The sequence below is a fragment of the Choloepus didactylus genome, chromosome 18 (assembly GCF_015220235.1).
Source record: "Choloepus didactylus isolate mChoDid1 chromosome 18, mChoDid1.pri, whole genome shotgun sequence".
In the NCBI taxonomy this organism is placed as follows: domain Eukaryota; kingdom Metazoa; phylum Chordata; class Mammalia; order Pilosa; family Megalonychidae; genus Choloepus; species Choloepus didactylus.
This window is the reverse complement of record NC_051324.1, coordinates 11597487-11667806: the sequence shown is the minus strand read 5'-3', so window position 1 is coordinate 11667806 and position 70320 is coordinate 11597487. Positions and strand designations below refer to the sequence as shown.

The 70320-nt window shown below is 46.0% G+C and overlaps 2 protein-coding genes and 2 pseudogenes across 2 annotated transcripts; all 4 read right to left on the bottom strand.

The window, feature by feature from the left end:
- Nucleotides 1-42983: 42983 nt before the first annotated feature.
- On the bottom strand, nt 42984-44688 carry LOC119513187 (uncharacterized protein SPEM2-like). The gene is made up of 3 exons (XM_037808169.1): nt 44551-44688; nt 44344-44401; nt 42984-44242 (listed from the first exon to the last, which is right to left on the bottom strand). The coding sequence occupies exons 1-3, from the start codon at nt 44686-44688 to the stop codon at nt 42984-42986; spliced, it is 1455 nt and encodes a 484-aa protein (XP_037664097.1).
- Nucleotides 44689-46630: 1942 nt separating this feature from the next.
- Nucleotides 46631-47699, bottom strand: LOC119514613 (annotated as a pseudogene).
- A 3619-nt stretch (nt 47700-51318) lies between these two features.
- Nucleotides 51319-53687, bottom strand: LOC119514612 (neuroligin-2-like). Its single transcript, XM_037810440.1, has 5 exons — nt 53569-53687; nt 53056-53241; nt 52745-52937; nt 52512-52617; nt 51319-52402 (listed from the first exon to the last, which is right to left on the bottom strand). Exons 1-5 carry the CDS (start codon nt 53660-53662, stop codon nt 51833-51835), a joined length of 1149 nt encoding a protein of 382 aa, XP_037666368.1. The 5' UTR covers nt 53663-53687; the 3' UTR covers nt 51319-51832.
- Nucleotides 53688-55763: 2076 nt separating this feature from the next.
- On the bottom strand, nt 55764-58728 carry LOC119514611 (annotated as a pseudogene).
- Between the last annotated feature and the right edge of the window lie 11592 nt (nt 58729-70320).

Sequence of the window (70320 nt, the reverse complement as noted above, 5' to 3'; positions counted from 1 at the left end):
TTCACAGAAGAGAAAAATGATCCAAGGAGAGTGATGGCTTCTCATTTTTCACCCTCCAAAAAGAATACAAATATCACTTCTTCTTTTTTTTTTTCACTTAATCTTTTTATTCAAAATACTTTTGTAAAATTAGGTCCACAAGTATAAAGAACAGGATAAATTTATACAATTTCCTAGTGAAATCACAATATGCTAGCTCAAATGAAAGAGAAAATCAATCTGATTTTACTTTTCTTCAATTGTCTGTTTAAAATGTAAAATAAAAAAAAAATTTAATTTCCTCTAGGGAGTTAAAAAGAAAAAAAGAAATGGGAATAAGGATGGCATTTCTGTATTTTCAGCCAGCAGAATAAACATCATATTGATAAGGCATAAAATATATATTCTAGTCAGTTTTTAAAAGCAGTCTTAACTAAAGTCACTTTGGACTGATTTATCAAATTTTATAGATGGACCATAATTATGCATGCTTTGTAGAGACAGCCTAGTTTCTGAATTTCACTAAAATATTTATAAAGCAAAAATTTGCCTGAGTATTTAAAGGGTGAACAAATAAAATGCTACATTCTCTCACTATTTTTAAAATTTTAAAAATTAAGCAAGGCTGTTTTACAATTAATTATTCAGGAACACTGCCAATCATTTGCAAGCAATTATAACAGGCTATTCAGGTTCCCGTTTCCTGTGATGATAGCATGTCTTACAGGTTAACAAAGCCATATGAAAAATTTCAGTTGATTTTTCAAAATTTGAGAGGTTTGAGGGATTGTCTTTTGCTTTAAACAATTCCTGCAACTCAGCTTAAATTTTATTAAATTTTAAATATCCTAAAATCTTATATAACTTGAGGTTAAAACAAATCAACTGATCACATATCATCTATTGCAATACCCAAGCATTTTATAATAAAAGATTCTCACAGTAAGTTCAAAATGTTCCCATGGCTCCAGCTAAAAGACGGTTCAAAATCAAATCAACATTATGTTATCATACTGTCGACAGTGGATTGTATACCATGGATGATTGTATGGTGTTTGAATGTATTTCAATAAAACTGAATTTAATAAAAAAAAAATCAAATCAACATGCTGAAAAAGAGCCCCAAACCATGCAAATAAAGCAAATTAGTAATGAAACTAAAAGTATTAAGTTGGTTTATTTTGAATTCTCTTTCCACATTCTTATTAAATCTTTATGGACATTTCCGCTTATGATTTAATAAGACTATCTGATTCATAAGACAGAGCTAATGTTATATCACACAAATGACAGAACTGATGAACACACTGTAAAATGCAATTCCCTGGTTTTGTTCTCTGGTAATTTAAGTTTGCTTTGACAATGCTAAAATCAGTACAAATATTATATCTCCTATAAAAGAAAAGCCAACATAGAAAACAACCCCAATAGTAAGACTTCCCAGATGGTAGGCTTGAACATTTAAAAACTAGTATGAATTCAATATGAAATGTATATATCTGCAATTTGTAGCAGATCTGAGACACATTTTTTTTTATTTGCTTTTCCTGGCAGTAGAAGAGTCACTCATACTTGAATAACTCCTACCAAACTAGATAAGTATGTCCTGAGGGGCTAAATTTAGACTTTTTTAAATGCTCCATACTTTCCAATTTTCACCACTGGCTGGAGTGATTTTTAAACTCTTTATTTCCAAGTTTTTAAAACTGTCAAACATAAACATATGTGTACATTAAGGAATAGTAATAAAAGAAACAATTTTGAACTTATGATCGCTAGGTACACTTTCCTTGCTGCATCCTTCTCTCCCCATCAACTCCTTTTTTTCTCTTGCAAGTAAGCATTATCTTGAATTTTGTGTTATTTTCCTGCTTTTCTTTACAGTTTTTCCATCACAGTATGCATTTCTAATTAGCATACATATTTTACAATTTAGAGAGTTTTTGAATTTTAATTAAATGAAATAATACTATACAACATTTTTCTATGACTGTTTTCCTTTGCTCAATATTACATTTTTGAGATTTATTTATGTTGGCCTCAGTAGCTGAAGTTATTCATTTTCCCAACTTTATAGCATTCCAAGGTATAAATACATCACAGTTTATTTATCCATTTTAGTCTTGATGGATAATTTGAGTCATCTCCAGCTTGGGGCTATTGCAAACAGTACTGCCATGAATAATCCTGAATGTGACTTCTGCTGTGTGCACAAGTACTTCCCTTGGGCAAAACCCCCAAGAGAGGAATCGCTGGGTTGTAGGATATTCACATGCTAAATTTTATTAGTTAAAAACATCACTTCTTGAATTCAACATACTGGCCCTCATTTTCAAAATGCGTAACTTTATTTCCTCCTAAGGCAGTCATACATTAGAAACATTGAGAAGGTGACAGTCACATTATTTCTTCAGTAAGCCCCAAGTCTCCCAGGAGTGTCCCTGGAGCCTACAGCTGAAGGAGGTTTCCTGGGGTGTCAAATATTAAAACTTTCTCCACAGCCACAAGTTCCTTTGATGTATGGGTTATTGAACACAAACTCTCTGGATAATTTGTCCTCTACATAGTCCATTTCTGTTCCTAAAAGTGTTAGCTGTGCTTTCTTTTCGATGAACACTCTGACTCCATCTTGAACAACTTCTTCATCAGGATCTCCTTTTGTCTTCGTATAATCTAGAGTATAAGAAAGGCCATTACAACCCCTGGTTTGGACACCAACTTTCACACATGTTCAGGCTTATCTTTAAGAAGCTGTTTTCTCTTGTTTACTGCTGAAGGTGTCAGGGTGAGGGCAGCCCAGGTGAGCTGCAGCTTACTCTTGCTCACAAAGCCAACATCTTGGCTGCCTCAGTGCCGCCAGCTGGAGCTCAGTCACCTCAGCCTCTGTCCATGGACACAGTGCGACTTTATTTCAAAAAGACCGTTTGGGGGGTGTCTGAAGAATGGATTGTGGAGGGGCAAGAGGAGAAGCAGGGAGAGCAGGTGGCTAGGAGGCTAGCATGGTAGTCCAGGGGAGAACCCACGGAGGCGGCATATGGAGAGAACCAGATTGTCGATGGCTTGAATGGTGAGGAAGTAACCAGTTGGACAGTAGTTTTGATGGCCAAGGTGGGGAAGTCAAACCATGGAATTGAAAGGTATTGAAGGAGACCTAGGGATAACAGGTGCTACTAGAGGACCCCATGAACTGCCACTGAGGGTGTTTTGAGTTGTCCGTTGGGTTGGGGGTGGGAGCTGAGTGCTGTGAGCACAAGAAGCCCAGGGTCACCAGCTCCAATGAGGAGCAGATGGAGTCTTTGAAAGGAAAATAATCCTCAGATGGTGAAGAGTGTTTGCATTCAGAATTTCCAGGAGAAATCCTTCAAAGATAGCCTCTCTGTGTGTCTCTCCTCTTCCTTTTCACTGCTGAGACCCCTGGAGATCACAGCACTGGCGCTCCCCAACACCCCTGCCCCTCCATTCTGTTTGTAGTGAATCGACACTGAGATGCTAGAAAAAAAAAATGCATTTGGCTGGAATATTTGTACGACCCAAGCACGTATTGGGAATGGATTCTTTCCATAGGAAGGTTGGGGTGGCATTTCCTGGGAAAGGGGCACCAGCTCAGCAGGGATTAAGGAGGGAATTGTGGGAAGAGGCAGAGAGTTGGGAATGAGGAGCTCTCTGTGAGTTATCTGCAACGGAGTCATCTTCTTGCCTGTAGTGCAGGCAACAAGATTGGGGGGCCAGGGTCTCCACACCTGGTGCCTCTCCCCTCCTTACCCCCAGCAGAAATGGTCTAAGCATTGCAGTAAAGCTGCTTATTGCTTCATGATGTAGTGTCTGTTCATGTCAGTGGAGGTTAGAAAAGCAGAATCCTGAGCAGGCAGGGCACCCCTCTGCTCATTGTCATCTCAGAGATATCCCCACGTCCTCACTGGGGGTCACTGAGCAGCAAGGCAGAGCTGCCAGCAGATGGCAGGTCAGCTGGGAAAGCTTTACTCTCTACCCCCCACCAGACCCTACCCCAGCGAGTCTCTAGAGACATGCCCCATGGGAGATGAGAAGGGGCTTGCCTCATGGGTTATATTTAAAATTACTCTCCCCCTTTTACTTGAGTTATTTTGGGTGGGTGGGCAACTCTTCCTCACAACTGTAGAGCCAGATAAGAACAATCACAACAGCACGTATCTATAATTCCAACTTTTATCAATATTATCTGAGGAGGAGAGAAAAGGGGTATGCTCAACTTCTTGCATTAAATTGGGGGGCACTCATAGCATGTTATTTACCCTTGATTCCAAGAAGCCAAGAAATACAAGTTAAGAATGTTCTTGAAAAGTTTATTGAAGAATACTAGAGGAATAAAAAATGGTATAGATGCCTCTTGAAGCATCAGAGGATATAAAAGCAAAGAAAGCTAAATCCATATAACAGAAGATAAAACATCAAAATATTTCAAACTCCTCTGTGAATAAAGTAATTCTTTTCCAATTGAGCTAACCAGCAAAACTCCATTATATTAATATTGGTGGCCTCAGGAAAGGAGTAAGAAGTGGTGGGAGATGAAGAAAGGGAAATTACTTTTCAGTTTTGTGAAAGTGTGCTTTTTGTACCTTTTGAATTTTATCTTTATGTGCTGCTTATTCAAAATGCATAATAAAATAAAAGGTATTTTGTTAAAAGTAAAGGAATGGAGGCTGGCTCTAAGATGGTGGCATAGAGAGGAGTGGAAGCTAGTTAGTCCCCCTGGAACAACTAATAAACAACCAGGAACAACTAGTAAATAATCCAGAATAAATGTGGGGGGACAAACGTGACCATCCACTCATCATACACCAACCTGAATTGGGAGGAATGCCTGAGATCACCACATAAAATTTGTAAGTAAAAGCTGCAGATCCAAGCCAGGAGCCCCCTCCCCCAATGGCCTGAACTGCAAAGCCTCATGGTGCTAGAGAGTAGCACTCTCCCAGCAAGTGAATATAGCTCAGCTGAGCTCCAACTGGGGTTTTATTTAACAAACATGGACTGCTCGATAAAAGCTACGAATCCCCAACAAGCAGAGAGACTCTGGGTGACAACTGACCTTGGAGAGCCGGAGGGTGACCATGGACTGGCCCTGAATGGGGCTTTCTGTCCCTGTTTTGGTTCAGTGGAGAAAGGCTCAGCCATTTTCAATTCCCAGTGCTCTGACCCAGACAAGGGTGGAGATAGCACAGGCAGAGAGAGACCATTCAAATGCTAATGACCTCTCCCTAGGGGCTCTATATTCTCTCAGAGGAAGAGGTGGGGCCAAGCTCTACTACCCACCTTCAATTCAGAACCAGACTCCAGAGCCTGGGGGAAAACAGCCACAGGCCACACCTCCTTACACCATTCCGCTGTTACAGGCTGACAAGTGCCGCCTGCTGGGCAGAAAAGCACAGTGACCTGAGGCCTCACAGGTGCATCAATCTTCTACGACACACCCTCAGGGAAACCAGATACTGAATATTTCTTCCTTCTGAGACCTGAGCCCATTTTGGTCTGGGAAAACCTGATTGGGGTAACCTAGGAAACCAGATGCCTAGACAACAGAAAACTATAACCTACACTAAGAAAAACGAAGTTATGGCCCAGTCAAAGGAACAAACTTACACTTCAACTGAGATGCAGGAATTTAAACAATGAATATTAAATCAATTCAAAAAGTTTAGGGAAGATATGGCAAAAGAGATGAACCTTATAATGAAAACACTGGGAGTACATAAGGTAGAAATTGAAAGTTTGAAAAACCAATTGGCAGAATCTATGGAAAGGAAAGGCACAACACAAGAGATGAGAGACACAATGGAAACATACAACAGCAGTCTCAAGAGGCAGAACAAAACACTCAGGAACTGGAGAACAAGGCACCTGAAAGCCTACACACAAAAGAACAGATACAGAAAAGAATGGAAAAATATGAGCAGACATCTACAGGAACTTAAGGACAAAATGAAAAGCAGGAATGTATGTGTCATTGGTGTCCCAGAAGGAGAAGAGAAGGGAAAAGGGGCAGAAACAATAATAGAGGAAATAATCAATGAAAATTTCCCATCTTTTATGAAAAACATAAAATTACAGATCCAAGAAGAGCAGCATACCCCAAATAGAATAGATCTGAATAGGCCTACACCAAGACACTTAATAAGCAGATTATCAAACATCAAAGATAAATAGAGAATGCTGAAAGCAGTGAGAGAAACATCACATACAAAGGAAGCTTGATAAGCTTGATAAGACTATGTGCAGATTTCTCAATAGAAACCATGGAGGCAAGAAGGAAGTGGGGTGATATATTTAAGATATGGAAAGAGAAAAACCACCAACCAAGAATCCTCTATCCAGCAAAACTGTCCTTCAAATATGACAAGAGAGCTTAAAATATTCTCTGACAAACAGACAATGACAGAGTTTGTGAACAAGGTACCTGCTCTACAGGAAACACTAAAGGAAGCACTAAAGGAAAGCAGACAGAAAGGAAAAGACAGGAGTGAAAGGTTTGGAAAATAATTTTGGGAGATAGTAGCACAGCAATGTAAGTAAACTGAACAAAGATGAATGTGGTATAGTTGAAAGAGGAAGGTTAGGACCATGTGGGACACCAGAACAAAAGATGAAAGATAAAGACTGTGACTGTATAACTCAGGGAAACCTAGGGTGCTCAATGATTGTAATAAAAGGTAAAAATATGTTTTTACATGACGTAGAACAAATGAATGTCAATATTGCAAGGTGTTAAAAATAGGATGGGATTGGGGGGAAAAGACAATCAACACAAACTAGAGACTATAATTAACAGAAACATTACATTATGCTTCCTTTAATATAACAAAGGCAATATACTAAAGCTCAATGCATATGGGGGGTGGGGATAGGGGAAGGGTATGGGACTCCTGGCATTGGTGATGTTGTCTGACTCTTTATCCTACTTTAGGTTAATGCTATCTTTCCTTTTGTTGCTTTCTAGCTGTCTTTTTTTTCTCTTTTTCTCTCTTTTTCTTTTTCTTTTGTCTCTCTGCCTTCTTTGATTCTTCCTTCTTCTTTGTGGAAGAAATGGAGATGTCCTATACAGATAGTGGCAATGGTGCTGAATACATAAATATGTGACTATGCAGGGAACCAATGATAGTTTACTTAGGATGGGATGTATGGTGTGTGAACAAAACTGTCTTTAAAAATGGGTTCAAAACAACATAAATACACAAATCATAAATGCTCAGCGAACTCCAAATAGAATAAATCCAAAAAAACCCACTCCGAGACATATACTGATCACACTGTCAAACATAGAAGAGAAGGAGCAAGTTCTGAAAGCAGCAAGAGAAAAGCAATTCACCACATACAAAGGAAACAGCATAAGACTAAGTAGTGACTACTCAGCAGCCACCATGGAGGCGAGAAGGCAGTGGCACGATATATTTAAAATTCTGAGTGAGAGGAATTTCCAGCCAAGAATACTTTATCCAGCAAAGCTCTCCTTCAAATTTGAGGGAGAGCTTACATTTTTCACAGACAAAGAAATGCTGAGAGAATTTGCTAACAAGAGACCTGCCCTACTGGAGATACTAAAGGGAGCCCTACAGACAGAGAAACAAAGACAGGACAGAGAGACTTGGAGAAAGGTTCAGTACTAAAGAGATTCGGTATGGGTACAATAAAGGATATTAATAGAGAGAGGGAAAAATATGGCAAACATAATCCAAAGGATAAGATGGCCGATTCAAGAAATGCCTTCACGGTTTTAACGTTGAATGTAAATGGATTAAACTCCCCAATTAAAAGATATAGATTCGCAGAATGGATCAAAAAAAATGAACCATCAATATGTTGCATACAAGAGACTCATCTTAGACACAGGGACACAAAGAAACTGAAAGTGAAAGGATGGAAAAAACTATTTCATGCAAGCTACAGCCAAAAGAAAGCAGGTGTAGCAATATTAATCTCAGATAAAATAGACTTCAAATGCAGGGATGTTTTGAGAGACAAAGAAGGCCACTGCATACTAATAAAAGGGGCAATTCAGCAAGAAGAAATAACAATCGTAAATGTCTATGCACCCAATCAAGGTGCCACAAAATACATGAGAGAAACATTGGCAAAACTAAAGGAAGCAATTGATGTTTCCACAATAATTGTGGGAGACTTCAACACATCACTCTCTCCTATAGATAGATCAACCAGACAGAAGACCAATAAGGAAATTGAAAACCTAAACAATCTGATAAATGAATTAGATTTAACAGACATCTACAGGACATTACATCCCAAATCACCAGGATACACATACTTTTCTAGTGCTCACGGAACTTTCTCCAGAATAGATCATATGCTGGGACATAAAACAAGCCTCAATAAATTTAAAAAGATTGAAATTATTCAAAGCACATTCTCTGACCACAATGGAATACAATTAGAAGTCAATAACCATCAGAGACTTAGAAAATTCACAAATACCTGGAGGTTAAACAACACACTCCTAAACAATCAGTGGGTTAAAGAAGAAATAGCAAGAGAAATTGCTAAATATATAGAGACGAATGAAAATGAGAACACAACATACCAAAACCTATGGGATGCAGCAAAAGCAGTGCTAAGGGGGAAATTTATAGCACTAAACGCATATATTAAAAAGGAAGAAAGAGCCAAAATCAAAGAACTAATGGATCAACTGCAGAAGCTAGAAAATGAACAGCAAACCAATCCTAAACCAATTAGAAGAAAAGAAATAACAAGGATTAAAGCAGAAATAAATGACATAGAGAACAAAAAATACAATAGAAAGGATAAATATCACCAAAAGTTGGTTCTTTGAGAAGATCAACAAGATTGACAAGCCCCTAGCTAGACTGACAAAATCAAAAAGAGAGAAGACCCATATAAACAAAATAATGAATGAAAAAGGTGACATAACTGCAGATCCTGAAGAAATTAAAAAAATTATAAGAGGATACTATGAACAACTGTATGGCAACAAACTGGATAATGTAGAAGAAATGGACAATTTCCTGGAAACATATGAACAACCTAGACTGACCAGAGAAGAAATAGAAGACCTCAACCAACCCATCACAAGCAAAGAGATCCAATCAGTCATCAAAAATCTTCCCAGAAATAAATGCCCAGGGCCAGATGGCTTCACAGGGGAATTCTACCAAACTTTCCAGAAAGAACTGACACCAATCTTACTCAAACTCTTTCAAAACATTGAAGAAAATGGAACACTACCTAACTCATTTTATGAAGCTAACATCAATCTAATACCAAAACCAGGCAAAGATGCTACAAAAAAGGAAAACTACCGGCCAATCTCCCTAATGAATATAGATGCAAAAATCCTCAACAAAATACTTGCAAATCGAATCCAAAGACACATTAAAAAAATCATACACCATGACCAAGTGGGGCTCATTCCAGGCATGCAAGGATGGTTCAACATAAGAAAAACAATCAATGTATTACAACACATTAAAAACTCGAAAGGGAAAAATCAATTGATCATCTCAATAGATGCTGAAAAAGCATTTGACAAAATCCAACATCCCTTTTTGATAAAAACACTTCAAAAGGTAGGAATTGAAGGAAACTTCCTCAACATGATAAAGAGCATATATGAAAAACCCACAGCCAGCATAGTACTCAATGGTGAGAGACTGAAAGCCTTCCCTCTAAGATCAGGAACAAGACAAGGATGCCCGCTGTCACCCCTGTTATTCAACATTGTGCTGGAAGTGCTAGCCAGGGCAATCCGGCAAGACAAAGAAATAAAAGGCATCCAAATTGGAAAAGAAGAAGTAAAACTGTCATTGTTTGCAGATGATATGATCTTATATCTAGAAAACCCTGAGAAATCAACGATACACCTACTAGAGCTAATAAACAAATTTAGCAAAGTAGCGGGATACAAGATTAATGCACATAAGTCAGTAATGTTTCTATATGCTAGAAATGAACAAACTGAAGAGACACTCAAGAAAAAGATACCATTTTCAATAGCAACTAAAAAAATCAAGTACCTAGGAATAAACTTAACCAAAGATGTAAAAGACCTATACAAAGAAAACTACATAACTCTACTAAAAGAAATAGAAGGGGACCTTAAAAGATGGAAAAATATTCCATGTTCATGGATAGGAAGGCTAAATGTCATTAAGATGTCAATTCTACCCAAACTCATCTACAGATTCAATGCAATCCCAATCAAAATTCCAACAACCTACTTTGCAGACTTGGAAAAGCTAGTTATCAAATTTATTTGGAAAGAGAAGATGCCTCGAATTGCTAAAGACACTCTAAAAAAGAAAAACGAAGTGGGAGGACTTACACTCCCTGACTTTGAAGCTTATTATAAAGCCACAGTTGCCAAAACAGCATGGTACTGGCACAAAGATAGACATATAGATCAATGGAATCGAATTGAGAATTCAGAGATAGACCCTCAGATCTATGGCCGACTGATCTTTGATAAGGCCCCCAAAGTCACTGAACTGAGCCATAATGGTCTTTTCAACAAATGGGGCTGGGAGAGTTGGATATCCATATCCAAAAGAATGAAAGAGGACCCCTACCTCACCCCCTACACAAAAATTAACTCAAAATGGACCAAAGATCTCAATATAAAAGAAAGTACCATAAAACTCCTAGAAGATAATGTAGGAAAACATCTTCAAGACCTTGTATTAGGAGGCCACTTCCTAGACTTTACACCCAAAGCACAAGCAACAAAAGAGAAAATAGATAAATGGGAACTCCTCAAGCTTAGAAGTTTCTGCACCTCAAAGGAATTTCTCAAAAAGGTAAAGAGGCAGCCAACTCAATGGGAAAAAATTTTTGGAAACCATGTATCTGACAAAAGACTGATATCTTGCATATACAAAGAAATCCTACAACTCAATGACAATAGTACAGACAGCCCAATTATAAAATGGGCAAAAGATATGAAAAGACAGTTCTCTGAAGAGGAAATACAAATGGCCAAGAAACACATGAAAAAATGTTCAGCTTCACTAGCTATTAGAGAGATGCAAATTAAGACCACAATGAGATACCATCTAACACCGGTTAGAATGGCTGCCATTAAACAAACAGGAAACTACAAATGCTGGAGGGGATGTGGAGAAATTGGAACTCTTATTCATTGTTGGTGGGACTGTATAATGGTTCAGCCACTCTGGAAGTCAGTCTGGCAGTTCCTTAGAAAACTAGATATAGAGCTACCATTCGATCCAGCGATTGCACTTCTCGGTATATACCCGGAAGATCGGAAAGCAGTGACACGAACAGATATCTGCACGCCAATGTTCATAGCAGCACTATTCACAATTGCCAAGAGATGGAAACAACCCAAATGTCCTTCAACAGATGAGTGGATAAATAAAATGTGGTATATACACACGATGGAATACTACGCGGCAGTAAGAAGGAACGATCTGGTGAAACATATGACAACATGGATGAACCTTGAAGACATAATGCTGAGCGAAATAAGCCAGGCACAAAAAGAGAAATATTATATGCTACCACTAATGTGAACTTTGAAAAATGTAAAACAAATGGTTTATAATGTAGAATGTAGGGGAACTAGCAGTAGAGAGCAATTAAGGAAGGGGGAACAATAATCCAAGAAGAACAGATAAGCTATTTAACGTTCTGGGGATGCCCAGAAATGACTATGGTCTGTTAATTTCTGATGGATGTAGTAGGAACAAGTTCACTGAAATGTTGCTATATTATGTAACTTTCTTGGGGTAAAGTAGGAACATGTTGGAAGTTAAGCAGTTATCTTAGGTTAGTTGTCTTTTTCTTACTCCCTTGCTATGGTCTCTTTGAAATGTTCTTTTATTGTATGTTTGTTTTCTTTTTAACTTTTTTTTTCATACAGTTGATTTGAAAAAAGAAGGGAAAGTTAAAAAAAAAAAAGAAAAAAGAAAAAAGACAAACAAGGAAAAAAAAAAAAAGATGTAGTGCCCCCTTGAGGAGCCTGTGGAGAATGCAGGGGTATTCGCCTACCCCACCTCCATGGTTGCTAACATGACCACAGACATAGGGGACTGGTGGTTTGATGGGTTGAGCCCTCTACCATAAGTTTTACCCTTGGGAAGACGGTTGCTGCAAAGGAGAGGCTAGGCCTCCCTGTATTTGTGCCTAAGAGTCTCCTCCTGAATGCCTCTTTGTTGCTCAGATGTGGCCCTCTCTCTCTGGCTAAGCCAACTTGAAAGGTGAAATCACTGCCCTCCCCCCTACGTGGGATCAGACACCCAGGGAAGTGAATCTCCCTGGCAACGTGGAATATGACTCCCGGGGAGGAATGTAGACCCGGCATCGTGGGATGGAGAACATCTTCTTGACCAAAAGGGGGATGTGAAAGGAAATGAAATAAGCTTCAGTGGCAGAGAGATTCCAAAACGAGCCGAGAGATCACTCTGGTGGGCACTCTTACGCACACTTTAGACAACCTTTTTTAGGTTCTAAAGAATTGGGGTAGCTGGTGGTGGATACCTGAAACTATTAAACTACAACCCAGAACCCATGAATCTCGAAGACAGTTGTATAAAAATGTAGCTTATGAGGGGTGACAGTGGGATTGGGAATGCCATAAGGACCAAACTCCACTTTGTCTAGTTTATGGATGGATGTGTAGAAAAGTAGGGGAAGCAAACAAACAGACAAAGGTACCTAGTGTTCTTTTTTACTTCAATTGCTCTTTTTCACTCTAATTATTATTCTTGTTATTTTTGTGTGTGTGCTAATGAAGGTGTCAGGGATTGATTTAGGTGATGAATGTACAACTATGTAATGGTACTGTAAACAATCGAAAGTACAATTTGTTTTGTATGACTGCGTAGTATGTGAATATATCTCAATAAAATGATGATTAAAAAAAATGGGTTGATGAAGAAAACTTGAAAGCAGTATATTGAGTGAAATAAGACAGATGCATAAAGACAAATATTGCAGGGTCTCACTGATATGAACTAATTATAATATGTAAACTCATAGACATGAAATATAAGATACCAGGATATAGAATGAGGTTAAATAATGAGGAGAAGTTGCTTATCGTGAGCAGAATGTTCAACTAGGGTGAACTTAAAACATTTGGAAATGGACAGAGGTGATGGTAGCATGTTGCGAGAATAGCTAACAGTGCTGAATGGTGCGTGAAGGTTGTGGAAAGGGTAAGCTCAGAGTCACATATGTCACCAGAAGGAAAATTGGAGGTTAAAATATGGGAATATATAAAACAGTGAATCTTGTGGTGGACAATGTCTATGATTAACTGTACAAATATTAGAAATCTCTCTCATGAACTAGAACAAATGTATGACACTATAACTAGAAGTTAATAATAGAGAGGCATATAGGAAAAAAACATATATCTATTGCAAACTCTATACTACAGTTAGTATTTTAACATTCTTTCATCAACAGTAATAAATGTACTATACCAAAACTATGAATCAATAATGGAGGGGGGGTGGTTAGGGATATGGGAGGATTTGAGTTTCCTTTTTTTTGGTCTTTATTTCTTTTCTGGAGTAATGAAAGTGTTCTAAAAATTGAAAAAAAAAATTAATTGTGGTGATGGATGCAAAGCTATATGATGGTACCATGGGCAAATGACTGTATACTTTGGATCTTTGGATAGTTGTATGGTATATGAACAATCTCAAAAATATATATATATACACACACACACATATATATGTAAAGGAATGGAGAAACAGTCATTTTATACTGATACAAGGTATATTTCTACCAATGTAAGGTATATTTATTTATACTGATTCTACAACAGCCATAAGCTTCAGGCAGTAAACTGTATTATTTTGAGATATGTAAAGCAAAAATAGTTAGAAATACAGAGGGAAACTGTCAGAAATGTAATTACTGTGGGACACTGCAACATAACACCATTCTTTGGCAGATGACATAAGAAAAAAATATATACAAAGGTATAGAGGATCTAAATGGTAATAAAAGTTGATTGAATAATTAGCCACTCATTCAGCAAACATTTACTGAATGCCTTTGACATGCTGGGTTCTAGGACTACAGCACTGAACATAAAGTCCTCATCTTTGTGGAACTGGCATTTGACTGATATTTATTGACCTTTGTATCTTATAAATGAAGAACAAGCCTTTTTCAATGCCAAGTAAACATTTACAAATATTGATCAAATATAAAGCTCTGAAGGAAATACCAACTTCAAATAACCCGAAATTGTCCTGGTCACAGGCTCCAAACAAAATGCAATAAAACCAGACATTTAAAAAAGTTTAAGTACTAAAACACAATTTCTTAAAATCCCCAAACAGTCCTAAATGATTCTTTGATCAAAGAGAAAATCCAATCTGCAAATAGCAATTCTTATAAACACATAAAGAGAACACATTATGGCAAGACTTGAAGAATGGGCATAAATAACAATAGGTTACTGAGTACTTATGATGGGTGTGCCAGTTTGAATATATTGTGTCCCCCAAACGCCATTATCTTTGATGTAATCTTGTGTGGGCAGATGTTATCAGTGTTGATTAGATTGTAATTCTTTGAGTGTTTCTTTGGAATGTGCCCCACCCAGCTGTGGGTGATGACTCTGATTGGATAATTTCCATGGAGGTGTTGCTCCGCCCATTCGGGGTGGGTCTAAGTTGATCAGTGGAGCCATATAAATGAGCTGACATAACAGAAGTAACTCAGTACAGCTGTGAGGGATGTTTTGAAGAGGAGCTACAGCCAAGACAGACACTTTGAAGAACACACTGGAACTGAGCGAGGAGCTTCAGCTTACAGAGACATTTTGGAGACAGCCTTTGAAAGCAGACTTTTGCTCCAGAGAAACTAAGAGAGGACAAATGCCCCAAGACAACTGAGAGTGACATTTTGGAGAGAAGCTGAAGCCTAGAGAGGAACATCCTGGGAAAAAGCCATTTTGAAACCAGAACTCTGGAGCAGACACCAGCCACGTGCCTTCCCAGCTAACAGAGGTTTTCTGGACACCATTGGCCATCTATCAGTGAAGGTACTTGATTGTTGATGCCTTACCTTGGACACTTTATGGCCTTAAGACTGTAACCATGTAACCAAATAAACCCCCTTTCATAAAAGCCAATCCATTTCTGGTGTTTTGCATTCTGGCAGCATTAGCAAACTACAACAATGGGCCAGGCTTGGTCCTAGGGGCTTGATACGTTATCTTATATAACCCTCACAATAGACCTACCATAGAGCCCCTGTCACAAAGAAAGTGCTCCACGAATATTTGTTGAATGAGTGGATGCAGCTCAGAGAGGTTAAGTAACATGCCTGAGGCCACACAGCTGAAAGTCCAGCAGATCTTGAACTCAGGCCTGCCAGACTCCAGTTCTTGGGCTTGTAATTGTTGAGCTACATGGTCAAGGTGATGCGTGAAGTTTGCAGAGGGGAACAGCTGGGGACTGAAGCTAGTTTTAATGTAAACCAATTTTCTGAGGCTCTTTGCTTACTTGCTAGTTATTTCTCTCTTTCTTCCTCCTCTCCTTTTCTGCCTTTCATACAAGAGAGATTTATTAAGTTCTTACTTTATACCAGTGCCATGGGTTCATCTCTTTACACCTCAAACCTGTGATCTCCATTAGAAAAAGCCTGAGCCTAATCAGGTCATCACTCAATCAGTTTGGGCTTCATTAAGTAACCTCCCACTCAATTAAGAGTTTAGGGACAATCTGCTGGTAGGTCAGGGAAAGTGTGCTCCACCAACCTACAGCTCTGTCAAATTATAGATAATTGTTCAAATAAGTCTACATATTCTAAAATAACCCTATCAAGATAAGCAAATGCCAAGAGGCCCAAAACAACAGAAAATTTTAAAGCATATGAAGAAACCAGAAGATATGGATAACCCAAACACCCAAATCAAAAAACCAGAGGAGACACAGAACCTGGAGCAATTAATCAAAGAAGTAATCACAAACAACAAGATCATGGCTCAGGATATAAAAGACATCAAGAAGACCCTAGAAGAGCATAAAGAAGAATTTACAAGAGTAAATAAAAAATAGATGAGCTTATGGAAATAAAATAAACTGTTGATCAAATTTAAAAGATCCTGGAAACTTATATCAGCAGATTAGATGAACTTGAAGAATGAGTAAGTGAACAGGAAGAAAATGTTTTGGAGAGTGAAAGTACAAAAGAAGTAATAGAGAAAAAAATGAGAAAATGTGAAATGGATCTCAGGGATATGATGGATAATATGAAGTGCACAAATATAAGAATCATTGGTGTTCCAGAAGGGGAAGAGAAGGGTAAAGGAATAGGAAGAGTATTCGAAGACACTGTTGGGGAAAACTTCCCAACCCTTCTCAATGACATATATATGCAAATCATAGGCACCCAATGAACTCCAAACAGAATAAATCCAAATAAACTCAGTCTGAGACATATTCTGATCAGATTGCCAAATGCTGAAGAGAAGAAACAAGTTCTGAAAGCAGCAAGAGAGGAGCAATTCACCACATACAAAGGAAACAATGTAAGACTAAGTAGTGACTACTCAGCAGCCACCATGGAGGTGAGAAGAAAGTGGCATGACATATTTAAAATTCTGAGAGAGAAAAATTTCCAACCAAGAATTCTTTATCCAGAAAAGCTCTTCTTCAAATTTGAGGGAGAGCTTAAACTCTTCACAGATGAACAAATGCTGAGGGAATTTGCTGACAAGAGACCTGCCCTACAAGAGATAACTAAATGGAGCCTGTTCTGGTTTGGATGTATTATGGCCCCAAAAACACCATTATCTTTGATGCAATCTTGAGGGTGCAGATGCATTAGTGTTGATTAGATTATAATTCTTTGAGTGTTTCCATGGAGATGTGACTCAATCAACTGTGAGCAAGATCTCTGATTGGATAATTTCCATGGAGGTGTTACCCCACCCATTCAGGGTGGGTCTGAATTAAACCACTGAAGCCATATAAAAAACTGACAAACAGAAGGAACTCAGAGCAACTGAAGAGGAGCTTCAGCCTAGAGACCAATGTCCTGAGAGAAAGCCATTTTGAAACCAGAACTTGGAGCAGATGCCAGCCACGTGCCTTCCCAGATATCAGAGGTTTTCTGGACGCCATTGGCCATCCTCCAGTGAAGGAATCTGATTGTTGATGCATTACCTTGGACACTTTATGGCCTTAAGTCTGTAACTGTGTAACCAAATAAACCTCCTTTATAAAAACCAATCCATTTCTGGTGTTTTGCAAAAGGGCAGCATTAGCAAACCAGAACAGAGGCCTACAAGTAGAGAAAAAAGCAAGGAGAGAGAGAGATAGGGAGTAGGGCTCAGAACTAAAGAGTTTTAGTAAGGGTACATTAAAGGAAATAAAGGTAGAGGGAAAAAATATATCTGACAACTAAAAACCAAAGGATATGATGGCTGATTCAAGAAATGCCTTCACAGTAATAACATTGAATTTGAATGAATTACTCCCCAATTAAAAGATATAGATTGGAGAATGGATTAAAAAATATGAACAATCAATATATTGCTTACAAGAGACTCATCTTAGACCCAGAGACACAAAGAAATTGAAAGTGAAAGGATGGAAAAAAATATTCCATGCAAGCTATAGCCAGAAGAAAGCAGGAGTGGCAATAATAATCTCAGATAAAATAGACTTTAAATGCAAGGATGTTATAAGAGACAAAGAAGGTCACTATATACTAATAAAAAGGACAATTCAACAAGAAGAAATAACAATCATAAATGTCTATACACCCAATCAAGGTGCATCAAAGTACATTACTGTGGATCCTGAAGAAATTTTTAAAAAATTATAAGAGGATACTATGAACAACTGTATGCCAACAAACTAGATAAAGTAGAGGAAATGGACAGTTTCCTGGAAATACATGAATGACCTAGACTGACCAGAGAAGAAATAGAAGACCTTAACAAATCAAGCACAAGCAAAGAGATACAATCAGTCATCAAAAAGCTTCCCACAAATAAATGCCCAGGGCCAGATGGCTTCACAGGGGAATTCTACCAAAGTTTCCAAAAAGATCTGACAACAATCTTACTTAAACTCTTTCAAAACATTGAAGAAAATGGAACACTACCTAACTCATTTTATGAAGCTAACATCAACTCTAATACCAAAACCAGGTAAAGATGCTACAAGAAAGGAAAACTACAGGCCAATCTCCCTAATGAATATAGATGGCAAAAATTCTCAACAAAATACTTGCAAATCAAATCCAAAGACACATTAAAAAAAATCATACACCATGACCAAGTAGGGTTCATTCCAGGCATGCAAGGATGATTCAACATAAGAAAATTAAACAATGTAATACAACACATTAACAAATCAAAAGAGACAAATCAAAGGATCATCTCAATAGATGCTGAAAAAGCATTCTACAAAATACAGCATCCTTTTTTGATAAAAACACTTCAAAAAGTAGGAATTGAAGGAAACTTCCTCAATATGATAAAGGGCATATATGAAAAACCCACAGCCAGCATAGTACTCAATGACGAGAGACTGAAAGCCTTCCCTCTAAAATAAGGAACAAGACAAGGATGCCTGATGTCACCACCATTATTCAACATTGTGCTAGAAGTGCTAGCCAGAGTAATCTGGCAAGACAAAGAAATAAAAGGCATCCAAATTGGAAAGGAAGAAATAAAACTGTCATTATTTGCAGATGATATGATCGTATATCCGGAAAACCCTGAGAAATCGATGACACAGCTACTTGACTAATAAGCAAATTTAACAAGGTAGCAGGATACAAGATTAATGCACATAAGTCAATAATATTCCTATACACCAGAAATGACCTAACTGAAGAGACACTCAAGATAAAGATTCCATTCTCAATAGCAACTAAAAAAAAACCAAGTACCTAGGAATAAATTTAACCAAGGATATTAAAGACCTATACATAGAAAACTAATAACTTTACTAAAAGTAATAGCAGGGGACCTAAAAAGATGGAAAATTATTTCGTGTTCATGGATAGGAAGGCTAAATGTCATTAAGATATCAACTCTACCCAAACTCATCTACAGATTCAATGCAATGCCAATCAAAATTACAACAACCTACTTTTCAGACTTGGAAAAGCTAGCTATCAAATTTATTTGGAATGGAAAAATGCCTCAAATTGCTAAAAACATTCTAAAAAATAAAAATGAAGCGGGAGGACTAATACTCCTTGACTTTGAAGCTTATTTTAAAGCCACAGTAGTCAAAACAGCACGGTACTGGCACAAAGATAGATACATTGAACAATGGAATCAAATTGAGAATTCAGAGATAGACCCCAGATCTATGTTCGACTGATCTTTGATAAGGCCCCCAAAACCACTGAACTAGGACATAACAGTCTATTCAACAGATGGGGCTGGGAGAGCTGGATATCCATATCCAAAAGAATGAAAGAGGTCCCCTACCTCATACCCTACACTAAAATTAACTCAAAATGGATTAAAGACCTCAATATAAGAGACAGCAACATAAAACTCCTAGAAGATAATGTAGAGAAATATCTTCAAGACCTTGTATTAGGAGGTCACCTCTTAGACTTTAATCCCAAAGCACAAGCAACAAAAGAAAAAATAGATAAATGGGAACTCCTCCAAATTAAAACTTCTGTACCTCAAAGAAATTTGCCAAAAAGGTGAAGAGGTAGCCAACTCAATAGGAAGAAATATTTGGAAACCATGTATTTGACAAAAGACTGGTATCTTGTATATATAAAAAAATCCTACAACTCAATGACAGCAGTACAGACAGCCCAATTATAAAATGGGCAAAGATATGAAAAGACAGTTCTCTGAAGAGGAAATACAAATGGCCAAAAAACACATGAAAAAATGTTCATCCTCACTAGCTATTAGGTAGATGCAAATTAAGACCATAATGAGTTATCATCTCACACCAATTAGATTAGCTACCATTAAACAAGCAGGAAACTACAAATGCTGGAGAGGATGTGGAGAAATCGGAACTCTTATTCATTGTTGGTGGGACTGTATAATGGTTCAACCACTCTGGAAGACAGTCTGGTGGACCCTTAGAAAACTAGACATAGTGGAGAACCTAAGAAGGCAGCTAGGTGAGACAGGGCAAAAAAACACCTCTGTGAAAAATACTAGATAAAACCCAGAAAGTGACCCAGAACACCAGTTCCAGTGATGCACCAGTGGAACAAAGTCTGCTAAATCCACAGGAACTGTGCATTTGGTGAAACCAGGAGTCTGCATTCTGAAATGAGTGAGTGAGACAGCTGAAAGTCCTGTGGCTGTGCTGCAGTGTGAGGAAACAGTGGGTTGGTATTTGGAGACGGACTAGTTCTTTTTTTAAAAACAACAACAACAACAAAGAAAAACGGGAGTGGCTGTGGTTACAATGGTGAGAACCACGCAGAGAAGCATGGCAGGAGCAGGCTGGGCCAACATCTCAGTGTCTGGCGTGGAGGATAGCCCGCTGCTGATTGTCCTGGGACCAGGGGGGTAGAGGGGAGCCAAAAAGAAAGAAACCATTCCCTTTGCAGCCATCTCCCCGGCAGGCTGGAGACGCTCCTGCCCTGGCAGGAGCTATAGACCAGAGCTGCGCCAAGGGTCCCAGTGTGACAGGGAGCATTTCCCACAGCACCGTGCACACACCACAATTTTGGCCGTGGACAGTAGCCTTTAGTGCACCCACAGCTAATTGTCCTGGAGCTGGGAAGGCAGAGCTGTGCAAAACGGGGGAAATTAACACGCCCCATTCAACCACCTTTAAAGCAGGTTGGGAACGCCCCTGCACGGCCCAGTGGCCCAGGGCTTCCCTGGAGGGCTGGCACACACTTGTGATGTGGCATGACCTTCCCTCAGCAGAGGTCCTGGAAGAGCATGGCTGAGAAGGGGGACCCACTTGGAAATCCCAGGGACCCTGCGCCAATAACAAGGACTTGTGAGTCAGCGGCAGAGACAATCTGTGGCAAGACTGAAATGAAAGCTTAGACTCTTGCAACAGCCTTAAATCTCTGGGAACACCTGGGAGGTTTGACTATTAAAGCTGCCCTGCCTCCCTAACCACCCAGACACATGCCCCACATTCAGGGCGGACAGCACCAACAACACACCCAAAATTAGTGCACCAATTGAACCCCACAAGAATCAGATCTCCACACACCACAAAGACAAAGTTGAGAAGAACTGACTTGAGGGGAATAGATGACTCATGGATGCCATCTTCTGGTTAGTTAGAGAAAGTGTACGCCACCAATCTGTAGATCTGACAAATTAGAGATTGTATTTTTTAAATCCTGAAAGAACCCTATCAAGCAAAGCAAATGCCAAAAGGCCAAAAACAACAGAAAATCTTAAAGCATATGATAAAACAAGACATATGATAAAACCAGATGATATGGAGAACCCAAACCCAAACACCCAAATCAAAAGATCAGAAGAGACAGGGACTGAACCTAAGATGGCAGCTAGGTGAAACAGGGCAAAAAAACACCTCCATGAAAAATACTAGATAAAAACTAGAAGGTGACCCAGAATACCAGTTTCAGCAATGCACCAGCGGAACAAGGTCTGCTAGAACCACAGGGGTGTTGCACTTGGTGAAACCGGGACTCTGCATTCTGAAATGAGTAAGCCAGCTGAAAGACCCGCGGCCATGCTGCGGAGTGGGGAAGCCGGGGGTTGGTGTTTGGAAATGGACTGGTTCTTTTTTTTAAAAAATAAAAAAGGGAAAAACCCAGGAGCAGCTGCAGTTTCTACGGTGGGAACCGCACAGTGAAGCATGGCAGGAGTGGGCTGAGCCAACCTCTCGGTGTCTGGCATGGAGGATAGCCTGCTGCAGATTCCCTCAGGGCCAGGGGAGTGGAGGGGAGAGCCAAAAGGAGAAAGAAACCCTGCTGCTTGCAGCTGGCTCCCTGGCGGGCTGGAGACACTCCTGCCCGGGGCCGTGCCTACAGCCCAGAGCTGCACCAGTTGTCCCAGAGCTGGGAAGGAGGAACTGTGTGAAAAGTGGGGGGGTTGAGACGCCCCATTCAGCCATCTTTGCATCAAGCTGAGAGTGCCCCTGCATGGCCTGGTGGCCCAGGGCTTCCCTTGAGGGACAGTGTGCACTTGTGACATAGCATAGCCTTCCCTCGGCAGAGGTCCTGGAAAATCACAGCTGAGAAGGGGGGCCCGCTTGGAAAACCCAGGGACGCTATGTCAATGCCAGTAGTTTGTGGGTCAGTGACAGAGAAATTCTGGGGCAAAACTGAAATGAAGGCTTAGATTCTTGCAACAGCCTTGAATCTCCAGGAACACATGGGAGGTTTGAATATTAAAGCTGCCCTGCCTCCCTAACCACCCAGACACATGCCCCACATTCACGGTGGACAGCTCCAACAACACACCCAAACTGAGTTCAACAACTAAACCTCACAAGAATCATTTCCCCACACACCACAAAGACAAAGTGGAGGAGAACTGACTTGAGGGGTATAGATGACTCGCAGATGTCATCTGCTGGTTAGTTAGAGAAAGTGTACACTACCAACTTGTATTTCTGAAAAATTAGATTGGTATTTTTTTTACAACTTGAAAGAACCCCATCAAGCAAGGCAAATGCCAAGAGGCCAAAAACAACAGAAAATCTTAATGCATATGATAAAACCAGACAATATGGAGAACCCAATTCCAAACACCCAAATCAAAATATCAGAAGAGACACAGTACTTGGCACAATTAATCAAAGAACTACAATCAAGGAGTGAAAACATGGCAAAGGATATAAAGGACATGAAGAAGACCATGGCACAGGATATAAGGGACATAAAGAAGACCCTAGAAGAGCATAAAGAAGAAATTGCAAGAGTAAATAAAAAAAAATAGAAGATCTTATGGAAATAAAAGAAACTGTTGGCCAAATTAAAAAGGCTCTGGATACTCATAATACAAGATTAGAGGAAGCTGAACAACAACTCAGTGTCCTAGAAGTCCACAGAACAGAAAACGAAAGAACAAAAGAAAGAATGGAGAAAAAAAAAAAAATCGAAATGGATCTCGGGGATATGATAGGTAAAATAAAACATCCAAATTTAAGACTCATTGGGTGTCCCAGAAGGGGATGAGAAAGGTAAAGGTCTAGAAAGAGTATTCAAAGAAATTGTTGTGGAAAACTTCCCCAACCTTCTATACAACATAAATACACAAAGTATAAATGCCCAGAGAACTCCAAATAGAATAAATCCAAATAAACCCACTCTGAGACATATTCTGATCAGACTCTCAAATACTGAGGAGAAGGAGCAAGTTCTGAAAGCAGCAAGAGAAAAGCAATTCACCACGTACAAAGGAAACAACATAAGACTAAGTTGTGACTACTCAGCGGCCACCATGGAGGCGAAAAGGCAGTGGCATGACGTATTTAAAATTCTGAGAAAGAAAAATTTCCAACCAAGAATACTTTATCCAGCAAAGCTTTCCTTCAAATTTAAGGGAGAGCTTAAATTTTTCACAGACAAACAAATGCTGAGAGATTTTGCTAATAAAAGAGCTGCCCTTACTTCAGATACTAAAGGGATCCTTACCGACAGAGAAACAAAGAAAGGAGAGAGAGGTATAGAGAAATTTAACAGACATATATAGAACATTACATCCCAAATCACCAGGATACACATTCTTCTCTAGTGATCACGGATCTTTCTCCAGAATAGACCATAGGCTGGGACATAAAACAAGCCTCAATAAATTAAAAAAAGATTGAATTAATCAAAGCACATTCTCTGACCACACTGGAATACAGATAGAAGTCAATAACCATCAGAGACCTAGAAAATTCACAAATAGCTGGAGGTTAAAAATGAGGGGGGATGAAAACATTCCTGGATAATCAAAAGCTGAGGGACTTCATCACCAGTAGATCAGTCCTATAAGAAATGCTAAACGGAACTGAGCAGGCTGAAAGGAAGGGACTCTAAACAATGGACTGAAACCACATGAAGAAATAAAGATTTCCAGTAAAGATCACATGGTAAATATAAATACCAATATTACTGTATTTTTGATTTGTAACTCCACTATTTACTTCCTACAGGATCTAAAATACATAAACTGTAATGACAAATCAGTGGTTTTAGACTCAATGTAAAATACGTAATTTTTGACAAGAAGTACATAAAGGTGGGGGAATGGAGGAGTACAGGAACATAGTTTATGTGTCCTATTCAAGTTAAATTGGTATCAAAGAAAAACAAGGTTGTTATAGATTTAAAAGGTTAAATTAACCCCCACAGTAAACACAAAGAAAGTATCAGAGAATATGACCATAGAGATGAAAAGTAGAGTATGGGTTACGAGAAGTGGGGGAAGAGGAAATGGGGAGTTAAGAAATGAGTGTAGGGTTTTTGTTTGAGGTGAAGGGAAATTTCTAGTAATGGATGGCAGGAAGGTGATAGCATTGCAACGTTCTAAATGTGATGAATCCCACTAATGGAATGCTAGGGAGGGGTTGGAATGGGAAGATTTAGACTGTATATATGTTTCCACAATTGAAAAAAAAAAACAGAAAAAGACAGTCTAAATAGATGATGACAATTAAATGCCAAGGATGATCTTGGATGGCATCTGAGGATGCAGGAGAGGAGGCTCAAAGGGACACAGCTGGGACATAAGAAAAAAAGAAGGAAATATAGAATGTAAGCTTTGTATCAATGTTGAATTTCCTGAACTTCTTAGCTGCGTTTAATGGGATTGCATAAAAGAATGTTCTTGTCCATGGGAATTGTATATGTGAATTATATTGTTTGTTCAAGGATATGTGCAGCTTGCTCTTATATGTTCAGAAGACAGAGCAATAGATGATGGATGATAGGGAGGGTGGGAAGGAGGGAAAGAAAGAAATGGTGGTGTGACAGGATGTTAAAGTGGGTGGATCAGGGTATCGGGGGAGGGGGGTCGGGGTATTCTGGAGTTCTTTGTATGGGTTTTGTATTGTTTTTGCAACTGTTCCTGTAAGTTTGAATTTATTAAAAAAAAAAAATTTTCCTAGGGGTGGTTTGGTCAGGTGAGGCAAAAGTCATTCCAGACATGATCATAAAGTACAAATGTGTCCAACTTCCTACACCATAAAGGAACTGGAAGCTTTTATAGGCTTATTAAATTACTTATTAAATGACTGGGGATCATTTATATCCCACCTAATTCAAATACATCAACAATTATACAGATTAATTTAAAACTGGGCCCAGTAGCACTGGGACACTGAAGTCAAGGAAACATTCCCACAAGCAAAAATGGTTATAAAACAGACACAATCTCTAGGTACTTTAATAGCAGAGCAAGTTTGTGAATTGGATGTTGCCAGCCACCCAGAAGGGTTCAAGTAGGACCTGTGGCAAAAACAAAACAGGAAGTAAGTATCACTTAGGTTCTGGTTCCACTAATGAAAAAGAAGAGAACAACAATATAGTTCTATTGAAAATCAACTGTTTACAGTATATCTTGCTCTCAGGCAAACTGTAACAATGACTTTGCCAATAATTGCGTGGACATCATTGCCAATAAATGGATGGGTCAAAAATACTTTTTATCAGCATAGAAGTGTTTGTGCACATGCTACCACACTACAAAAATGGCATGCTTATTTCAACAACAGACTTCTCTCCATGCTAGCCCACTATCTAAAGAGTTACAAACATTATTGGGTTCAGTTATATATGTAGAGTATCCAAACTCTCCTACACTACCCATCCCAGTGATAGAGAATGGAGCATCAACAATAGAGGGTACAGAGCCCCATCAGAATTTACCTGGTACACTGATGGTTTTATCAGAGGACAAATCCTCTGATGGTGCATGATAGCAGTTCATATATCTGTGAACACCATATGGATAGATGAGGGAGATCATCAAATCAGTAAAAAAAGAAAAAGAAAACTAGACATAGAGTTACCCTTCGATTTAGCAATTTCACTTCTCAGTATATACCTGGAAGATCTGAAAGCAGTGACACAGATATCTGCACACCAATGTTCATAGAGCATTATTCACAATTGCCAAGAGATGGAAACAATCCAAATGTCCTTCAACAGATGAGAGGACAAACAAAATGTGGTATATACACATGATGGAATACTACATCAGTAAGAAGTAATGAGGTTGTGAAACATATGACAACATGGATGAACCTTGAAGACATAATGCTGAGTGAAATAAGCCAGGCACAAAAAGAGAGATATTGTATGTTACCACTAATGTGAATGCTGTGAAAAATGTAAAATAAATGGCTTATATTGTAGAATGTAGGGAACCTAGAGATAGACAGCAAATAGTGAAGGGGGAACAATAATTTAATAAGAACAGATAAATTATGGAGGGTAAATTAATGGTATGGGAATGCTCAGCAACAACTGTGGTTTTTTAATTTTTGAAGGTATGGTTGGAACAAGTTGGCAGCAGTGTAGTTATTTTAGGTTATTTGTTTTTCTTATTCCTTTGTTCCGTTATGGTTTGTTAATTTTCTTGGGGTATGGTAGGAATATGTTGGAAGCAATGTAATTATTTTAGGTTATTTGTTTTTTCTTATTCCCTTGTTTTGGTTTGGTTTGAAATGCTGTTTTTTATTGTTTGTTTTTAAAGTTTTTGGTAAAGTCTAAAAAATCAATGAATGAGTGTTAAAAAAAGTAAATAAGTAAATGAACAATGGAGAGGAGGGGAATGGAATGTTTTGGATGTTCTTTTTTATCTTAATTTTAATTTTATTTTTAGGAGTAATGAAAATATTCAAAGATTGAGTGTGGAGATGAATGTACAACTATATGATGATACTATGAACAACTGATTGTACACATTGGAGGATTGTATGTTATGTGAATATATTGCAGTAAAATTGCATTTTTTAAAAAAAGAGTATAGGGACAGACAATAGTTTAAAAGAAAGAGCACTGAAGACAAGAATCTACCTTTAACAAATTTTTACTAAAGGAGCACTTAAGGTAAAAGGAGCAAGTTTACAACGTAAAAATTTGTTGATACATTACCAAGCCTGGGAGCCCTGTTCCTCCAGACGCAGCTGGACATGAGATCAGAGAGCTCCCTCTTGTTTGAATTATAGAAAATTTATAGTGACTTGATTTAGAGTAACTTTAATTAAATCATGTTTTATTTTTACATTAAATGATGCTTCATGAACAGGAATGTCTCACAAAGCAAAGCATCTCAATCCATGAGTGGTTCAAGATCAAAGGAAAGTATGCACATTTTCAGAGACTTAGCTTTGAATGTCTATAAAACTCTACTGATAATATTTTTACTACTTAAGCTATGATTTCTGTAAGAGCAACGTAACATACTTTTACTTCTATAAAAATTAGAAAAGAGATTACTATTATTTGTCTCTGACTTGTTAATATAGTTTTTTCATTTTATTCTATTAATTAGTTTAGCCATTGCACCATATTGATAAACATACATTTGATTAGGACTGTGTTCAACCTTGCTACATTATTTACGACTTCTCTATGATTGAAGTAACAGCTGGAGCCCATTCTGTTTTCACAGAGGACTAAGTGATTATATGTTACCAATATCTAAGAAAGTTGAGAGGGCCTTTCTGCTTTCTTGAAAATATTCATAGTTCTTTTAACTGTTTAGCTTTTCCTTCAGTTTAATTTTGTAATATCGGAATTGAAGGGTATGAACCATCTGTCCCAGTTATTATAGTAAGGCCTTTCCACATTTTATCATTTGGAAATTATACTTGGGTGTTTTTAGGTAAAAGTTCTATTAAATATGTTTCTATATCAGAAGGAATAACTGCATCTTCACTCTCAGAACAGAAAACATCAGGTGGTATATGAAAGCAGCATGGAGAGAAGGAATCAGCATCCTCATCATCAGATTCCTCAGTAGAGATATTATCCTGCAATACAGGAAGTACAAAGCAATTTGAAGTGTCAAAAAATGGAAGTATTTGAGGATACGCCAGCTGGCTGATTTTCTTTGTGGACACTACAGGCACTGCAAACTTCATGGAAGGTACTGAAATGAATGACTTTCATGCTCTGCTTTACTTCAGTCCTAGAATTTTGGGTTCCAACATTTGCCCTGCTCCAGGAGGGAGTAGGGGTTACACTTGGAAGTGAGCTATAGAGCTGCATCACTCACCTTTCCTGGACAGAGGGCACTTGATGCCAGAGAGAAGGAAAGCCTGTTTGACTACCAGAGTTAAGGATCTCGGGTCTCTGCATCAGACTGGCACTGAGCCGGGCTGGAGTACCGACACTGCCCCTCAGTAACTCCAACGTCAGGCAAACGGGTTTAACCTCTCTCAGTCTCTTTATCCTCCTCTACAAAATAGGACCCACAATACAGTACTTCCCTCCCAGTGTGGTTGTAAAGATTAGAATCGAGTTAATGTATGTAACGTGTTAACTGTATTATCTTATAGCAAAAATAGTAAAAGCAATGCCAACACTTATATAGAACTTAGTGAGTTCCAGACAATGTTCTCTTAACTCGGGTAATCCTCACAGTAACCCTCCTCATGGGGATGGTAATTGCCCCCAGATCCAGAAGCACAGAGACCAAGGGCTTTGTCCCATGTTACCTGTTACTACATTATGCTGCTTCCAGAGAAATGCTGGCTATTATTGCCCAGGGAGATGGGAGGTTGAGGGGCTACTAGTGAGTGTCTGGAAAGTGGGAGAGGGGGAGGCTGGGAATGGGGAAAGAGACAGGAAGCATTGTTTAAGCTGGGGAGTTTGTTGTCAGAGAAGAGGAAGTTCCTCAGAGATCCTAGGGCTGAAGACAAAGTCCAGATGTCCCCTCTCTGGGCTGGAGAGAAGGGGGCAGCAGAGGGGAGGCAAAGCCTGAGGTTGGGCTCAGCTGGTGGGAAAGGAAACCCGGATCCAGATGGGGTGGCTCTGGTTGAAGGGAAAACCTGGGTAGTATTGGCAGGGGCACAATCTGGGATGGCCTGGGTGGCAGGAAAATGGCACCTGGATGAAGGGTGAAGAGGAAGGAGCTAAACTAATGGTGGGAAGGAGGGCTGGGGCCCCTTCCCTTCTTACCTGTGTCTGGAGGCAGGTAGAAGATGAAGATGGCCAGGGAGTGATTAGGACACACAGGAACTTGCACCTGTTGCATGGGGGGTGGACGCCAGCCCACCTGCCCCACCCCCAGGCCTTAGTCCCACCCCGAGCAACTGCCAGGCCTGCCACCCACAGACAGACAACACTTGGTTGTATAACTTGTTTTTAATAGACAGAGCATGGAGTGTAGACCTAGAGCCCTGGGAGTGGAACCAGGAGATGAGTGGAGCCTGAGCAGGGTCTTTGTGGGCGAGGGGCATCCACCCCTCCTGCAACAAGCCAGAAGCAGAAAGAGCCTGAGGAAAAGTGACCTGACTGCACCCCTGCATCTCTCTCAGGGGCTCCTCTGTCCACCCAGCCCAGGTCTGAGGCAACTGGGAGTCTCCCTCCCAGCTCGCTAGTGGGCTCCGGGTCTACCCCAGGCCTGCCCCGAGATCTCCACGTCTTTCAGAAAGATCTGCTCAGGCCCTTTTTGTGCACCTACAACCCAGCTGAGGTTATAAGCTGTAAGGTAAAGCAAGTTCTATTTCAATTAGAAGCTCTGGGAGTGTTTGAGGTTAGAGCCCAAGAAGCCCTCACCCACCTTCGCCTGACCTGTACGGGAAGGGGGGGACTGACTCCTGAATTGGGGTCTCCTAACTAGGGGTCAAGGTTGTGTCTCACTTGATATTTTTATCACAAACCCATTACCCTAAAGACCTCAGCTTTAAAGAGGACCTGGGAGGAATTCCTGCTGAGGTAGGTAAGAGTTCTTGTCCCCCCAAACCCAGCACAAGTCCCACCAAGCCATGGTTTCAGCCCTTCCTCATCCCAGCCTCCCTACTGTAAACCAGGGATTCTTCCAAAACTCCTCCATGCCTTCCCAGACTCTTTTCCCCTGGCAGAACTCCAGCTGAGTTCCAGGAGCTAGAAACTGCATTAAAAGAATAAGGTTAGCATTCTATATGGAAGAATAAGATTTTTAGAAAAATTATCGAGGAAAAACAAGATGTGGTTCTCAGTTCATCCAAAGCTTGGTTCTTTATGAATCACAGCTGGGTCCTTTCCAAAGCCTAGTCTTAATGAGAAGGTGGAAGGGTGGGTCTAGAACTTATTCTAGATCTCTCTATATAGATCTAATAATACGGCTATAAAGGCCCCAGTTCCATCCTAGAGGGAAGGGCTGAGAGTTGTGATCAGTGTCCTAGAGCTGAGACTCAGGAGGAAGCATGGCTCTGTATAGGTCTAGAACACCATGATCTAGAACTGGGTATCTCTGGGATAAGAAGGTTAAGCCCGTGGTGACCTGAGACTGGTCCCAGTTCCGGCCAAGGCCATGGCTGGGCAGGGCTCAAACCCAACTTCCCTCTACTTGTAAACCAGGGATTGGTCTGGGTCAAGGACAGGAGTCTGATGGATACAGAACAGAGCCTGGCAACATGCCTGGGTTCCAGTACAGAGGCCTAGTGTAGAGATGGCCCTGGCTGGGGTGCCCGGCATGTCAGAACCTGTGCAAACCAAGGCAGAAGGTGGAGTGGGGAAAGAAGGAAACTAATCCTGAGCTCCAGTGGATCTGTAAATCTATGGCTCGGTGGCAATGAAGAAGGGCATAGGGCTCTGGGAGCTGGCTGAGCCTGGGGTGGGGTGTTATGCCCTGGCGCTATCATTTTGAAAACCCCAGAGCCATGTCAGGAACAGGCTTTGAGGGTGTGTGCCTGTGGAAAGAAAGGAGAGATTGAATTCAGGGATAATGGGGGGTCTCCAGCTCCCTTCTCGGAAGGAGGCGCACAGAGGGGCGCGCTGGCGAGTTAGCTGCAGGGCCCCCCGGGGGAGAGCTGGGGGGATTGGCCCGGAGCCAGGCGGGGAGCAGCGGGAGAAGCGCGGCGGGGGCGGGGCGGCCGGAGCCGCAGGAATCCTCGGGGTGACCCAGGCGTCCAGAACCCCCCCACCCCCCGCCCCCTCGGCTCGCGATTGAAAGGATCGCGAGAGTTGGCACATGGACCGAGGCTGGTGGGGGTGGGGACTCCCATATTGGGGGGTGGGGGCAGGGGCTGCGAGACTTTGGGGGGCCAGACTTAGCCCCTCAAGCGTTCCCCTTGCCCTCGAAAGCAAGGAGAGTCCGGGTTACCGGAAAAGGGGAAGGAAACCGAGGCATAGTCTGACAGGCTGGGACTTGTGTCTTCCTGGCCCACCCACTCTCCGGGGAGTCCCCTCAACCGGGACCCACTCTCCAGGGTCCTGGCCTCAACCCCCCCAGAGAGACCCCTGGCGCGGAGCCCCAGCCCCAGCCGCACTCACCGGGGCCGCGGTCTGGCCGCGAGGGCCGCCCCCCGCACAGTCGCACCTTGGACAGCAGGATGAGAAGCTGCTTCTGGCAAAGGGACTTGGTGCCGCGGGGACACACGCGCCGCTGTGCCGACACGGGCCGGCTGCCCCCGGGCTCGCCGACCTCCCGCTTCTGCCGGATCAGGCTACTGGCCAGCGCCGCCATGGCGCCCCGGGAGGAGATACCCCCAAACCGGCAGGCGCCCGGAGCGCGCTGGGCTCCCCCAGAGAACAGAAGCCCGCTCACCAGGGCATGCTCTTGCCGCTCGGGCCCCCGGACTCCCCACCCCACCCACAGGACCTGAGGCTGAGCCCCCCGCAGCTGCCAGCTCCGATCCTTGGGCCCCGCTGGCTCCTCCCGACCCAGCAGCCTGCTCCCCCCTCAGTTGACCCCAGCCTCAAATTTTGCCCCCACCTGAAAATTCCCCCTTCCCTGTTCTCCAGTGTTGCTGTCCCCACTTCCCATCTCACAATGTCAATACCCTCAAAATTTCCAAGATGCCATTCCAGTAGCCCCAGGCACCTTTCCACACTGTTTTGGGGCCCTGCATCCCTGCCAAATCCACTCTTGTAATCTAAAGAGTGTGGATTCTTTGCTTTGGGGATATTAGCTGGCCTGACCTCCTTCTGGGGAGCTGTCTGGTGTCAGGGAAGAATCCAACCCTGGTGTCTTTTCCTTTGCCACCCCCTAAGTGCAGAGGATTCTCCCACTTTTTTTCACTGAAATCCCCAAAACCTGTGTCTTGGAATGCCAGGCCACTCTAGTTCTGTGAGAAGTTCCCAGGCCTTCTCTCTCACTAGACAATACCTTTTTCCACAAGTCACCCCCACTTTTAGTAGCCCAGGGTTCCAGCTACTGAGCCCCTTTCCTCAACTTGTCACCCTCCACTCCTTTCCAAGTCACCTCCAAAACCACTCTTCCCCGCAGAAACACCAGGCAGTTGTCTGCAGGATCCTCTGTCACCTCGAAATAAAAAGGTCCCTTTTTTTTTGGCTGCCCCTTAAATTTCCTCAGGGACAGCTGGTGCTGTTTAGATCCCACACCCTCCAACCCAGCCAACCCCCTACACCCACCCCACAGAGGAGTGCACCCACGGTGTCACTGGTCCCCAAATGTGAACAGGCCCCCTCCTCATCAGAGCGATCAGTCTGAGCTTCCTGCGATCCTGCTTCCTCTTGGATACCGCCTATAGCACCCCGCTTCCTTCCTGATGCCCCTCGACCTGTCCTGTCCTGTTGATCCAGCAACGGGTGGCACTGTCTCTGGCTCCAGGCTCCTCCCTCCCTGTCCCCCACAAGCGGAGCTTTTCCCCTGCGCCCAGCTGGACGTCCTGGACACCCAAAAAGGATCGAGGGCGTCTCAACAAAGCCCCCTGGTCCAGCAAAGTCGGCGCCCTGGGCCTGGACCAGGCCAGTTCACCTGACTCAGCAGGTGGAAAGTAGCTGTTGGGTCCCTCCTACGGGATGCAATGGACATTCCCTGCCATGGCCCAGTGATTTCCTTTAGCTATTTCCCTTTACCTCTTTTCAAAAGAGGCTTATGGTCTGCAGCTTCCCTCTTAGGGGTAGTTGCAAGAGTGAGGAAGAGGGTGGGTAGGAGGAGTCAAGCGGTAACTTCTTCGTCTTGTCCACCCGGCCCGACCCTTAGATGACGACCATGCCCCCTTGGGGTGGCTTTCGGGGGTGGTTTGGCCAGCCCGCCTTGAGTCAGGGTGCAGGCCCTCCTTTCCAGCTGCTGAGATCTCATGCTGTACTGGGTTTGTCTCCCGAACTCCTAGGGTGATGGAGCCATGCCCCCACATCCTTTCCTGTTCTACTGAAGCGGTGCCTGATGGAAGTTGTAGTTTCTATGGAGACAGACCGCTCTGCATCTTTCCAAAGCCCAATCTACCCCACCCAAGCATGCCCTGGAGTTGGGGAAGAGATGTAATAGGATAGACCTGGATAGCAAATAATCAGAGATACATCCTAGGGCCTGGGAGAAGTAAGGGCCCCTGGATCCCCTGTGTGAGTAGAGGAGCTCTGGTCACTTAGAGCTGGGAGGGCTCTTCCATACAATTATAAGTCCCTTGTTTTGCAGATAAGGAAACTGCAGCCCAAAAAGGAGGCACATGTTTTGTCCAAGGTCACAGAGCTGAGCCACAGAGGTGTTGGAAGGGGCTCCCCAGCTAGGTGGGCAGGCATCTTTGGGATCAGTGGTGGCAGTGTTAGGCAGGAACATTCAGGAAGTGACTCAAGAAGGACATGTGGCCCAGAGAAGACACACACATATGAGGTGGCAGAGAAAACACGTTTGAGCCACACAGCTTATGTGCACACGTGGAAGGGTCATCAAGACTGAAGATCAAATCCAGAGGAAACTCTCAGTGTGTTGGGGCAGGGCACTGGAACATTATCAAGGGCAGGAAATTGCTTTCAATAATCTGTGCTATCAGGGACCAGGACACAGGTGAAATCAGGGTGGGACCAGGAGCTAGGATAATGGGTAGAAAGCATAAGGATGATGGGACAAGCTCACAGACCAGAGCAGTCCATCACTAGGCCAGGACTTCATACATTCCCTCTGCCCAGGGACAGTCTCCAGTGCAGGGCAGGCCTAAGTCTCTGGGCAAGAGAGTTAAGCAGGGACACACCTAGAAAAACTAGGGACCTGAAGAGGAGGGGGCTCTTTGACTCCAGAGCTCCATTCGGGGCACCCAGGCCTCAGGGGTTCCTAGGCCTCACTGACAAAGAATGTTCTTCCCCTTCAGCAACCAGAGCTGGGGCTCCTGGGGTACTGAGAGCCCCAAAACTCAGCCCGGAACTGGAGATGCAGGTTTCCATTGATCTGGCTGTGACCCAAGAGGCCAGGTCAAGAGAACTGAGTGAAGACTGGGTTCCTTCTCATGGCCTGGGGTGACAGGCATCCCTCCATCTCGCCTGCTCCTCAAGGGGTGGCCTCTGAGCCATCCTAAGAGAACCTGAATTATTTGGGATCTCTAGGAGCTTTGAAGTTGCTGGAGGTGGCTGGAAAGGGAAAGAAAATTCCTCTGAACTCTAGAGCATGACTCCAATAATTTTTTCCATGACAATGGAAATGTTCTGAATTCTTGCTAATACAGCTGCCACTAGCCACGTGGGGCTTCTAAGCACTTGAAATGTAGATAATGCAATCAGTAACAGAATTTTAAGTTTTATTTTACTTTAATCAATTTAAATTTTAACAGCCCCATTTGGCCGGTGGCTACTGGATTGGACAATGCTGTTCTAGGGCCCTGAGGATAATGGGTTTGGCTATGCAGCCATAAAGACCAAGCAGGGGCTAGGATAGTTCCAGTTTTCAACAGACCCTGTCAGTGGACAGTGTCAAGGGTGGGGCTGGGTAGATCCCCAAACAACCACAGAATACTTCTCTCCTTTCTTATCTCTTTATTCCAGCTGTCCCTTTGTCCCCCCTTTATCTCAAGTTCTCATTGCAGCTTGATATCCCCAATCCTTGCTGTTCTCCTGTGAGTTGTTGGGTGTCTCTTGGCGAAAGCGCCTGGGGGAGAGAGCTTCACACTTGTCCCTGCCCACTCCTAACTGTCTCTGGCGGGTGTCAAAGACCACGTGCCCAGCCCGGGCACCTGGTCCAGGAAAGTGGAGCTGTGACTTGATTTGGGAAGGCACAGACATCTGATGATAGGTCTGGCAGGCTGAAGGAACTGTAGATACAGGGTGGTACACCCAGTCTTGGCTGGCTGCCTTCCGGGAGGGTGGCTGTAGCTCAATTAGTACAGGAACCTCTGAGAAGGTTTGCAGGTCACTGCACATCACTGGGGCTTTGGAAGAGCAGGAATTCTGACTGAGTGGGACAGAAGTCCAAGGTATGTGCTGTTCTCCATCCTTCCTCTGAGGACGGTCCTCGGATACAAATGATGTCATCAGGGATGGTGTTGACTTTGGGGTCTGAAGAGGGCCTTGGACAGAGCCAGTACCTCGAACAAGCCCTGGACATTTGTGGAGGCCAGGATCTTGGATAAGACATGAGTCCTTGTGGAAGCCAGATTCCTGGTTAAGGCCTGAAATCTTGGAGAGACCCAAGTCTAGAGTAAGGGCTGGGCCTTTATAGGGACCTGGTTCTTGAATAATTTCTGGGCCCTTCTGGATACTAGGGTCTTGGGTATGTTCTGGGTTCCTGGAAACTCCAACATCTTGGGTAAGGCCAAATCTCCTTTTGAATTTAGGGGCTTGAGTAAGGCCTGGGTTCCTGTATCCTCCAGAATTTTTAGTAACACTTGAATTCTTATGGTCTTCTGAGACCTGGGTAAGGCCTGAGCCCTTATAGAGCCCAGAGATTTGGGCTAGGCCTGGGCTCTTGTTGAATCCAGAGTTTTGGGAAAGGCCTAGACTCTTCTGCAGGCCAGACTGTTGGGTAAGGTCCAGGCTTCTGAAGACTACTGGGTCTTGGACAACACCTGTACTCCTATAGCTTCCAGAATCGTGAGCATAGCCTATGCTCTTATGGGGGCCAGTTGCTTGGGGGAGGCCTTGGCTTTTGTAGACTGTGGTCTCTTGGGTTATATCTAGATTCTTACAGACTCCAGAGTCTTGCATAAAACCCACGCTCCTCTGAAAGTTAGATTGGTGAATGGTATGTTCTTCTGGAAGCCAGACGGTTGGGTGAAACCTTGGCTCCTTAGGATACCAGCATCTTGAGCAGGGCCTGTGCTCTTTTGGGGCCAGAATCTTGGGTAAGGCCTGCAGTCTTGTGAAGGCCAGCATCTTGGTAAGGGCTTTGGCTCTTGCAGAGATAAGATGCTTGGGTATGGCTGAGAATCCTTTGGAGGCCTGGATTCTGTTGAAGGCTCGGGTTCTTGTTGACAGCTGAGTCTTAGATAAGACCTGGGTTCTTGTGGAGGCCTGGATTTTGCTTAATGCCTGGGTTCATGTTAATGCTAGAGTCCTTTGAAGGGCATTGGATCCTTTGGAGACCAAGGTCTTGTGTAAGACCTAGACTCTTGTGAATTTAAGAGAATTGGGATTAGATGAGAAGAGTAGAAATGGTGGAGAAGTGGGGAGGGTCAAGCTTTGGAGATTTGGAGGCTGGAAGAGAGTTGGGGGGTTTAACTGTGATGAGGACTTCTGATGGTTGTTGGATTGAGAAAGGACAAAGATCTGGGAGAAATAAGAGGCAGGGAAAGAGTGCATGGTAGAGGAAGGGTAGATCGTGAACTCTGGGCCCTTGTTGGAGAATGAAGGCAAGGTTTAGCAGATGCAGGCTCCTGGGAGTAGAACAGGAACTTGAAGTAGACTGGAGCCTGGGAATCCACATCCCTCCTCTCAGAACTATAAGCAAAGGTCTTCGGCTGGGAGAACTGTCTTTGCCATCATCTGAGATCTTCCATTCCAGATTCCTCAACCCCAGGTAGCCCAGTCTAGAATGTGTCAGGCAGTTGGTACCATCCCCAATGTGTGGCTTTGATGTTTGCTCAAATGTACCAGAGCCCTGTCTCTTTTTGGATCTGCTACAGGTACATGAGTCCTTTCTGGAATACCCAGAGTTCAGTGGGCTGCACATCTGGGAACAGTCTGCTTTATTCTGCAGGCTTCATATTCCACGTGCCCAGTGGAAACGCCATGGCTGAAGGCAGTCAGAGTAATGGAATAGGGGTTAGGATGTAGGTGTGGGTGGAGGCAGTGACTGGAGTGGTTGTTAGTGTCATGACCCGTGCTGGGGCAGTGGTTGAGGCAGGGGCTTGGGCACTGGAACCATGTCCAAATCGCTCATCCTTGGATCAATGGCCTGAAGTTTTCCAGCTGGGCTTGGATCTGGGAAGGGGTCTCTGGCCTGGAGAAAAAGGGTGCTTGGCCCTTTAAGGCTGTGACCCTAGAGGACTTCCCAGCTCCCATCATCTCCTCCTTCCTCGGTCACCATGGAGCTTCCGTGGGAGCCCTGGTGTGCCCACATGGAGGTGGCATCTAGCAGTACCTAGAAGCCTTCTCATCCTTTGTGTCTGGGATCCAGGTGTCCTGGTGGTTAGAGTGCCTGAGCCGGAAGTTTGAGCAGCAATGGAAGTGATTAAGAGGCTCTTGAGCTCTGGGTCTTTGGGTCCACAGAGCAGCACGGGCACACGGGATAGCTGCCTATAACAGCTGTGCTGCATGTCTGCAGGGAGAGGTGGATGGGACAAGGCCTGGGTCCCTGAGGAGCTGAGGAAAGGGACAAGGATAGAAGAAAGTGGTCAGGCCCTTATCCCCTGGAGCCCATTTCTGGGCTCACTCATCTTTGGGGAAAAAATGCTGGGAAAAGCATCCACAAGTTGCTCCTCAGTTGCCTACAGAGCTGAGTGGAGCAGAGGAGAGGAGAGTCCAGAAGTAGGGTGAGCTCTGAAGTCCTGCCCTTGTCTGGCCACATCCTGTCCACCCTCCCACCTCAGCCCCTTGCAAGACCCCAGGCTTCCCCCCACCCTTCAGCCCAGACCCCACCCTGATCAGAGTCACAACATTGATCCCCACCTTGAGCAGGATGAGGCTGCCCATGAGTAGAATTATTGTGTCTCCTACATCCTCACGTTTCCTTAGGATGGTGACAGAGCACACCTGGGCTCTGTGGTGGGCTTGCTCATCCACAGCTAGGGTTCCCAGGACCATCTGGGCCCCTGACCCCCCACACACACACTTGCTAGAAACTGACTAGCACTTTTGAATATCCAGAGAGACTGTGCCCATCGTTTGGTTGGCAAGCACTGCCCCTGGTCCTGCCTCTGCATTTGCCCAGGGGAGGGAGGGGCAGAGGGACTGGGTCACAATGGGGGAATGGTCAGGGTCACAATGAGGGAGGAGGAGGAAGAGGAGGGTCGGGGCTGGGTGACCTCATTCTGAACAGTCAGATGAGGCCTGGAGCCCAGCAAACTTCCCCTCTCCCCTCCCTCCATCACCCCCTTGCTGCCCACTCACTCATTCAGGCACTCGGCAGCTTGCCTTAAAAATACTGAACCCCTTCATCCCTTGACCATTCCTGAGTCTGGGAAGATATTGACCTTGAAGTCCTGGGGTTGGGAGTTGCAGCAATGATTGGGGCAGGCGCCGGAGTGTGGGCATTGCTGTGGGTTAGAGGAGCATGGGCCAGGGAGGGGTTCCAGGCTTGAGCTAAAGAGCACACAGGGGCCTGGCCCAGGGACTGGGCTGGGGCATATTCTGGGGTCTTAGTCTTGCTCTCTTGGGGCAAAGACAGTGGAACCATGTCCAACTTGCTTGTCTTTGGATCATGGGCCTTGAAATTGTCCCTGGGGGCTTGGATCTGGGAAGGGGTCTCTGGCCTGAAGAAAAGGAAGTGTGTCCCTTTAAGGCTGTCACCTGAGGGGGCTTCCCAGCTCCATCATCTCCTCCTTCCTTGGTCCCCATGGAGCTTCCGTGGGAGCCCCGGTGTGCCCACATAGAGGTGGCATCCTGCTGCCCCTAGAAGCCTTCTCCGCCTTCCGGTCTGGGATGCAGGAGTCCTGGTGGTTAGATTGCCTGGGCCAGAAGTTTGGGCAGTGATGGAAGCGAGAAGAGGCTCTCGGGCTCTGGGTCTTGGGGTCCGTGGAGCAGCGCGTGCACCGGGGATGGCTGCCCGTACAGCTGTGCTGCGTGTCTGCAGGGAGAGGTGGGATGGGACAAGGCTTGGATCCCTGAGGGGCTGAGGAAAGGGTCAGGGATAGAAGAAAGGGGTCAGGCCCTCATCCCCTGGAGCCCATCCCTGGGGTCACTCACCTTTGGGGAAAAAATATTTGAAATGGTTACCCAAGAAGCTCTTCAGCTGCACCCAGAGCTGAGGGGAGCAGAGGAGAGGAGAGTCCAGAAGTAAGGTGAGCCCTGATTTCCCACCCTTGTCTGGCCACATCCCAGCAACCCTCCCACCTCAGCCCCTGGGAGACCCCAGACTTCCCCCCACCCTTCAGCCCAGGCTCCACACTGACCATAGTCACCACATTGATCTCCAGTTGAGCAGGATGAAGCTGCCCAGAAGCAGAAGGATTGAGTCTTCTAAGTTCTGGCATTTCCTGGGGTTGGAGCCACAGCACTCCTGTGCTCTGTGGTGGGCTTGCTCATCCATGACTGGGGGTTCCAGGATCACCTGGGCCCCTGGCCCCCACATGCTTCCCAGAAACAGACTGCCCTTGCCCCTGCCCCTGTCCCTGGTTTTGCCCAGGCAAAGGAGGGGCAGAGGGACTGGGTCACAATGGGGAGGCAGTCAGGGTCACAGAGAGGGAGAGGGAGGAAGAGGAGGCTGGGACTGGAGTTGCCTGGTAACTGGGCTTGGGTGACCTCAGTCTGGCATGGCCTGGAGCCCAGCACACCTCCCCTCTCCCCTCCCTCCATCACCCCCTCAGTGCCCACTCGCTCATTCAGTCTTTCTGGCAGCTTTCCTTGAAAATACTGAGCCCCTTCATCCCTTGATCACTCCTGAGTCTGGCAAGATATTGGCCTTGAAGTCCTGGGGTGGGCCTGGCTGGAACCTAGAGCCTGACTTCTCCCTGCCCAGGATCTGGCCAGACACAGGAGCCCCAGTTCTGGGATCTGGCCTCAGAGTCTTGGGTGGGGCTGAGAGACACAGGGTGGGTGCCCTGCTCGGTGCTTTGGAGTCTGCACCTGCAAAATCTACTCAGCGCAGGGTGCAGGCCCAGGAGGGGCCTGATGGCAGGAGCCCAAGGGAAACGCCCACCAAGAGGAGGACATTGGCCTCTTCTTTCCCGACACCAACGGCAAGGACAAGGGCCTGGGCCAGCAGAAGGGCTGGTATTTTGAAACCACAGACCATGACAGTGCTTCCTGGACTCTGTTTCCCTTATTTCCCACCCCCCCTACATGACCTGTCCAGCACCCCACATTTGCTTGCTGGTCATTGTTCTTTGCTCCAGAGACTCAGTCTTTCTATGCAGGTTCCCTCCGGGCAGTCACTTCACAGGGTTCCTTTCAAATTCTTGTGCCCGAACCCACCCCTACTGCCCCTTCCATCTGCTCCCCTGGAGGCTGACCTCATTCTCTCCCCAGCCCCTCCCGGGAAAGCTCTCTCCTCCCTTCCCCTCCCCTTGCCTGGAGTCCTGGCAGCTGAGAGAACGGGGAGCACGGGGCAAGAAGGTGGGGTGAGGTCAGCTGTGGGGAGGTTGATCTGACATTGAGGTAGGGAGACAGAGATGGGTGAGGCAGAGAGGGCCCTGACCCTAACCAAATGCCCCCACTGCCCATAAGACCCCTCAGTGGCTCTCCCAACTCAAAACGAAAAAGAACAATGTATAATAATTGGAACAAAGAATTACAAAAACTTCAAACAAAATTTGGACAGTGTTGGACCCAAATGTGCAAAAAAAAAAAGCTAAAAATATGGTGAAAATAAGGTGAAACAAGAAATTGGAATGCCAGGAAAACAAAACAAAACAAAGAATTGGATAAAACCTTCAGAGTCTGAAAGAAATTTGGAATATTTTGAAACTTGGGAAATACAACCTTTCAAAAACAATTTTAATTTGGAGCAAAGAAAGCAAAAGTTGAAAAAAAACTTTAAAAGTTGGCAAATTCTCTCCCCTACGTGGGATCTGACACCCAGGGGTGTAAATCTCCCTGGCAACGTGGAATATGACTCCCAGGGAAGAATCTAGACCCAGCATCATGGGATGGAGAACATCTTCTTGACCAAAAGGGGGGTGTGAAATGAAATGAAATAAGTTTCAATGGCTGAGAGATTCCAAAAGGAGCCAAGAGGTCACTCTGGTGGGCACTCTTATGCACGATATAGACAACCCTTTTTAGGTTCTAATGAATTGGAATAGCTAGCAGTAAATACCTGAAACTATCAAACTACAACCAAGAACCCTTGAATCTTGAAGACAATTGTATAAAAATGTAGCTTATGAGGGGTGACAATGTGATTGGGAAAGCCATGTGGATCACACTCCCCTCTGTCCAGTGCATGGATGGATGAGTAGAAAAATGGGGGGGAAAAAAGGCACCCCGTGTTCTTTCTACTTTAATTGTTCTTTTTCACTTTAATTTTTATTCTTATTACTTTGGTGTGTGTGGTAATGAAAATGTTCAAAAATTAATTTTGGTGACGAACGCACAGCTGTATAATAGTACTGTGAACAACTGAATGTATGCTTTGTATGATAGCATGGTATGTGAATCTATCTCAATAAAATTAAATGAAAAAAAGTGAAAAAAATGAAAAAAAGTTGGCAAATTGGTGGCACAATTGAAACATCAGAAACCTGCTATAATTTCCAAAAGCCTGTCAGACGCAGAAAATGCGAACATTTAAAGTAAATTAAAGCATTTGGAAATTTTTGAAAACAGGATCCAATCTCTTGACGTTTCACCGCAAAATTTTGAAAAACAATGCAAAGAACTTTTTTTCATTTTTTCTTTTTCTCCAAAACAGATTATTTTTGGTTTTGTTTATTTCTTTTCTTTTTGAATCTGCCCCAAGAGCTTCTTGGTTTTTGGTTTTCATCCTTCTTTCCTTCCTTCCTTCCTTCCTTCCTTCCTTCCTTCCTCCTTCTCTCTCTTTTTTTTTTTTTTGTTGGCTTTGAATTCTTGTTGCCCAGCCCCTCTTCCTGCTCCTTCCCCTTCTGACCCCCTTCCCCGACACTGGGAGAGAGGTTGAGATGCCCAGTGGGGAGTAGGGGCCAGAGGGGGTGATTTTTCCAAAGACATGTGAGGCTCAGGCTCAGTGAGGTTACCGTGGGGCTGGTCCACGGAGCTTGCCAGGCCTTGAGACTTCCTTCCTTCTTGGTTTGATGGATCCACTCACATCCTCCTGGAACTGCAGGTCCTAGGCAATCCTGACATGCCTGCCCCAACTGAGGGGTAGCTAATTCCAGAAGAGGGGAGGAGTCTGAGAGGGCTTGCCGGGGTCTTATTCTCTGTTCCCAGGAACTTTCCCAGCAACTTTCCCAGCATTTCTTAGGGTAGGACACAAGGGATGTAGCCATATGCTGTCATAAGGAGAACCGTCTTGAAAAACAAGCCTGGATGAGGGGACGACGTCAAGATAACAGGAGATACGACCAAACAGCGTTCTCTCTTCCATGTTGTTTTTTTTTTTTTTTTGCTTTTGCTTTCTTCTGGATTCTGTCCGTTTTTTGTTTTTCTGTTTTTTTGTCTGTGTTGGGTTATAAAAGCCCAAACAACTCTTCTCACTCTGAACTGGTCTTGGAAAGTTTTCCTCCATTTCCTTGTTGATGCATCTACAATAAACTCACCTTTTCACCAAAAGACACTTGTTTCTCTGTCTGATGCGGGATCAGATGGGCCTGACAATTTGAACTGTTGTTTTTTGATGGTATCACATCTGCCCAGATATAGAAGCCCCAGTTCTGGAATCTGACATCAGGGTCTTGGGTGGGGCTGAGAGACACAGGGTGGGTGCCTTGCTTGGTGCTCTGGAGTCTGCACCTGCAAAATCTACTCAGCTCAGGGTGCAGGCCCAGGAGGGGCCTGATGGCAGGGGCCCAAGTGAAATCCCACCAAGAGCTTCTGGAGGCCAAGGGCAAGGGCAAGGGCCGGGGCTGGCAGAAGGGCTGGTGTTTCCAAGCCACAGACCACAACAGCACTTCCTGGACTCCGTTTCTTTTTATTTTCCCCCTCTATGACCTGTCCAGCCCCCCACATTAAACTGCTGGTCAGTTAAGTTTCCCAGCCCGGCTCCTGTGCAGAGAGGGCCTCGAGGCTGAGGTGGAAAGCGGTGGCAGCGAGTGGGACCGCGCTCGGCTCTCCTGCACCTGGCGCTTGAGCTCCAGGCTGTCGTACACCTGGTAATTGGCGTTGCCCCCTGGGGTGCGGCTGAGTGGCACGAAGGTGGTTGGGGGCGGGGTGGGCTCAGCAGCCTGGACCCCGGGCACGGGCTGGGAGGAGTGGGGGGGCAGAGCCGAGCCAGGAGCTGGGGCCCGTGGGTGGGAGGTCTCGCTCCAGATGGTGAGGGAGGTGGAGGTCTTCAGAGGGTGCCGAGCGGGCAGCGTCTCAACCCAGTCAGCCGCATGGCGCCGGACTTCATGGGGGTCTCGGGCGCTAGAGTTCAAGTGTCCTGTGGACGGGTGGGGGCTGCAGGTGGGCTGGCTGTAAGCATGGCCAGGAAGGTTCCGCCGCTGGGACTGTGGGGAGTAGAGCTCCCGGAAATAGGGGGCCTCGGGCCGGGGGATCCGGGCCACTAGGGCAGGCTGGGGCTCAGAGCTCTCCAGGCCGTGCCGTCGCGGCTCCCAGGAGTCACACAGCAGCTGGCCCCGCAAGGGGTAGGGGCTGTGCACCCCAGGGACCCAGGAGGGGTTGGGGGGCAGCCGGCAGGGCGGTGGTGGAGCCGAGGCCCACTGCTCGACCTCCACATTGCCCCAGACACGGGACTGGGAGCAGCGGGGCCTGTAGGACTGCAGCCTCAGCTCAGACTTGGCCTCCACGCGCTTGGGCACGCGGCGGAGCTCGGGGGCCAGGTAGAGAGAGGGCGGCGGCAGGCTGGCCAGGATCCCGCCCTGGCGGCCCCACAGCCCCAGGTTGGAGGGCAGGCCCAGCCTCGGACAGAGCCCTCTCCAGCCCCGACGCGGGGGCTTGGGGTGTGGGAGGGACAGGGCATCCTCGTCCTGCAGGTAGGACTCCGGGTTCTCCTGGTCAAAGCAGGGCACGGGCCGCAGATGTGTCATCTTGCGACTGCGACGTAGACCACGGTGGAGCTGTCTGGGTTTCTGTGGTCCCTGTCGGTGGCCCCAGCGGCGGTGGCAGCGGCGGCGACGGCGGTGGCAGTTGCACAAATGGTGGCAGGAGGAAGAAGAGTAGGACGTGGGCTGGGCCATGTTCACCTCTACGGGGTCCAGAGTGCAGTGGATGTGGACGTTCCTGACTGGGGCCTGGCTCTGATCCTTAAGGGAGGCTTGTCGCGTCTGCAGGTTTTCATCTAGGGGAGCAGGAGGCCGCGTAGTGAGGGCAAGGTAGAGGTCAGAGTTGGGAGCTCGAGCCTGGGTTTCTAGGGATGAGGTTTCTAGCTGCCATACTTACTTTTCTGACAAATCCAACAGATCATCTTGTCTAAGGCATCCTGGAGCCAATGCCACATCTAGTGGTGGGATGAGGTGGGATGAAGTTCAGGCTCTCCACCTCCAGCCCCCACCCCCTCCCAGACAAGATCGCTCCCACAAGTTGGGGTGCAGGCTGCCGCGGTTCCCCACCCCCTCACTGTCCACACTGACCACAGCCATCACTGACCACAATTGCCATGTTGATCCCAATGTTGACAAGAATGATGAGGCCTAGCAGAAGGAGCAGGAAGTCCTCGGCATTCTGGGGGCTTTCTTGGTATTGATTGCAGCACCCCAGGTTATCACACCAGAGCTGGTCTTCCATGGTGGGGGGGTCCTAGGGCCACCTGGGCCGTGCCCCCCCCCCACTGGCCCCGACCCACACCACACTCATGAAAGGCCCTGGGGACAGCTACCAGCTGGTGAGGGAGCTGGGTCACAATGAGGCAACTTGGGGGCAGTCACAATGGAGAGGCAGCAGCTCTTTGGTCCACACTGCTGGCCATCCCTAACCTCAGACCCACTTGAGGGAGCCTAGTCCCCAGGTACCCCCAGTTTCAGTCTCTCAGTCTCCATGAGGGCTTGCTTAGCCCCACCCTGATTCCTGAGCTGAAAATTTGGTAGCTGCAGTCAGGAGACAGTCTTCACGGGCTTCGAATCGTGCACCAAGGATTTCCTCCACCTCCTTGTTCTTTGAAGACATATGGCTACCTTGGGGCCCGCGACCAGGGTGACTGGATGGAGGGGCTGCCCCCTGGGGTCACTGCACCAACCTCTCCTGCCCTGCCCATTCCCATCAGTCTCTCTAGCACCCCACCCCATCTGCCCCCCTGCCGGCCTGGCTTGCAGACCTAGGTGCCATTGAGGGTCACTGAGCCCCCAGCCCCTCAACTTCAGAGCAGGACTGACACCTGCCTGGCTGGGGTTGGCCCACTCCCAACTGGGGTTTCTCTCCTTCCCAGCTGACTGACCTCCCGCTAAGCCACTCCCTCAAAATTGTAAAATTCTGTTAGCTGCCACCTTCAGAAACCACATGAAATGCACAAAGCACAAAATAGATGTAATCGTAGATAGGACAAAGGATTCTTTGATTTGCACCAGGTTCATCTCTAGGGTTCATGAAAGAGGCGCCTCGGGAACTGTAAGACAGTTGTCGATGCAGTGAACCACTCCGGAGAATCAGAGTAAAGGACGGGGAGCATTTCCCAGCAAGCTTTCAAACCTGTAGTGGGTGCTCAGGAAGTGTCCACTGAACAGAATCAATTTAAAGTGATAACTAATATTGAATCTAATCAACAAAATGTGTGCCTTCCCACATTCCAGGAACCCACCTTGTGGGTAAGGTGAGGCCCAGCTCCTTTAGCCTGGGCTCACTCACATGGTTCTGTGTTCCCGAGTAGGGGTGTGTGTGTGTGTGTGTGTGTGTGTGTGTGTGTGTGTGTGCGTGCGTGCGTGCGCGCGCGCGCGCGCGCATACACATGTGTGATCCCAATCATCTGGAAGGGCAGGGCCTTGGTTCCCTGGCTGTCCAGTGGGATGGAATTTTCTGGCAAGTTCACATGGAGAACTGAGGCAGCTGGGAGATTCTGGTGGGCCGGATGGACTCGGTGGGAATCCCTCAGTTGGGAATCCACCTGCAGAAGCAGGGGGTGGAGCATCTGAGGCTGTGAACTTGACCCTTGGTGCCAATGTGACCATGAGCAAGTCACTTGTCCTCTCTGAACCTCAGTCTCCTCATCTGTGCAAGGGGAGAGCTAACCAGACCTGCAAGGTCACAGAGGGTTGTGACGATATGTGAGGCAGCCCTGTGAGAATCCCCCGTATTTCATCCTCTGCTCCAAGCCTGCTTGGGGGTACAGGAGCTTGAGGTTCAGACGGGGAACTCTGAAGGCCTAGACACCGTCACTCGCAGCCAACCCTCCCCACAGAACCGGGGCTTCAGAGAGGGTGACCCTCCATGTCTCGCCTGTGGCTACAGCCTCATCCTGGACTCTGGCTGGGCCCAGACCTCTGACATCTTAAGGCCAGGAGACTTGGGGCCTCCCCTCCTGCGCAGGACGGGCTGAGACCCAGGAGCCAGGGGTGGGGAGGGGGGACTGGGAAAAGGCCGAGGGCAGGGCCTGGGGAGGGCGAGAGGCTGATGAGGGTCCTCGGGGCTCCCTAGGCCCTGTTGCTAGGGAGATCATTTCATTAGCAACCAGGGCTTCTGAGAGCTGCGTGGGCCCTGGACCCCCAAAAACCACCACGAACCACCTCCTCTCTCCTTTTTATTCTAGTCTTTTCCCTGCCAGCGAATGGTACACCCAGTCCTGGCCCGTCCCCTCACAAGTGCTAGAACCGGAGGCCAGAGGGTAACAGTGGGACAGGGCCTCCACCTCCCGGGTCAGCTCCCGGAGCCGCCGCCTCACGTCGCGGGCATCGTACACCACGCGGGCAGAGGAGCAGAGGTGGGGGGTTCACAGGGTACACGTAAGCCTGGAGGCCCAGCTCAGACTGGACCTCGCTTTTGAGGGGCCTTCCCTCTATGGTCTCCTGGAAGCGGATGGTCTGGGCAGCTGGTTCCAGGCTGTCCTGGGCCCAGGGAGCCCACATCCCCTGGGGGGATTTGAAGGCTTCCCAGCCCTCGGGGCAATCCCAGTCGTGGGAGCAGATGGCTGGGTGCTGGCCTGGGGGCTTCTCGTCGTCGGTGTCAGGGGCCCAGGCTGTGGGGTGGTGGGCACAGCAGGTGGGGGAGCCTCGATGATGGTGTCGGCAAGTGGGTGGGGGGGTCACGGTCATTGTCACAGGGTCCATGGTGCATCGAAGGTGGACGTCCTGGGAGCTCTGCTTCCTCACGGGCTGTGCAATGCGCCGCTTCCTGGGTGAAGAGGACTTGAGGGCTTCTGTGGATGGGGGAGAAGTGAGGAGTGAGTGGAGAGGTGGCCCAGGGAGGGAAGCTGTGCAGCTCCCGTGGCTGTGAGGGCAGAAGGGGAAGGGGCCCTTAGCACTGGGGCTTAGAAGGCCCTTTTTCCTTCACCCCAGTGCATATCGCCACTTACCTTTCTCACAAATAATACGGAATGCCCGGCGTAAGAGGAAACGGAGTCGGCGCCAGAGCTAGGTGGGGGAGGACACGGTGAGCCCAGGCAGGCCGTGGCCCTCGGGCCTGCCCCCAGCTGCCCCACGGGGCCCTCCCGCCCGGCCCTGCCCTGACCAGGGTCACCGTGTTGATGCCGATATTGATACAGATGACGAGGCCCAGCAGCACCAGGATGGAGTTGCCCAGTCCTGGCAGGTGTTGGTGTTGGGGCTGTGATATGAGGCCCACCTGGGCTGTGGCTGCTCAGCTATGGCCATGGGGGGCTCCCTAGGGCCACCTGGGCCCCTAGGCCCCCAGCCCACTGTGCCCCCCAGTCTGCCAGCCCACCTGCCTCTCCCAGAGTCTCCTGGGGGGTGGGTTAAGTGGATCACAATGGTCCTGGGTGCTCCCTCACAATGTGCCTGAGGCTGTGGAGGAACCTCTGGGCTGGGCCCAGGCCAAACTCTTCTCACGTTGGTGCCTCTCCTTTAGCCAGACCCCCAGACCAGCCCATAGGCCCTCAGGCTGTGGCCTCTGCACAGACTCAGGGCCTGATCTTAACTTCCCGAGAAAGCCCATTACCATGGCAACCACACCCTGGCACCCACGCCTCCTTCTCTCAGACCTCAGGGCCATTCACTGAAAAGGACCGGGGGCTTGGACCCCTCTCCTCCCTCATCCCACAGAGTCATTTCCCCCAAGACTTGTTTCTTCTGAGGCCCCCTCAAAACCCACAGCAGGAACGACGAACAGTTAAACTTTTATATTTACAATATTCTCTTCATCTTTTGCCAGATTTTAAAATGTGTACAGAGCCACAAAGGATTGGGGTGGGGAACACATGACACTGTCTCATGGAGTTAGGGCTATTATGGAAGGAAAAGTCAAGTGGAAGCCACTAGAACTGTCCCTGCCTAGCAAAATAGTAAACCAGAAGCCATACTGGATTCCTGGAGGGATTGCAGAGATTAATGCCACTCTTAAGGACATGAAGGATGCAGGGGTAGTGATTTCCACCACATCCCCATTCAACTCTCCTATTTGGTCTGTGCAGAAAACAGATGGGTCTTGGAGGACAGTGGATTTTCATATGCTTAACCAGGTGGTGACTCCAATTGCAGCTGTTGTTCCAGATGTGGTATCATTGCTTGAGCAAATCAACACATCCTCTGGTACCTGGTATGTATCTATTAAGCTGGCAAATGCTTTTTTCTCAATAGCTGTTAGTAAGGACCACCAGCAACAGTTTGCATTCAGCTTGCAAGGCCAGCAGTTTACATTCACTGTATACCTCAGGGGTATATCAACTCTCCAGCCCTATGTCATAATATTGTCCACAGAGATCTTGATCATTTCTCCCTCCCAGAAGATATCATACTGGTCAATTATATCGATGAGATCACGTTGATTGGACCTAGCGAGCAAGAAGTAAAAACTACTCTAGATTTGTTGGTAAGGTATTTGTGTGGCAGAGAATGGGAGATAAATCCAACAAAAATACAGGGGCCTTCCACCTCAGTAAAATTTCTAGGTGTCCAGTGTTATGGGGCATGTTGAGATATCCCTTCTAAGGTGAAGGATAAGCTGTTGCATCTGGCCCTTCCTATGACCAAAAAAGAGGTACAACACCTAGTTGGCCTCTTTGGATTTTGGAGACAACATATTCCTCATTTGGGTGTGGTACTCCAGCCCATTTACTGAATGACAAATTACAGAAATGAGGACTACGATGGCATGATTATTTCCTCCTTGTTTTGTTATGAGTATGTTTGTATTTGTCTGTAAAGCAGAAATCTGTTTTCTTCTCTATCTTATCCTCTTATCATATGACATAAGCTATATTGTTCATTTCACAGTATTTAAGTTAAAGGAAATCAAGTTTAAGAGTCAATGTCACCCAAGGAGTTGCACCCTATTCTGGAGAGATTTAGTGCATTTCCAGTTGCATGCATGAGTATTGTTAGGCGAGATATAAGTCTGTTTTTGTTCTCTACTGAGAGATAAAGTATGGTTTAAGGTGATGTGTGTAACTGCCAAGTTGACAAGGGGTGGACAGTGATGGTTAGTTAGGGTCATGTGTCAACTTGGCTAGGTGATGGTGTCCAGGTGTCTGGCCAAGCAAGCACTGGCCTATTACTACAAGGACATTTGTGGCTGGTTAGTAAACCAGAAGGCTGGTTTACTAAATCATCAGTCACAGATATAACCCATAACTGATTATATCAACAAAGGATGTGTCTTCTGCAATGAGAATTCAATCAGCTGGATTTAATCCAATCAGTTGAAGATTTTTAAGGGAGAGAAAGAGGATCTTCACGTCTTCTTTGGCTAGGCAGCGAAGCGTTTCCTGAGGAGTTCTTCGAACACCTTCATCAGAGTTGCTAGTTCGCTGCCTGCCCTGCAGAATTTTGACTCGTGCATCCTGACCTATGAAAATTGGACTCGTGCATCCCTATGGTTGCATGAGACACTTCTATAAAATCTCATATTTACTGGTATCTCCTGTTGGTTCTGTTTCCCTAGAGAACCCTAACTAATAAACCAAGTAAGCCCATTACCATAGCAACCTCACCCTGGCACCCACTCCTCCTTCTTGCAGACCTCAGAGCAGTTCACTGAAAAGGACTGGGGGCTTGGACCCCTCTCCTCCCTCATTCCACAGTGTCATTTCCCCCAAGACTTGTTTCTGCCGAGGCTCCCCTTTCCTCTGCTCACAACCGAATATCACAGCAGGCAAGACCAACAGTTAAACTTTTATATTTAAGAAATTCTCTTCATCTCTTGCCAAATTTTAAAATGTATACAGAGCTGCAAAGGATTGGGGTGGGGGGACATGGACCATCAGGGAATTGCTCTGGGGAGAGGGGCTGGGCATTGGAGTCTGTGGCTGAATTATGGGGTTCCCCAGCCCCCATCCTGTGCCCCAGTTTGGGGGGGGGGACCTGTCATCCCCTCCCCCGCATCTGTCCATCCCCCTCAGTTTCTGTTTTCAGTCTGTTCCCACCTGAGTAGGGAGAACCAAGTGCTGGGCCGGGGTGGGGGTAGAGAGGTGCACTGGGAGGAAAGGGGCTGTCTGCATGGGAAAACACGCATCCACATGCAAGAACATGTGTCCACTCAGAGAAGCATGTCCTGGACCCATGGGAAAACAAGTTCCCGGGCAGCATAGGGGTGCATGGATCTGCACCCTCCCCCCTGCAGGAAACCTGTGTCTGCCATCTGTGGAAGGTGGGCACCTACCTGGGGAATGTGCTTGGCCTGACCTGTGCCGTGGGGTGTAAACATGCTTTGCTGGGGGGGGGGTGGCTCTGGGGTCCTTGCTGTGTTGTCTGGTGGCCAAGGGTCACTGTCTGTGAACACACTGCTTCCAGGGTCTCCATGGGGTCGGGAGTGGCGGATTGCGGTCGCAGTTGACTCGTCTGGGGCGGGGGTGGCGGCCGGTTGCTAAATCCTAGGCTCTCGGGATTGCTCGGAGGGTACCGGCGGCGGGGGCTCTTTCCCGGAGGCGAGGGCAAGGCGGGGGACTGGGCCCGGTCCCCGGCGGTGGCGTGCAAGGTGTGGAGGGCGGCGAGAAGGAACAGGCGGGACACGTTTCTTTGAGGGTGAAGAAGCCAAGAGAGTTTATTAGGGGAGAGTACAAGCTTATATCGGGCGGTTTAGAGGGCAGGGTAGCTGTAGGGGTTAAAGGCTTGGATTGGTTCTGAGAGGGCGCGGAGGTTGATTAAAAAGGGGCGGGAGTTGCTCCGGTAACGAAGAGGGTGGAGGGTGCGGGTAAGGCACGGGGGTGGGGGGGGTGGGGGGGGGGTGGGTTTCTCCGGCAAGCCCTCCCCAACGGTTGTACTTTGGGGTGAGGAAATGGGGCCTGCATTCGGCTCCACTTTCTTAGGCCCGGGGGGCCGTGGAGGGCGCTACCACCCGTGCCCCACTACCTTTCCTAGGGGCTGATCAGTTCCCCTGGCCCAGGCCCGCCAAGTCGGAACTCGATAACAGTGTCCCGCAGCGGATGAGGTGGGAGAAGACATGAGGGAACAGGATTATGGGGTACACACCCCTGCAGAAATTTTTTGAGGGGGCCAACATGTGTCCAGGGTGGCAAAAAAAAAACCTTACCTTGCACATGGGAAAACACCCCCTGGTGAGAACGCGCACCTCCACGTGGGAAAATAATTCCCCGTTTCCACCCACCGAAGACTGGCGCCCTGATGGAGGGGCCAAAAAACACCCCCAGTTGTCCAAAGGCCCAGGTGCCTCTCTGCGTGGGAGAAACTCGGATCCCACTGAGGAGACCCACGGCCACCTAAGGCTCCTCGACGCTTGACGGCTCCAGCGGGAAGAGCCTGTCGCCAGGTCCTCCTCCCTGCCTTCGGGGTGGCCTGGAGGGCCGGGGAGGGGGGCCTCCCCAAGCCGCCCCCTATACCCGCGTGGTGGAGTGGGGGTGCGGTAGCGTGTTGTTGTGGCTGGCCGCGGTGGGGGGCGGCGGGGGGAAGGGCCCGAAGGGGTGGAGGGAGGGGGGTGGAGGGGGCGGCGGGGGCCCCAGGCCGCTGGGCAGCAGGGTCAGGGCCCCGGGGGCCAGGAGAGGCACGTCGTCCGGCGCCCGGCGCAGGGCCAGGGTGTAGTCGGGCGGGCAGGCGGGGCGCAGGGCCTCGGCAGGGTCCGTCCCGACGCCGCCGCCCCGCTTGAGCTGCAGGGACACCAGCTCCTCCTCGGGTGGCAGCTCGCGGCCGGTGGCGGGGAGCAGGGGGCCGCCCCCGGGCACGCCGGAGCCCGAGCCCCCCGGCGGGCTGAGCCGCCTGCACCGCAGCTCCTGCCGCCGGTCCCGCTTGTAGTAGAGGGCGGCGAAGGCCAGGATGTTGAGGAAGAGGAGGGAGGCGCCCACAGCCACGGTGACGCTCAGCTCCGTGGAGTAGTCCCGGGAGTCCCCGGGGAAGCGGTCATAGGCCCGCGGGTCGGCTCGGGCTCGGGCCCGAAGGCGATGTGGTAGCTGGGGAGAAGGGGTCAGGGTCTCGTCACCCGCTCTCCGGCCTCCTCTCCAGCCCAGACCCTGCTGAGCCCAATCACACGCTGGAAGACCCTCCTCCCCACTGAAAGACCCCTGAGTCCTTCGGGACACTCGGGCTGCCCGGGAGTTCTTCCCTGAAGCCCTTCACTGCACCCTGCGCACCCCTCCCTGGCCAGGCGCCTCCACTTAGGAACGGCCTCCGAGACAAGAAGGCGGGTCACCGGAGGGCCCGAAGGCCACCTCTCCAGGCACCTGTCACCTCACCCTCCTTGGAACCTGCAAGGAGAGGGATGGCCTGGCCCCGGCCCGCTCCCACCCCCGTACCGGGCGGGCTGCACGTCCTGGTCCACCAGCTCGCGGGAGGGCTTCCGGCGCAGACACTCCACAGCCTCGGCGCTGTCCTCGCGGTCACAGCCCACCTTGGCCGCCAGCAGCCGCGTGTACTTGAGTGGCTGGTAGTTGACAGACCAGCTGGAAATGGCGGTGCCGCTCTGGGCGATGGCCTTCTGGAACAGCCCTGGAGGGACAGGCAGGGCTCAGGCGGGGCCCTGAGCTCCGGCAGAAGGAGGGGGACCCGGCAGGCCAGGGGCACAGGGAGGGGCAAGGCCGAGGCAGGCCGGGGAGGTTGCCAGTACCTTCCGAATGGTGGGAGAGGATCAGAAGGTTGACACAGGAGGCCCCCGCCCCGGACCCAAAGATGGTGATGCGTTCGGGGTCACCCCCGAAGTGGGCGATGTTTTCACTGAGCCAGCGCAGGGCCTGGATCTGGTCCAGGAGCCCATAGTTGCCTTTTGCAGCCTGGTCGCCAGTGCTGAGGAAACCTGGGAGTAGAGGAAGAAAGGGGGGACTCTGGGGGTGTCACGGCGCCCCTGCCCCCTCTCCTGGCAGCTCACAGCCCCCAGGCGGTTCTGCGGAGTTTGACAGAGCCCCGCCCCCGGTCACACCCCCGCCCCCCGGACCCGGCTCCCCAGGCCCCGCCCCGGGTCACGCCCCGCCCCCGACCCAGCTCCCCAGGCCCCGCCCCGGGTCACGCCCCGCCCCCGACCCAGCTCCCCAGGCCCCGCCCCGGGTCACGCCCCGCCCCCGACCCACCCCCAGGCCCCGCCCCGGGTCCCGCCCCGCCCCCCGGAGCTGACCGCCCCCCTCACCCAGCACGCCCAGCCGGTAATTGAGGGTGGCCACGATGACGTTGCCGTAGGCGGCCAGGACGGAGCCGTCGAACATGTTCCCGGTGCCTTCCATGTAACCCTAACCCTAACCCTAACCCTAACCCTAACCTTAACCGCCGTGCAGAAACAGCATCACGGACTTCTTGCCGGAGTCCTGGATATCTGCGAGGGGACAGGGACACAGTCGGTCGGGAAGCAGCACCGCCCAGCTCCCAGGACTGCTGAGGACCGGCCGGGAGCTCAGGGGACATGTCACTCCCATCCCTGGGGGGCAAGACCGGATCCCCCACCCTCCCACCCCTCTAGCCCCGGCGGGGACCCCTCGCCACCCCCACCAGCCAGCCCTGAGCACTTCTCCAAATGCCAGGCAGAGCTTTCCGAGAAGCCCAACAGAGGTGGGGGGGAGGGGTGGGGGTAGGTGGGGGTAGGTGGGGGTGGCCCTCAGGGCATCTGCCGGATCCAGGGAACCCCCTCCCCACACACGCATGCAGCAAATGTCCCTCCTATTCCAAGGAAGAGCAAGCGCCCATGGCTGGAACTCGAGCCAGAGATGCTGGGAGGTTCCGGGCTGTCCTCGGGACTCGGGACTCAGGCCTTGGGCCTCAGCCCCAGACTCTGCCCTCGGCCAGGGGATGCCAGGCTCTAGGGTCCCTGGGGGCTGGGTCTCCTCCCTGCCCTAATTCCTTTCTAGGTCATCTCCCAGTTACCATGGCAAACCCCAGCCTAATTAATGTGGCATGAGGAGGCACGGGCGGGAAAGAGCCTGCCTAATGAAGCCAGGTGCAGCTCTCTAGCCTGGGACCCCCACAAACTGGCCTGAGCCCTAGGTTCTGCCCTTGGCCCCTCTCCTGCCATATCCCTGAAGAACCCCATAGTCACTGCCATATGCAGAAGGTACTTGAGGTGCTCCAGACCCGACTGAGGGGGTGCTAATTCCAGAAGAAGGTAGGAGTCTGAGAGGGCTTGCCGGGGTCTCCACGGCTACGACACCTTCCCCTGCAGCCCCAGGGCCGGGGCTGGGGTGACCCCTGGCCCACAGGCCCTGCTCTTCTTTGACACCCGCGATCTCTGACTAGCCTGGGGACTCAGCAAACAAGAGCCAAGCTGGGCCTCCACAGCTCATGCCCCAGCATCCCTGCCCACTTCTCTAATCCTTTTGGAAACTTCCCTCCTGCCAGAAGATCAGCCAGCAGGTCACTAATACACTCCCCCTCAACGCCTACAGTCAAGCTTCCTACCTCCTGTCTTGCATGACCTTCTTTACCACCTCCCTCCCTCTGACTTCTTTGGCTGGACTTCCTGGGGCGAGTTGGGGAGTGGGGGCAGCACCCTCTCTGTGCCCCCAAATCCTGCTTCTTCTCTTGGTTTCTGAACCTCAAGTGTCCTCCCAGCACTTTCAGGTGAGAATCTCCATCCCTCCAAGGTCCTATCCAGGGTAAAAGGAAACAGAGGCCCAAAATGTGTGATGGCCACAGGGCAGGCGGAGGCCTCTCTCCATTCCTAGCCTTCCCATGGACTTCCGCCCTTGTGGCCTCCCCTTCCCTGAATCTTTTCTATTGTTATGGAGGCTGGACAGGGAGAATGAATGAAGCTGGTCAGGCGGGTAGAGGCTTTAGGGAATTCCGGGGCAAATGCACTGCCCAGAGTGGGGAGCCACTAATCAGCTCTGGCAGGTTGGTGCCAAGAGGGGACCCAGACCCGGTGTTACTATGCTTTTTAAAGTTTTTTCAAGAGAAACCAGAAATGCAAAATTGTCCATGAAATATTCCAATTTCAAAAGTTTGCCAATTAAAAACTGCACAGGCCTACAGCCTACAACATGGGCCAAACACCAGTCTGTGACCTCTGATATGTACTATATAGTGCTTTTGTTACCTTCTCCGATGATCCTCAGACAACCCTAAGGAGCAGCTACTATTATTAACTTCATTGTACAGATGAGGAAACTGAGGCACGGGGCAGTCTATATGGCTTGTCCAAGGTCTGCGCACCAGAGCTGGAACATGAATGGAAGTCTTTAAAACACTTTCTCATTACAAACACATTATAAACATGCTTTTAGAAAGAACTTTTAATTTTTTTTTCATCTTGAAAGATATTCATTTCAAAACAAATTACAGAAAGCAAAAGGAAAGAAAAAAATGAACACTAGTCCCAATATGCAAAGATAAGCACTATCAATTGGTGTATTTCTTCCAATTTTTTTTCCTAGTCATTCAATTGTTAAGCACCTGCTACCTTCTACTGGTCAGGACTTAAGCCAGGTGCTGGGGACACTGGTGAGCAAGACACGGTTCCTGCATTCATAGGACTCTGTCTAATTCTTGTTCTTGGTTCCCGCCCATTGGGGGCCTAGATGTTGATCTTCAAAGGAGCATCTTCAAGAACCCAAAAAGTAAATAAGCTGATGGGGCATTTCCGGTGGGCCCACGGCCCCGCTTTCGCCACACCGAAGCCCAGCCCTCAGTCCCACTCAGCTCCCTCCCCAGGAACCAGACGGGAGAGGGCTGGATTTCTGGTGAAGGAGTTAAGAGGCAGGGAAGAAACGGGGGCTGAGAGTACCGGAGGATTTTCAGCTCAACTGGCGGGGGACCTGCGTCTCCGCCCTGCCGTCCTCAAGGAAAGGGGTCCGCAGGGGGCAAGTGGTACGTGGCGTCCAGGAAGATGACGAGGGTCCCGACGCTCGTGAAGATGATGAAGGTCCATAGGAAGAGGCGGTCCGCTACCATGGCCACAAACTGCCAGTCTTCCTTCAGCTGGGGGTCGGCCGAGGACACTGCTCCTGAGCTCCGGGCCCGACCCCCAGGGAGGCCCACCCCCACGGCCCGGACGCGGGGCGATGGAGGGCGTGAAGGACCAGTGGGAAATCAGGGGGCGGGACCAAAGGAGGCAAGCTGCCAGTCAGAAACTAAACCCAGGGCTGGGGGCGGAGCCTGAGTTTCAGGGAGGAGCCAGAGTCACAGGGTCCCTGCCCGGCCCCACCGTCACTGGACTTACCGCGTCGTGGTCCTCCTGCTCCTGCAGCTGTCGAGCGATGTAGCTGATGGAGGAGACGACCTCCCGCAGCTCGGGAGGCAGACCCACTGCCCGGTTTGGACCGTCCATAAATCGCCGCAGGTCCGAGGCAGACAGGTCAGGCTGGAACCTGGGGGAGGTGTGACTGTTTGGCCACGCCCCCGGCGCAAGGACACGCCCCCACGCCGGAGCTCTAGCTCCGCCCCCACCCCGCCTCCGGTAACTTGCCGGGTCTCAAAACCAGGGGCGACCTCAACAAGCGTCTGCAGCCTCCAGCAACTGCTCCCACCCCTCTAGGCTTGCGGTCCCACCTGCTCGCAAAGTGCACAGCTGGAGGGATACTACAGCTCCCATGACGTTCAATCACAGCATCTTCCGGGAGCCAGGGCCGCCTGCCTCCGCACGGTCTTTTGGGAGTTGTAGTTCTCCCTCTCCCTTCTATGTGGGTGTTGGGGAAGTAGGTCCTACCTGTTGGGTTTGGGGAAGAGAAAATCACTTGGAGGCTTCCGGATGAAATATTCATCTGTTCCCCGACCCCAGCCACTTCCTGAGGAATCTCTGACAGCTAGAGGACGAGGCTTGGGCATCTGGTCTCTCTCAGGCTTCGGCCTCTTCAGACCCAGGTACCGAGGGAGCTTGTGGATGAAGATCTGCAGATGGAGTAGAAGAGGCGTGTTGGGGGGGCCCTTATGCTTTCAGAGCAGGAGGGAAGCAGTCAACCCCCCCACTCCACACACACATTCCTCTGCATTAGTGCACACGGTCCCACAGACGTACGCAGACAAGGAAATGCAACCACACAGCCTTCAGAGCTCTTCAGGGGGCATCCGGGCTGAAAAGAAGGTACCGGGGACTCCCAACTTGATAATACCCAACCCGGAGAACGTTGCCCTTGGACCCAGGACAGGCAGTATTAAGGAAGACAGTGTGGGAACCATGGAAAGACAGTGATGGGAGAGAAAAATTCATTGTGTGAGGTTTCAAACCCAACGGGCCTTAGCACTTCAACAACTCTACCAGGTAGTTGCAGTTCTCCTTATGGTCCATGAAAGGGAAGGTTGGAGCTGGGGTTGGTGGGCACGAGGATCCATACCTGGGCAAAAAGCCTAGTACTAAGATTGGGAGTTTCAACACAGATTGGGGGTGGAGATCTCTCTTACCTGTCACACCCAAAGGAGCATCTGGTGAGTATGGGGTGAGCGGTGGTGCAGGTTGAGGACTACGACGCTGAGGATGACTGAGAAGGTGACGAGGATCATGGTGAACATGAGGTACTTGATGATGATAGGGACTGACAGGGAGGTGTTGGGCACTTTGTCCGCTAGCAGCAGCAGGAACACAGTAAGGGTCAGCAGGGCAAAGATGGAGAGTCCCATCTTCTCCCCTTTGGGGGGCAAAGGGGAAAGAGGAGGGATTAGGCCCTGCCAGAAGGCCGTCTCTATACATCGTGTTTCCAGCCCCCTCAAGGACAGGCTTCTGGAAAGGTCATCTGCATTCAGTGTGAACCTCGGCCCTGATCTCCGGGAACATATCCACCTGCATCCTTAACATTTCCACTTGGACAGCAAAGAGATATCGCAAAGTTAACATGTCCATAACCTAATTCCCCTACCACCAATGCTACTCCTTCATTCCATAGTCTTCTCCGTCTCATAATGACAACCCTGTCTCTCCTGGGGCTCAGGCCAAAATCCTTGGAGTCATCCTCGCCTCTCTCTCTCATCCCATAACCAATCCACAGCAAACCCTGCTGGCTCTCCCTTCAAAATATATCCTGAAACTGACGACTTATCACCTCTACCACTGCCACCCAGATCTGAACCACCATCACCTCTTGGAGAATGATGACGAAGGGCTCCCAGCTGGCCTCCTGGCCTCACCCTCTGCCCCCTGCCGACTGTTCTCAGCAGAGCAGCCAGACGGAGCTTGTTAAAACGTCAGTCAGATCAGACAGCTCCTTTTCTCAAAACCCTCCAGTGGCTCCTCACTTCCTTCCACATAAAAGTCAAAGCCCTCACTAAGGCCTGTGAGGCCTTCCCGTTACCTCTCTGACTTCTTCTCCTACTTTTCCCCCCTTGCTTACTTCACCCAGTCACCTCAGCCTCCTTACTGTCCCTTGAGCATGCCAGGCACACTCTCAACATCAGGACCTTTGCCTGGAACATTCTTCCCCCAGATACCTGCTTGGCTTATTCTCCTGCCTCCTTCCAGTCTTTGTTCAGATGTGCCCTTTTCAGTGAAACATTTAATGATCATCTTATTTTTAAAATGCAACTCCTCCCCCCACTCATCCTCCCCAACCTCCTTTCCTACTTTATTTTTCTACTTAGCACTTGTCCTCTTCTAATATACTGTATAAGAGATGTTTGTTTTTTTTTATTGACTATCTCCTTTCTAGATTGTAAATTCCACGAGGGCAGGGATTCTTGACTCTTTTATTCATTGATGTATTCCCTGTGTCTAGAAGATCAGAGACACTCAACAAATACTGTCCCATTAATAAAGAGACCAACCCCTGAGGCTTTTTCAGGTGTCACAGGTTCATCTCCTTACACCTTAAACCTCAAACTGATCTCCATTAGAAAAGGCCTGAGCCTAATCAGGTCATGATTCAATCGGTTTGGGTTCATCAATTAACCTCACACTCAGTTTAAGAGTATAGGGATAGACAATAGTTTCAAGTATAGAGCACTCAAGACAAGAATTCACCTTTAACATATTTTTACTTAAGGAGCACTTAAAATAAAAGGAACAAGTTTACGATGTAAAAATTGATACATCCCCAAGCTTGGGAGTCCCTGTTCCTCCAGAAACAGCTGGATATGAGATCAGAGAGCTCCCCCTTGTTTGAGTTACAGAAAATGATAGCCTCTTGATTTAGAGTAACTTTAAGTCATATTCTATTTTTACATTAAATGATGCTTCATGAACACAAATGTCTCACAAAGAGAAGTATCTTGAACCATGAGTGGTTCAAGATCAAAGGAAGGTATCCACATTATCAGAGACTTAGCCTTGAATGTCTATAAAACTCTACTGATAATATTTTTACTAATTAAGCTATGATTTCTGTAAGAGCAATGTAACATACTTTTACTAGTATAAAGAATAAAAATTAGAAAAGAAATTACTATGACTTGTCTCTAACTTGTTAACATAGTTTTTTTTTCATTTTATTCTGTGATTAGTTTAGCCATTACATCATATTGATGAATATACATTTGATTAGGACTGTATTCAACCTTGCTACATTATTTATGACTTCTCTACGATTTGAGTAACAGCTGCAGCCCATCCTGTTTTCACAGAGGACTAGGTGATTACATGTTATCTATATTTAGGAAAGTTGAGAGGACCTTTCTGCTTCTTGGAAAATATTCACAGCTCTTTTTAACTCTTTAGCTTCTCCTTCCCTATAATTTTCTAATATGGGACTTGAAGTGTATGAATCATCTGTCCCAGTTATTATAGTAAGTTCTTTCCACTTTTTAGGTAAAAGTTATTCAGAAGGAATAACTGGTTCTTCACTATCAGAACAGAAAACATCAGGTGGAACATGAGAGCAGCATGGAGAGAAGGAATCAGCATCCTCATTATCAGATTTCTCAGTAGAGATACATTCTACAATACCCTCTCCTGCTGACTTTTTCTCTCAAAATTCTATATAACTCATTCTATCATTAATTTGATTAATATCTGATTCTCCTTTTTCTCCTATGTTCATTCCATAAGGGCTAATCAACATTGCTTTCTGAAATTCTTGCCCTTTCAGAAATTGGCCAAACCAATTTGGATGTTTAGGGTCAGTAGCCCGTTTATTTAAAATGGAGACTGCATTATCCATATGTTCCAACAGTAGAGTTCTTACACCTGGATTGAAATCTAAAGGATATTTCCAGTATTATGTTACTGGTTTTTCTAATTCGAGGTGATCAAAATCCAAATATCATATAATTGCTTTGTTCCCCTCTTTGGGAAAGTTCCAAAACCAGTAATTATATTATACAATAAAACATTGTTTAGGATTACATTTAGATGTAAACTTTCCACCATACCGAGTGGTGTTTTTACAGCAAAGAAAAATCAAAGTTCCATGTGGGGTCAAAGTCATTACCACATCCCCAAGTCCCGGCGATTGAAGCTTTTGAGATCATCGTCCTGGAAGATCTCCATGGCAATGGGTTACAGGATCTCCTTCCTGGCTGCTTAGGTGTTCTGGCAGATCAGAATGCTCAGCAGACGTGGTAGCTTGCTTAGCAGAAGAAACGAAGTTGTTGCCAGGATATCAGATGACAGTTGAGCTCATTTGCAAAGCTCTGTGCCTGTTTGGGTGTTCTTGTATCTCCTAGAGCTCTTACTAGAAGGATAGGGGATGGTAAGGCAAAGTGTACATCATGACAATTTATTAAGCATCTCTTTAACTCTTGAATAGTAATCTGGGTGCTATATCCCATGTTTTTTTTTTTTTTTTTGGGGGGGGGGGTTGTTTGTTTGTTTGAAAGCACTCAGAATTTATATCATAAAATAAATATTTTCTATCCAGGAACACTTCTGCACATATTTTACACATATATTTTGGACTAAGTTGGTTAGTCATAGTTACAATAAAGACAATGTCAAAATGATGTATTATATTCCTAGTAGCATGAGGAGTTTAAAGAGCTAATAGAGTTAATAATAATAATAATAATTGTAATAGCTAATAACAGTTGAAGTTTCCACTTACATTCTTCACTACTAAGGCCTTGTAGTGCAGTTTTATGAAGATGCTGTAAAATAGCAGCATTTCCTTGTCTCTCTCCATGGCCACTTACTGTTCCTTATTTTTCTGAGAATTTGGAAGCCATGTTAGAATCCTGAAAATTAATACTATAAGTATAGTAATAATTATTAGGATGACTATGGGCTTAGCATAAGTTAATATATCAATTATTCCACCAAAGATGCCTTTGGTAGCAGTACTCACAAAACTGGCAATTGTTTTAGTGGCTGAGACAGCAGCAGGCCAGACATCCTCCAATGCTTCTCCTCATTGCTTGATCCACTCTGAAGCATCCCCTTCATGTAAATCCAGTCTGAGAAGGTCAGATTTTATACCTTCTATTTGCTCTTCAATGCTAGCCCACGTATCAGTGACCTTGACTTCAATTTTCTTCAGCTTTGCTAAGATTCCAACAAAGTCTGGTAACCTCAGTTGTATTTTTGGTATATGAAAGCTACCCAAAATGACAGTTTGCTCTTTAGGCAAAGGTTTCTTTAATATTTTTCAAAGCATTTTACTGTATCATTGACAGTGACAACTGAGGATTGATATGGAGGTATATTACAGTCTATAGTATATGACATAACTATATAAGGCCATTCTTTAAAGGAATAAATTCTAAGTAAGGAGATGAAACTGCTTTTCCAGTTACTGGACATTTACTTCCAGTTTTATTGCCACAAGGTTGATGTAAATTAATTTCTTCACAAATAAGATAATCTCTTTCTTCACATCCTGTAGGCTCTAAATAATATAATGCAGAACATTCTTGACTAATATGTGTATGTTTGATGTATCTTTATTAAAGTAAGTTGAGTTCCTGTTTTTACTAAATGTCCAATGTTTAATACTTTAACTATTTGCATACCACATTGAGGAATATTAAGACCTTCATTAATCCATGTTCCACTTAATATTCTCCAGTCAATTCTCCCTTCTGTGGAGAGTATTCTTAAATTCTGTATATAAGACAGTATTGACATGGCTGTAGTCAATTCATTATAAGCTGAATGTCCTCCATGGGGGCTTCCATGAGGGTCATCACATGGTCTTTTAACATATGAAATCCATCAGCTAACTGATGGTCGCTTAAATTAGAAAGTTTAGATACTTTTGCTATTGAATTAGCCATCACAAGGCTTACTTTCTGAAGTCTTTGAGTGTTAGTGACGCTTCTTCATCCTCATTTTAATGGACAAGGACTTACTTCCTTTTGTTTACTCTTAATTTGTATATTTAAAATATTGACTTCATTAATTAATCCCCATATCTTGTCTTCAGCTGGAAGTTCTTTCATATTAATAGTATTATTCTCTATTTGAGTTATACAAAATTCATTTAATGAGCTAACTGTGCTCTCTACATGTTTTTTAGCTTCTGCTATACATTTTTGGTAGAGTGAGTATACCTTATATTTAGGCTCTACAAGTTTCCTTTCCCAAAACGTACCTTGTTGAAGACCACATATTTCTAAATGAACATTCCCAGATGTAGGATGGATGGCTTGTCATTTTGGATGATATTGTGGGAGAACAACAAGAATATCAGTCATTGTTGTGACACTAGTTAAATTCCAAGAGATTATTAGACCAGGATGATGTATAGCATTTTTCCATTGCAATCTAAAAACTGCTGATAGAATAAACCCTAGGATAAGTCCAATAATTATTAGTCCAAAAAAAGAACCAGCAAAGTATTCATGTAGATGTGGCACACAAGGTATATGAAAAATATCTGAATGTCACCTGTGCAGTGGGTTTTGAGATTTGTTCACTTTTGCATCCTGGGTCCTCTAGATCAATATTGGGATCTTTCTTTATAAAAAATTCCATATCTTTTGCCCTATTCCAAACCATCCAATCCTGAAGATTCAGGACTGGCATATATCTTTCCATAATGAGCAGTGGGCTTTAAATTTTCAATACTAACCTTTCATTATTGGCCAAGAGAGTCCAATATCTCAACAGTATGATCATCAAATACTGTAAGAATTTTAAGTAAGAATTAACAGGCTTTTTCCATCATGGATGTAGAGGGGTATACTTCTGTACCCTCTCCAGGATGAATTGGCCAGTGAAAAGTTTCCAACCAGAAGTGCAGGAGGATGATGCAGCAGGTGTAAGCTCCTCTCTGCAGTAAAAAAATTGTTCTTCTCTAGACAAATTAGCATCATCTACATTTGCAAAAGGCAAATTAGAATCTACACCAAACATTAATTTATGAGGTGTATGATGCATCCATGAGGATGGTATATTATTGATGAAAAGATGAACAAAAGTAATAAATGGATATCGCTTTTGAGGCTATACAACAGTTTAGTTAAGACTCCTTTTATTTCACCGTTTTCCCTGTCTACCTCTCAATGACTTTGGGGGTGGTAAGGGGTACTAAATTCCAACTCTATACCTCTGTCCTTGGTCCACTGTTGCAAGGTGGCCGAAGTGAATGCTGACCCTTGATTAACCTTAGGAGTTGCAATACCTGATAAAAAGTTGAGACCTTAACAGTTGTGTTAGCACTTTGGGCCTTGGTTGGGAATAACCCACAGTATCTCATTCCAGCATTACCAATAAGAATGTGTTCATGACCATGAGATGAGGGGAAAGGACCGATATAATCCATATAGAACTTTTCAAAAGGCTTATCAGGATGACTAATTGTTTTTGGAGGAGTAGGAATTTGGGAGAAAGCACTAGTACTTAGCATTCCTCATAATTGGCTACAACAGATGTGACTGTTTTAATTATATTAGGCCACCAATATTTATGTGTCTTAGTTTAATTAAGGTGGCTTCCCATCCTCCATGAATAGTTTCAAATGTATTGTGGGCCTGTTGGGTCAATTTTACTCTTCCCGTAACAGGAGGAATAATGCTTTTCCCTTCATCTAGTTCAATAATAACATTATCATTTTCCAAAAGATATGTATATTTTACAGGATACCCCTTAGGGTTAGGACTCTTTGAGTCCAAGACTTGTTCCAGTTCCTTGTCCAGGCTTGGTAATTTTGTAACCATTCCTACCATGTGACTGTTTTGTTCAGCCACCTGGTCTGCTAAAAGATCACCTTCAGTATGAGTAGAAGCACCTTGTTTGGTGCCCTGGCTCATGTCCCACGTGGCTAGTGGGCTTATTTTGCTCACAATTAGCAATAACTTTCCATTTACTTACATGTTGCAGAGGTTTTTTTCTTCTTATTAACAAACCCATTGGATATCCAAATATCCAGTTCTTCATTAAAGCTTTTACCTAAATACATGCTGTCTCTATTAAAATTGGCCCTTTGTCCATAATAGCTTCTTTGACAGTAAATTCTAGGGCACTTGTTTCAGCATATTGCACAGTATGATCCTCTAAGAGAACTCTCCATTGTTTGATAATGGAGAAATTAGGGCCAAATCTACCTTTCACTATTCCTACGCCAGCAGAATGTGTCTTGGAAGATTGGGATTTTTAATAGCTGAGCCATCAGTATAACATACTGCCCTACACCAAGTCATATTTTGGGAGTACTCGTATCTTACTCAGCAAAGGCTGCATGCAGAAGTTTCAGGGCTGCAACAGTGTGTGGAAAACACTTGCTTCCCAGGGCCTTTGGTAAGGCAAGTTTTTCTAAGAGTGCGCGCACCTGCTGGCTGTTCTCCTCTCAGCGGCTCACTAGCTCGCTCCAGGGAACACAGCGTTAAAATGCAGCCTGCACCCTACTTACCTGCTCCCATGTGCTGCAGCGCTTTGAAAACTCGCAGTTAGTGTCTGAGCAGCGGTCTGGTGCAGAGGTTCTTTGGATTCTGCAGACGACCTCGCTTCCCGGGGACAGCGACTCTCCAGGTGACGCCGTCAGCTCGGACCCTGCGGTGGCCAGCTGGCGACAGGTCTCGGCCGCCCCGACTTTGATGATTGTTTCTCTCTCCGCCACAAGTTGAAGGGAGGCCTCTGGGCAGCCGCCGCTTGCGCTGGCTCCAGTTCAGCAACCGCTAGGAGCAAAGTTCAAAAACCCCCATATACTTTGTAATTGTTTCAAGGTTCTAGGAGCTGAGGTGTTTAGAAGTTTTTCTCTAAACTTTGCAATTAAGCCGCAACCTTCCTTAGCAATATTAAAACCAAGAAACGTAACTCTTTTTTTTTGCTGTGCCTGACTTTTTTTAAAGAAACAATATACCCACTCTTTAATAAGATTGTAAGCACTTGTTTTAGTGTAAATAAATGTTTTTCTTCTGTTACATTAGAAAAATATATATTATCCACATGAACTTTTACGCTCCCTATTTCTTTTAATGTGTCCACTACATTGGCAGTAAATAATGCTGGATTATTAAAGAAATTTTAAGGTAATCTTGCTCACATTAATTGTTTTCCTTCCTATGTTTAGAGAGGTTAGAACTCTTAATAATATCATTTTTACATTTCTCAAGTGGTAATTTAATAGTAAATTCTACTTCACAATTTATTAGTTTAATCCAAGACACAACCTTAGTGGGTATTAAAGCATAATCTAACTTTATGGGGATGACTTGCCCTACAAGTCCATCCGCTTTAAAGGTTAAATAGTACATAGGCATTTTTTGTTTACCATGAATAGTTTGTTTTTGGAAAACAGGAAACCTCTGCCATTGAGTCACAATGCCCTTTAAATATTTTGCCCTGTGCTCTACCTGAAGTTCCATCACGAGATGAAGTAGGAGAGGGAGGTGAATGTACCTGTTGCGCTAAGTGCACTGCTCTATTATTTCCTCCTGACCTTCGGGGCTGTGAATTACTTTGAGCTCCTCTGTTTTTTGACCAGTTTTGCAGTGGCAGTTGTTCTTGATGTTCTTGTTGTCTACAGGGATTTGGAGAACTTCCCTCTGGTTTATTAAACCATCAAGGATGATTTACATTGGGTCTCAGATTATAGTGTCTCAGTTGTCTGGGGGATCTTCTCCATGATTCTGAGATTGTTGATGGTTTTGGCCTTGCAATCCTTCTCAGTCCTATTTTCCTCTATTACCTCCAAAGTTCCCTTTATTTCTAGGAATAGTGGGCGCTTGTGAAGATTGTGGGGGGCGTTGGGATGGATGAAAGGATCTGAAGCCTCCTTTATTTCAATTCCCTGTTTGTTGTTTTCTTCTGTTGCCTCCCTGCTGATTAGAACATTGTTGAGATCCTGGTGGATTGCATAGATTGTCCAAGAATGTTACGTCCAAGGGTTTGATATACTTCAGTGACAATTTCAGGAAAAGATCTTCCTTTAGCATTGTCATCTGGAAGTATATCTAACTGGGCTTGAACAGCAACTACTGATGCTTTCCCTGGAAACAATGGTCTAATTATGCCACTAACTAGGGCATAGTCATCATTAGAGAATATTATCCCCATGGTAAAAGCCACTATAACACCATCAGAAATAGCAATATCCTTCAACACAGTGGTCAAATGACATACCGCCAAAGTTCCATGAGCTCTTTGATGAATAGTAGCTATGTGCTATTCCAATCCTGTGCTGCTTGGTCTGTATCATGCAATGTGACGTGTGAAACTAAAAAAGCATTAACATCCTGTCTTCACATAGGTCCAATAGGTCCATTGTTAATAGGCATTCCACCTTCTATAGCTTTCATATTTCTCCCAAGCCATAATGGCTATGGCTTGTGGGTCATTACATGTAGCTCCTACAACACCTCAAAGATGATTCATAGGAAAGGCTAATGCCCCAGGTTGATGTTGTATAATAAACTGTGGCTGAAAGGGAGGATTTTTTAGATGAGGTTCCCTCATAGCATGCCACTGTTGAAATCTACATACTATTTCTCTCAGAAGTGCTTCTTCTTCTTGTATCTGCTGGTTAGTTAATAGCGCTAATCTAGCCATTGTTATGGGTAGGAAATGATGGCTTAAATCATCCCCTGGCAGCTAATGACAGTATACAATGTCCATGTCTATATATGCCAGTTAAAAATGGTACTTCCCCTAGTTAGGCCATTAATTGTGTATAAGAAACATTCAGTAAAATATCTGTAGTTAAATCAGCAGGTCCAGGTGCAGGTGTATGGGTTGGTTGTGGTAACGGCTGTCCATTTCCATCCTGAAGATCCATTTGAATCCTAGCAAACCTGCTGCTTACTCCACATGGCTGTGCATCAACTTTTACAGTAAGAATATCCTGATGCCCTGGAGTTCCAGCTCCTGACAGCCCTGTTAACACTTGTAATCCTGCAACATCTAAATTTTAAGGTTGAGCTATTACTTTAGACAGTGCCTAAAGTCCCTGGTACAAAATCAAAATTATTCTTGTCTTGAGCCCCATGTTGGGTGCCAGTAGTCAAGGGTTCATCTCTTTACAACTCAAACCTATGATCTCTGTTAGAAAAGACCTGAGCCTAACCAGGTCATGAGTCAATGGGTTTGGGCTTCATCAAGTAATCTCTCACTCAATTAAGACTATAGGGACAGACAATAGTTTAAAAGTAAAGAGCACTCAAGACAAGAATCAACCTTTAACACATTTTTACTAAAAGGGTACTTAAGCTAAAAGAAACAAGTATACAATGTAAAAATTTATTGATACATTACCAAGCCTGGGAGCCCTCACTCCTCCAGACACAGCTGGACATGAGATCAGAGAGTTTTCCCTTGTTTCAGTTACAGAGAATTTATAGCACTTGATTTAGAGTAACTTCAATTAAGTCATATTATATTTTTACACTAAATGATGCTTCATGAATACAAATGTCTCATGAAGTGAAGCATCTCAGTCCATGAGTGGTTCAAGAGCAAAGGAAGGTATCCATGTTATCAGAGACTTAGCCTTGAGTGCCTGGAAAACTCTACTCATCAAATTTTTAATAATTAATCTATGATTTTTGTAAGAGCAATATAACATACTTTTACTTGTATAAAGACTAAAAATTAGAAAAGAAATTACTACTACTTGTCTCTAACTTGTTAATATAGTTTTCTCATTTTCTTCTATTGATTAGTTTAGCCATTACATCATATTGATAATCGTACATTTGATTTTGACTGTATTCAACCTTGCTACATTATTTATGACTTCTCTATGATTAAAGTAACAGCTGCAGCCCATCCTGTTTTCACAGAGGACTAAGTGATTATGTGTTATCTATATCTAAGAAGGTTAAGAGGGCCTTTCTGCTTTTTTGAAAATATTCACAGTTCTTTTTAACTGTTTAGCTTTTCCTTCAGTATAATTTTCTAACCTAAGACTTGAAGGGTATGAACCATCTGTCCCAGTTATTATGGTAAGGTCTTTCCACTTTTTATCATTTGGAAATCGCACTTGGGTGTTTTGGGGTAAAAGTTCTGTTAAATATGCTTCTATATCAGAAGGGATAACTGGTTCTTCACTATCAGAAGAGAAAACATCAGGTGGTATATGAGAGCAGCATAGAAAGAAGGAATCAGCATCCTCATTATCAGATTCCTCAATAGAGATATTATTCTGTGACACAGGCACCGTTCAAGCTGCAGGGGAGTCAGCTGAGAGTAAGACAAAGTCTGTCTTTGGGAGAGGCAGACAATAAACAAGTAAAACAATAAATATTCAACTTTAGGTAGTAATGAGTGTTATAAAGAAAAATCAAACAAGTTAAAGAGAGAATAACAGGTGCTGGGGACCATTTTAGCTAGGGAGGCCAGGAAAGGCCTCTCTGAGGTGGTGACCTTCAGGAGAAGTGAGAAGACCTGGGGGCAGCTTGCTCTGGCCAAGAGAACAGCGTGTGCAAAGGCCTGAGAGAATGAGCTTGGCTTGTTAGCGGAGCAAAGAATGTCCATGTGGTTGGAGCTTGTGAGTGAGGGGAGGAGACTGAGGACGTCACCATGGTTAGAACACTTAAGACCCTAACCAGGTAGGGCATGATAAGAGTTTGAGACTGTCAGAGGTGTCATGGGGAAGCCACTGGCGAGTTTGGAGCAGGGGCTCACATGATCTGATATATGCTTTGTGGCCACCCTTGGTTGTGTGGAGAGTAGATTGTAGAAGGACAAGGCTGGAAGCTGGGAGAGCAGTGAGGAGGTCATTGCAGTAGCCCAGGAAGGAACAGAGTTTGAAGGCAGAGCCGCTGGGAACTGGTGATGGATTTCATGTGTGGTGTGAGGGAAGTAGAGGAACCATGGTTGATCCCTAAGATTTGGACCCAGCAATGGGATGTGTGGTGCCATTTACTAACACGAGGAAGGGCCAGGAGGGTGCTGAGTAGGGAGGGCTGGAAGAGTGAATACAGTCAGAGAAAAGAGGGTAGTGGATAGAGAGATTGGTGAAGGATCAGCAAAAGAGCTTGCACAGGATCTGGCAGGGCAGGAGCAGAACTAGAAGACTGTGGTGTCCTGGAGGTCAAGACAGTGTTTCAAAGAGGGAGTGACAACTCTCTTAAATGCCTCAAAGAGAATGAGTACTGACCATTGGATTTGTCGAGATTATCTTGATAAAGGTGGTTTCATTGGTGTGGTGGGGATATGGATGGAGAAGAAAGGATGGCCATACATTTGAGGAAAGCATTCAACACGAGAGACCAAAAAACAAAGAGAAAAAAAAGAATTTGCAGGGCAGAGACATAAGAGTGGGAAGATGAGGAAATTCTGTGCAAAACAGCTCAGACAAATCACCTCCCCGCCCACTAGGCAGGCCCAGACTATCTTGGGTTTCAGTTTGGTTCAGAGTTGGGACACTTTCTACTTCCTCCTTCACTTAGAAATTAGAAACTGTGTACTTGTCCAAAACTAGGACTGGGTAAATAAATTATGTTACATTCATAAAGTATTTTGTATACAGCCATTGTGGAAAGAGATTGTCTAATGACATGAAAAATAGATCACGACATACTGTTTTTTTTTTAAAAAAAAGGTTAGTGAGCATTATGTACAATATAATTGAAGTTCTGTGTGTATTCTCATAAAAGAGACAGTGAATATACACATCATTGTGGCAGCAAGTGGTTATCATTGGGTGCTGGGATTTAG

Coding starts and splice junctions, on each gene's coding strand:
- LOC119513187 (XM_037808169.1), bottom strand. CDS start 44,688: ATGGAAGACCAGCTCTGGTGTGATAACCTGGGGTGCTGCAATCAATAC. Junction 44,402..44,550: donor GGATCAACATGGCAATTGTG/GTCAGTGATGGC, acceptor TCCCACCACTAG/ATGTGGCATTGGCTCCAGGA. Junction 44,243..44,343: donor CTGTTGGATTTGTCAGAAAA/GTAAGTATGGCA, acceptor CTGCTCCCCTAG/ATGAAAACCTGCAGACGCGA.
- LOC119514612 (XM_037810440.1), bottom strand. CDS start 53,662: ATGGAAGGCACCGGGAACATGTTCGACGGCTCCGTCCTGGCCGCCTAC. Junction 53,242..53,568: donor TTACCGGCTGGGCGTGCTGG/GTGAGGGGGGCG, acceptor CTCTACTCCCAG/GTTTCCTCAGCACTGGCGAC. Junction 52,618..52,744: donor CAGGACGTGCAGCCCGCCCG/GTACGGGGGTGG, acceptor CTTGTCTCGGAG/GCCGTTCCTAAGTGGAGGCG.